Consider the following 71,567-nt stretch of genomic DNA (forward strand, 5'->3'; position numbering starts at 1 on the left):
GAGTTATTTTCTTAGCTAAACGCCTTACATGTTTTTCGATTAAAGCTCCTGGCATGCTTTTTGCGCTTGTTGTGCGGCGGCATCCCGATAAATCCAAAAAGAGGCTTTACATCTTTAGATGTCAATGCAGAGCTTAGCTAATTGTGTCTAAAGCATGATAAGACGAGCTGGAGGCCCTCCTGAATCGCTACACAATTAGCGTGAATACACGGAAACGTTTCATATTGCCAGTTCCCGCATGTGCATTCTCGAGCTGGAAGATCAACAAGTCTCCAAGCGTGAATATGCCCGTGTTGATTTTGAGGATCAAGGTGCTGAACAGAGTAGACAACTTCCATGAGAGGAGTGAACCTACACATTCCGGCAGCTGTAGCTCTCAATCCATGCGTTGTCGTTTAGAACCGGAACTAAATCTGACTCCTGTTTATGGTAGCCAATTTGCCGCTATGTGACGTTTCTCGGATGTATGTTCGCTCAGCTTGTTGCAGTACATGTGAAAACCATTGAGAGGCAGATGTGCGTACTTAAACCGTGTACTGGATTTTTACGTGGCGCGAACTTACCGGGGCTGTACTGTTTTTCAAATTCAATTTCTGAATTAACTCGCCGATTTTCAGAATCCAGTACACTATTAATAGTACACTATTAATAGTACTGGATTATGGAAATTCCTCTTCGTTTTTTCGTCGCGAGTACGATTTACTAGAATTTGTACATAGTCTATCTGCCCTAATCCATTCCTCTCATGCACAATTTAGCTCGCCCACGAATAAGCATCGGTTTGGCACTTTCAAAAGTGCCATTTTCTGCTAGAGTGAAAACATGATTTCAACAACTCCGTTCAAATTATTCATGATTGGGGGACCCGGACTGGAGGTCCGGGGGTCGCAGTTGTGACGGAGTCACACAGCACCTTGCACAGAGGAAGTGCTTAAGGGTATTAGCTACCCGAGTGAGCGTTAGCCCACGTGCTCCCGGCCTCAAAGGGAACGATTTGCTACTTAGAAGAGTAGATTAAAGACTGGTGTATTTATAAGTAAAATAAGCTTGGGTCTCATAAAAACGAGAGGTTACCTTTAGTGGAGCTAAGTATTCATGCGCTGACTGGCTCCGAGAGCACCTGGTACCGTGTACCAGGTATCCACAAGGGTGACGGGTCACTCTTTATGTAACATGGGCACACTGGATTGTACCCCGTTACATCCCCCCACTTAACTGAGGACGACCTGATTCTCCAATCACAACTGATTCTCCAATCAGAAGTGAGAGAATTAAAACACCCAAAGGTGAATTCTCACACTGAGCAGCCATGATACTGGCGCGGCCCTCAGTTACACCCACAGTGACTTGTGCTTCTAAAGCCCACTGGGATTGGCATCCCTATGCTTACAGCTGTGTTGGCCGCAAAGCCTACACTCAGAGCTGCCTTAGCTTCTGCGCTAGCGCGCGTACAGTGATTTAGCACAGGGTGCAATAGCATCCGAACGTGTGGCATTCGCCCACAGTTCGCACCAGAGGACATGACAGTCCTCGCGAACGCGTCCGGAGCATGGTGTATCCCGCGAGGGACGACACCGAGAAGGTGTTCCGAGGTGAGCTGAGAGCTCCCTCTAGTGCATCCCCAGCACTAGAAGGAGCTCTCAGCTCACCTCGGGCCATGCCTTTGGCTCCAGCAAGGATTTATCCTTGCGGGCGGAGCTTCTGCCACGTTCTCCTTGCGTCTTGGTCACCGTACCAACGGCGCGTAGGTGTCCCTCATCGACACCGTGTACCGTGACGGTATACAACCGTGGTGTAGGCGTCTCCCATCGACACCATGTACCGTACGATACTAACCTTTTGGTGCGGTACGCCCACCACTAGGTTGCCATGTTTGGCGCCAACTGCTTCTGCTGTGCTGTCGCCTGAAAGGATTCATGGCCAGTGCTCACATCATGCACGACGCATGTGCAAGCACATTGTACAGGTCCATGGGCCCGTACACGAGATACGCTGTGTACGACACGTACCACAGCTACCATAAGTGCTCCGTGCACGACGAGCTCATTACGTGGAACGCCTGGCAGGCTGCTCGACAGCAGCCAGTGCCGATGCACAGTACGTGCGTTGACTCACAGCGTCCAGAGCGCATCGGGTCTTGGTATGGTGCATATCCTTTGCACCTACACCAGTGTCTATCACAGACACCATGTACCTTGATGGTACTCGACCGCGGTGGGGCATATCTTACCACCATGCCACTGCGGCGTTGGTGTCTGGCATTGACACCGAGTACTCACGGGTACCAACCCATGGTGAGGTAAGCAGCCATCACCACGGTGTCATGCTCGGCGCGGTACCAGTTACGACTGCGTGCGTTGCCTGGACCACCATCTGGTCAGTTGTGTGTAAACTCGTACATGACACTTGGGTTATGGCTCCATGGCCCATTATACCCGGCGCGTTGCGTACATCACGTACCGCAACCGCTTTGTCGGCGGGTGAGACGTTCCGTTCACCCTACTCGACAGGTCATTCATGACCAAGGGACCAGTGCGCTGATTGCACTAGGTCCGCGCTTCGCCTCGTGTGTGGTTGCTTGCAACCTCAGCACTGCTGATTCGCTCAGCGATTCTGAGGCACCTTGCGCCAGTGGCTTTCTTCGCCACTATGTCTTGTTCGGCTACAGCTACCGCAGCTCTAGCCCGGCTGTTCCCCTAAAGCATCCAGTCGATGTACATTGACGCCTGGTTCCGTAAGGAACTTGGTCTTACCTCAAGACCAGGGTGGAAAAGTATGTCCGAGCCTCTCTCCCACTTACACATGAGACCACCGAGTCTCTCGTGGCTTGTGATAGCCACTGGCAGCACGACGGCTACCTGCCTCTCGGAAAGTCAGGGAGGAAAGGTATTTCCGAGCCCCCCCCCACCCCCACTTAACCTCGAGACTACTGAGTCTCTCGTGGCTTCTGATAGTAACTGGCAGGCGCAACGGTTCTCCGCCCTTTGTACTGCGTCGGTATGGACGACCGCGTCGGCCGTGTCGGCCGAAGGCATCCAGCCTTCGCGTCAGCAGTTTGAGTCTGCGCGACTTGACGTCGGGCGAGTTGCTCACGTCAAGCGAGGCCAAGACAACCTCGCGCCTCAAGCCAATGGCTCTGTGTGCGGAACTATGTTACCCGCCTTGGGTGTGGAGCTATGTTACCCACCTTGGTTGTGTGGAGCGCTGTTACCCACGCTCGGAGCACCGAATGTCGGTCTACTCAAGCAGCCTCGCTGCTTGCGGAACTTGTTATCCGCAGTGTGGACCTATGCTACCCACCTGGTGAATGCCCTTCGGCACCACCACTGTCGAAGCGCATACGGCGCGACGACCTTCGGTGTTGGGATCAGCTGGCGTGTCAGACCCGCACACACACCGGACAGAGTTGGTGTCCACCGACCGAGTCAGAGGAGTCCGGGCTCTGAACTCCGAGTCGCTTGAAGCGACGTCGGTCTGAACAAGGTTCAGACCCGACTTGCGGCGGCTGACTTGACGTGGCACTTCGCTACCCACGTCATGATGTCGCATTGACGACATCAGAGGCACTCGAGACCTCGTGTGGCACTGTGTTACCCACACGGGAAGCATGGACAATGCCTTCCTCTTCAGTTATAGTATGGGCGACTGCGTGTGGTACTGTGTTACCCACACAAGAAGCATGTTGATGCCTTCCTCTTCAGTTATAGTCTGGGCGACTGCGTGTGGTACTGTGTTATCCACACAGGAAGCGCATTCAGCGCCTTCCTCTTCAGTTAAGGTCTGGGCGACCGTGTGGTCCTCAGTTACCCACCTGGTTAGCGCTTAAAGGCATAACCACTGTCGAATCCCGTCGGCGCGACGAACTTCGGCGTTGGACGCTGCTGGTGTAGCAGGTCCACACGCCGGGCAAAAAAAACCCAACGCCCGTGGCATTGCCGCAGCGGAGAATGATCTTGCTGTACGCTTAGTTGTCGGCGCATTGCCAGCTCAGTGACGCTTCTGCGTCCTGGTGGTCTGTATCAGACGCCTCAGTCATGACGGTGGTGGGAACATGACTCACCAATGCTCCGTCATAGACCTGGACTGGTAGGTCCTTCTCAGCCTTGCCACACCAAAGTCCGGGCTGTGCCTTATGTTCGACACAGCCATATTGTTCATGGCGAGAGCTGCGAGCGACACCGCGGTGCGCGAGTTCATCGCGCCGAAACGTTCAGGGCTGTTGAGAACCATTGATACTTCCTTCACCGTACCAAAGGCTAGTCCACCAAGGATCAGTCCACGACCGCCACTCTGACATAGAGTGCAGTCGGGGTCGCTATGCCAAGCGACGTTCCGGCGGCGTAGCAGCGCCCCAGAACTTATCAAACGTTCAAGGGATACCGTACCCCCGTACACCGAGTGTACTACCAGCAGCCCATCACTGCCCTTCACCGGTTTGAGAGAACCACGTCTCTCTGGGCTATATCCCGTGGTGCGCACAACCTGCACACCCATCACGAAGGATTAGCGCGCTTCTGTAGGGCATACCGCCCCTACTGGTGGCCGGGGAGTCTTCGTCCACCTGGCCGTGGCCTGTGCCACCGGACTTGGGGTCCACGGGCTGTCTTCTTCCCGAGGACTAGCGAGGGACACACACGCTATTAGTGTCTATGTCCGCCGCATCCATAGCAGCGGACCAAGCTCTCGGCTGAGCTTCAGTCCATGGGTTCGGGCTCGGTGTACGCACCGGTATCAACGGGCTGCGTGAGAGCAGGAGCAACAGCGTCATTGCTGCGATGCTCCGCCTACCGAGGAACTCCATTCTCATCGTGGCGATGTTCCTCTTCCCGAGGAGTACCAGCCTGCTTGTGGCTGTACTCTTCTTAAAGGACGATTCGAATCGCCTCCTCCAGAGTTGTCGCTTGCACCCAGAATAGCTGGGTGTGAGCAGGACCGACCTTCAGGCCTTCCATGAAGACTGTTGTCTTAACGTCTTCAAACAGAGGATTCCCTGCCAGAAATGCCACCAACGTGCGCATCTCTTGCGCGTACTCCTGCAGCTCACGTGTACCTTGCTTACACGCGAGAAAGCGTGAGCGCTGGCGCAACTCGCTGTTCGCCGGTAGGAACGCGGCTCGAAGCTGCTCACACAGCTGAGCCCAGGATACAAAGCATCCAGGAGATGTCGTCGCCCTGGTGTATGCCCTTGCTTGGCACGTCCACCAAGGTTGGACAAGGCAAACGCCACCCGAACTGGCTCGTCTGTGATGATTATGACGATCTCCACCTCACGGACCCAGAAGTGACGGTTCTCTCCTTCCTACCCCTCAAACACGGGGACCTTCAGCCATACCGGCTTAGGCCTGGTTGCCTGAGGAGCGGCCATCGTGGCCTCCCGCGGACGTGAGCGATGAGACCACGCTCGTAGGTCCTAGCCGCGGTCACGCGTTCTTGTTGCTCGGCAGGCGTCGCCGCCGCCAAGCTGCGAAGGACATCTTGTCCAAAGATGCGTCCCAGCTTCCGAACAGACTCGTACTGTGAGTCGCTCAAGCGAGGAAACTCGCACGGTCCATCGTGGCTCAAACGTTGAGCGCACAGAGGATTCAGGCAGCTCAATCTACCCGCGATGGTGTTGGGTTGACTACGAGTGCTACCAAGTGTGACGGGGTCACACAGCACCTTGCACAGAGGAAGTGCTTAAGAGTGTCAACTACCCAAGTGAGCGTAAGCCCACGTGTATCCGGCCTCAAATGGAACGGTTTGCTACTTAGAAGAGTCGATTTAAGACTGGTGTATATATAAGTAAGATAAGCTTGGGTCTCATACAAACTAGAGGTTACCTATAGTAGAGCTAAGTAGTCATGCACTGACTGGTTCCGAGAGCACCTGGTACCGTGTACCAGGTGTCCACAAGAGTGATGGGTCACTCTTTATGTAACATGGGGCACACTGGATTGTACCCCGTTACAGCAGTTCTCAGACGATATAATGTTCTGGGTATGGCTGGAAGATTGCTGATAAAAAAACGTATTGTGCGCTCTACTCGAAATTGGCGCGCTTGTGCATTTGAATGGGTGGGTGGGGTGGGGGGGGGTAATTACGACGTGAAGGTTTGGATGGTACTTTTTTATTAAGCTATAAATTTATTGTGTCCAAATGGATTTCGCCGTATAATTCGAGGCGACATAGTATACTACTGGTTGCGCTTGGAGATGAATGTTCAATTCGACAGAGTAATACAAATTTTGAGGGAACGTTAATCCTGTACCGGGAGTGAATTGGAAAAAATGGCGTGAATCTGTAATAAAAGGCCCCAAAAAAAATCATGTTACGCGAGCTAAGCTTCCAGCACCAACTGGGAAGTGACGATCTGTCTTTTCGAATACACAATTGATACCCATTACTATACGCTTCCATCATATCAACCACCAGTGACTGCCTGGTTATGTCTTTCAATTATGTTACCCGAGCGAAGCGTCCAGCATCAACCGGGAACTATCGATCTGTCACTTCAAATACACAAGTAATATCCGTAATTATACGCTTACATCTTATCAATCACCGGGACTGCCTGGTCTTGGCGTGCAGCTTGCAAGCCAATGTTTAGTCGTGTTACACGAGCTAGCGTCCGTCAAGCGTCCGTCTTCTTGTCCTATCTCCGAGACCGCTGAGCAAATTCATCATGAGTGAGTTTTCGGTGACTTTAAAACTAAACGCCTCCTCAAACGCTAACTCAGTCAATTTTCTTTTAAACATGTAAATCCGATCGACAATTGTACTGATTTAGCAAAAATATTCTGGACTATAATCACAAAAGGACTCAGTTGGAAACGTGGAAGTTCTGGATTTTATCGCAAGCTACAGTAATTACTAAGTAATAATTACAACCGCTCCGTTTGATTTGATGTCGCTCGAAGGTTAGCCTAACGCACTTTGCTGGATACGCTTGATCGAGCTGGCTGTCCTCAGTTCAAGCGCTCGGAGAGCTCGCCGTCAGTCTGCGCAAGCGTCGAGGCGGCGGTAGAGACAGCAGCGCCGACAAGCGCTCTGTGTTGAATTGGCTTCGCAGCTTGAGTAGCGCAGAGCTGGCGTCAAGACGCTGCTGCACATGGCTGCGTGTTTTAGAGCTTCAGTAGGAGGTAATACGTGTGTACAGGAGTTTCAGCTATTGCCACATACGCTTAGTGACACTGGTAGCGTCCAGAATTAGCGCGTAGCAGCCAAGACGCCTCCCAGATCCGCTGCAAGGTGAGGAATACGAAGGATTGGGACTGTTTGGAGCAGTTTTGCTGAAATTTGTGATGATTTGCAGGGCGTTTGTGAAGCGACCAGTGGTGCGTACGAAAGATGGAGATATAGTGGGAAGTTTCCATGCTCAGGAGTATAAGGAAGGCAGCAAGAAGGTGCTGAGAGGCATGAGAGTGCTTAATACGCTGCAGTCGTGCAAAACGGTGGCTCTATCGATGGAGTTTTTATCCAAGAAGGAAGGAGATGTTTCTGTTGAGTTTGTACAGTTGATGGAAGTGATTTCCAAGGGTGGATTTCTGATGGAATGTCCGGAGGATGTTACGTTGAAGCGTGAGACAAAGGTGCTGCTTTGAGAGTGAAATAGATGACAAGAGGGGACACTGATACTAATTCTTGACTATCTTGTGTTGGTTGTGGCAGTGGCTTAAGGAGCAAGGACATTATTCATTACAAGCTCTGTTCATGAATGAAATTGTGGGTATTTCTTGCTGCTTTGAGAATTAATAATTTGGCTGAAGTTCTGACTTTTATTCTGCTATACGTTCTTCATCTGGAGCTCAATATTTGGGCATTTTGGAAGCAGTATAAGAAAGACGTGAGCGTGAAGATTCCTATGCAGGGGATCGCGTCTAAGTTTTATTTCGTGCGCGAGTGGGAGGCGGCAAGGGTGAGACAGAAAACTGAAGCGTTGAAAGTGTAGCGTGATAAGACGTTTTCGCACAATTGCGACCTGGAGAAGTCAATGCCGAGTAATTCTTCTGCAGTAGCCAAATGTTTCGGTCTTCATTAGCACGTAAACTCCCAGTCTAAGTTGTATAACCGCATTGTTTCTGCTAGTGATTCCTTGGTGGGTTTGAAATATTGAAGAAATTCCAGTGTCAGAGGTTCCATTAGATACAGTTGCTTCATCGTTTTCACTCGAGTCACCGCGACGTAGAAAGAGGTTTTTTGTGGATTACGACGTGTCGGATGCCGTAAGGGTCCAAGAACCATTCGATCAACTGTTAATCCTTGACACTTGTCACTAGTAAGGGAAAAAGCTGGTATGAGCGGGATTTGGGTGACTGTGGCGCTGATAGAGCGTGTAGTCATGTCAATTTTGACTCCTTTTTCCGTACGTAGTACCACAGGGACGATGCCGTCAGAAATCCCGGAAATATATCCGTATCGCGGTTTAACAATTTGATGTAGATATCTTCCGGCGGTAGCGAGTGAATTCTGTACACCAGACCGTCATGTGTTTCGGTCCGGGTAGTGTCGTTCGAAGAGCAATGGAAGTCAGCAACAAATCCAATTGAGCCGTTCGAGAGTTTCATGAATTGGAAAACGTTTTTAGTGCACTGTACGGGCATTCCTTTTGCTACAGAAAGTAATAGCGGCATATTTCCGGTTTTGGCGTCGCGAATCATTCGTAAACTCCGTTGTCGCTCTAGAGATAATTCAACTTTTCCTCGAGAAATGATTGCAGGGAATTGATGAATAATCTGGTTATTGGCTCGGCAGAATTGGACAACAGAGTCGGCGTTATACTCAGCTCGTATATAACAATTATGGGAGAAAAAGACGTGTGGCTCGGATCATTGTTCTTCCAGTTTTCAGTAAAACAAACATCATTGACATAATTGATGTCTTCTTCGCGATAATCCCCATATCTCCAGCGGTCGAGAATAGTGCTCCATTGGGGATGTGTACGATGCCGCATATTTTCTTCCAACATTACAACAGTTGTCACACTTTGATAGATAGTAATCCCACGAGTCCGTGCTAGGTATTCTTCAGTATCATTCCGGCAAGGTGGTGTTGCTATAAAAGCAGGATATCCTGCTATCGGAAGTTGTTGAAGCCAGTCGCCAACTAGTATGAAATCAATACCGCCAAACGTTTATCAGGCTGATTCAGAAGAAGTCGGAGCTCGGTGTCAATCATTCCTAGGAACTTCACATCTGTAGTTGAAATTTCGTCCACTATCAGTAGTCGTAATTGAGCAAAACGCTCACGTTGCTCCAGACTCGGCTGCGTACGCTTTTGTTTTGGCTTCAATCCCCATCCAAACATCTTATGAATAGTTTGTTCTCCAGCGGCTTCGGCTGCGACACCTTGATAAGCAACAGTAGCAACTGCATAAGGATATCCCCAACTCTTGGCAAGTGCTTGCAATGCATGAATAACAGCACTCTTTCTTGATCCTGGTTTTCCACCGAGAAAAGCTCGTAGCGGTTGCTGTCCGGGCTGATTGCGAAAAGACTGAATTAATTTTTTTCCAGCAAGAACGAAAGCTTTGTGCTGCTTCCGATTCAGATTAAAATGACGAGATGTGTCCCGAAGGGAGCTATTTGGTTGAAGCTAAACTCGGTTGTTAACGTCAGCTGGGGCTTCCTACTCTGGCGAATCTTCAGCACTAGCATCATACATCACTCTTGTTGGGCACAATATGGGGTCTGGCCGTAATGCCGAGTGCGGACTTAAAGTAATTTTGCTGTATACAGTTTCCATACGACCGATTTTCTCTCGGAGCGAAGATATGGGCACATACGGCAAAATGAGTCTTCGTAGTGCAGGAGTACCAGATCGGGAAGCAAGGAATGTTGTTTGCTTGCACTTGGTTAAATCAAATATGTTAGTCGTAGTCACCAGATGTTTCGAGAAACAAACGATTTCATCTTCAGTATCATTATCAAAGTCAGGATCTGGACAAACATCCAAAGTCGAGTTTTCATCGGAAGAACATTGTTCATGTCTATGAACGTCGTGATCGCCTGCTATTTTGTGTAGCTGGCGGGCTTCATAAAGTCACTGTTGTGGTTTGAGAATGCTTTCGCCTTCACAGCTGCGTCCCAGTTCCACCAGCGCTCGAAGACTGCGTTTATTGAGGTGAAATTTGCTCCAAAGTCTGCACGATCTCGAAAGGGTCTGAATAAAATGAGCATTTTTGTTTTGAGCTGTGCTCGATCATCATCCGATAAACCAGGATCTCGGAAATCCGGCAGTCGAGGTCCGATAATTACAGGAGTTACTGAATGATCTCGACGATGCAGAGAATGTGTTTTCAATTGAGGATGTCCTTGTTTAAGCTTGAGGCCAGTCTTGTTCCGTTGTTTCTTCCAAGCTGACGTAAATTCCATAACCGAGGTCAAAGCTAGTTCTTCTAATCGATATACGTAATCAAGATATGAGCTGGAAGGTTTATACTCGATCCCATCTTCGCTTTCCGCCAGTATAATTTCTGTTCTTTAACAACCAAAAAGAGCGGTGGAGAACGAATTTAGGAAGATTTTTCCAAAGGAAGCGGAAGCGTAAAATGTCGAACCGCGTAGCAGGTATAAACTAGCCATCGGAGCAGCAATTTCATGGGCGTTGGATAATGAGCAGCACATTGACTGCATTCGACGACGACCAGCTTGAATATTATCCAAACTGGGGTCGGAGTTTGCTGTAGATCTATCGAAGGGTCCAATATGTAGCGCCAAAGGGTTTTCAACATCCTTTTGGTCCTTCGTCGAATACTTCATCATATAAAATGCGACGTGTGGGCCTATAGGTATCATTACAGATAAGCACTAGTCAAAAAGAGGAATTCTTGAGAGGGAGCGTACCTTCACAGGCATATAGAACCTTGAGGTCGTGATTCGATTTTATCACTTCGTTCACTACAGGAATGTATGGGTTCAGGTACTCGCTTCCTGTCGTTCTTCTCATCTCCAGCGATCCTACGTCGGTCCAATTTGTACTAGGACAGGTCGTTTTTGGGAAAAACATTCTACAGCTCTTTCCAGCAGGAGTTCGCTTGGACGTTTTGAAACACGACTTGCTGTGAAACCAATGATAATTTTAATATGTGAGAAGAGCTTGAGTAGAATTGACGGCCGGCAATGAATCGCGATCTACTGTGCGTGGTAACGGTTGTGGTATTGCCAGCCGGGTAAATTCAGCTGCAGAATTTTGATCGGTCTGGTTCTCGGTCAATTTCGAGATACATTTTCGTACGAGTTCGTCAGATCCATACGTAGTATTGCAAGATTGACACTTGGAAGGTGAGGGACGCGTAGACCCTTTGAAAGGCACTTTGAATGCTTGTTGGCTAACAGGCACGGGACATATAGCCTTTTCACGACAGTGAGGGCAGCAATCAGTCGAAATTGGGTAACTTGCTTGAAGAATAGAGTTCACGTAACTCAGTAACTTTAGTTGGAAGTTGTCACTGCTCCGAAGACGTTTATATTCCTCCAGCGTTTTGGGCATACCACGAATCCAAACCATGATATGCGCGTGAAGTGATCCTGTAGAACTCTGAGACTACGTGGAGGCAAAAAAAGCTTCTGTAGTACCAAAAAGCCCTCCCCGTCCTCTCGGACGTTGCAGGACTTGGTCCCAGTCAAATATAACGTCGATAATAATTTCCATAATGTGATGAAAGTATCTGTTCACAACATAATAACCATCAATGTTGTGTTGTGCATTAGTGACTGTAATGCTTACCTTGCGCAGGCAACAGGGTTTTGAGTGGCAATCATTCCTAGGCGACCTCGGGAAAATTTCATTTGACGGTTCAAAGTGCTGTGAACCGCATCCAGTAGTTCTGTCTCCATGTCTCCAGATAAATTTGCGACCCGGAACGTGAGCGAGCTATCCGGTGATACGGTAAAGAACAGCGACGGTTCTCTAAACGTCAGCTGCATTGCGAACAAATTCGTTCTTGCTTCTGCCCTTTCGTCATTAGACCCCCAGAAAGATCTCATACCCGTGGAAATGCTAGAATACAAGTCGGCAACATGTCGATTTATGTCAGACTGAGTGGGCAGTGCTCGATTTTCAGCTAATGCGTTCAGTCGTTCTGTTTGGTATTGAATGTGACTATTCAGTTCTTCGCGCGTCACAGCAGCAGCACTAATTGACACTCCTGGAGCTAGTTTAGCTTGAATCGATTTAGCTTGTATAGCTCGGTGACGTGCGATCACATCAAATCCAACTAGGGCAAATGACGGATGCTTTACGTGCTTCCTCGTAGATAAACGTAAGCAGTAGCGAATAAATTCGTGTAATCCGATCTTGATCTTCCGTGGTTCATTCAATCCCTCTCGACCATAAGGAAATAGCTCACAGAACGACAGCGACCAAAATGCTGGGTCAAAGTTAGGAAGAATGTCTGAAGAACGAAATACAACGACGTCTCGTGCGTTGATGGCCTGTCGAATTACCTTCAAGTCGTCTGGACAGGAAAAATCTCTTACCAACGCCGTGGAAGCTTGTTCGTAGTGTTCATCCTGTACTTCAACATTGCAGTGTGCTGGGACTGGGGCGTTATGACGCCAAGTGGCTTTGTCCAATCCGTCACCACTAGAATCGTGTTGACGGTCGGTTGTCCGATCCAAAATCACAGTTGTTGAATAAGAAGCCCTGCCAGCCTCAGAGCGCTGCTCGACATTATTATAAAGGCGGTTATTCGCGAGATACCATGCAAGTTGTCCACGCAGTCGCTCCGGCCTCGCCTCGTATTTTTTCATTGTTCGCAGCTTTTGCTCTTCCGTCAGCGCACCAGCCATTGTAACTTCTATAATTCCTTGTGATACTATTTCGTTTGGTCACAAGTGAGCAGGTGTAGATGGATCGGCGCGAAAGTAGTAAATGTGAGAGCGTAAAGTTCTGTGTTTTCCACCCCGAACCACTTCCAAAAGCCGCGTAGGCTGAGCCAAATTCGGCATCCCATTTTCTGTTGCGGTTGTGTTGTGGTATCTTGACGGTAAAGCTCCAATGAAAAGTCTATTAGCAATTGAGAACTTTGGGGGGCTTTTAAGCCTTTTCTGCGTAGGGATTGACGGCATGCCTTGCAAATCTGAAGACGAACAACTCCAGCCGTCTTTTCCATTCCACGTCGTGATAACAAGATTCCTTCGAACGGCTCATATAAGTCCTTTACATTGTAGTACGCACGAAGAGAGTCCGGAAGGTTCGCTGGGGATTGGAGTCGCTTTATCAATGCATCCACTAGTACGGGCGAACGTGCGACAGACGTAACAGTAACTTCGGCTGCAATGTGCAGACAATCACATACGCTGCAGACTTGTTCTCCCATACTCTCGTTAGAGAGCCTTAGCGCGCATTCACTATGTACACGATTGAGAACTTCATGTGATATAGGGCCCATACCATCAGTTTGCCGAGAATTCCGATGCTTTCGCTCTCGGCGAGGTTGCCTCGCATTATTCAGCTCTGCTTCCGATACAGCTCGGTACTTCTCTCTGGTCATTTTTCTGTTGCGTTCAACGGTATTCTCCTTAGGAGACATGGTGCAAATCCGATCGAAAGAAACTTTGTATATGAATCGAGCTGTTTTCATTATACCAATATTTCGAGAACTATTTTAAACCAAATGTGATGTACAAAATTGTGCACACATAAACATTTAGTTTGGCATTCAAAATTGACAGAAGTTTTACTTGCATTATCCCACCAGCTACCGTAGTCCCACTATGTACTTCTTCGCAGTTCCTAAGCTATTACGGTATGCTCCTACTAGCTTCGTTTTCAATATGTCCTACTTTGTTATCACTACTTCTGCATCACCCCAGTTTTGCTTCGGGAGCTGCGCCATCATGGATCGTTTTATGGAGCAGCACCGTTCTCCTGCACACCAAGTCCGATAAGGTGAGTATCGTCGATCACATCGATGTCTTCGCGGTGGCAGGACCCGCACAGAACCCCGTTCCAGAGATCCACATTCTCAATCGCGCGCAGTCGCAGGAGATTTCCAACCACGAAACGCGCATCGTCAAGGTTTCCGCTCCAAACCGTCACACGGAATGTAAATCGTTGCTGCGAAGCGTGTGTAAGCGTGGTTAGCGTCGACGAAGCCGTTCGAAAGTCCACGAGTGAGCAGGCATCTATCAGATTGAGATGGACGCCACGAGAGAAGGAGCATTTACCATTCTGACGGAAGACTCCACAAACAGTTCCCGCTCTCCCTACACGCTGCCGAATATCTGGAACAGAGATAATAGTTGTTTCTTTCTGCTCGCTCGCGCGAGCTTGCTGCAGCTGTTGAATAAGTGACATGGATTTCGGAACCTTTAGTGAGTGGGAGACTTTAGTGGTAAAATAAACACTAGTTGCATTTTTAAATCATTGAGCTGATTTGAACGGCATCACTGAAGCCAAGAAGGACACAGCATCGACCGGCTGACACAAGACAAAAACTAGAGCGACCGCACGACAGGGAAAGTATCAGGCATGCACTCGCAGGCGGACATGATCAATGTGCCCTTGGATCGTAAATCCACAGTGAAAGTTACGACGAGTGACCACAACGAATACCTGCGACGTTGTGTTTGAGCATGTCACAATTGGGACGGTAACGTAAGACTTAACTGTGGAAAGTATGTTGGTTAACTAAATGAAAAAAATTAAAAGCAATAGGTGTAGGCAATATCTAAGGGGGTTGGATCTATAACAAAAGGAAGACAGCTTGAAGGGCGTTCGAGTGGGAAAGGTTGTGGCTGCGACGGTGGTGATTCTGGTCGTAATGACCACAAAAGGAAGAAAGTTTGTAGGGCGTTCGAGTGGGAAAGGTTGTGGCTGCGACGGTGGTGCTTTTGCCCTTGTGGTATGTGGCAGTTGGAAAGTATTGAGGCTGGTCGTAATGACCACAAAAGGAAGAAAGTTTGTAGGGCGTTCGAGTGGGAAAGGTTGTGGCTGCGACGGTGGTGCTTTTGCCCTTGTGGGATGTGGCTGTTGGAAAGTATTGAAGCTGGTCGTAATGACCACAAAAGGAAGAAAGCTTGTAGGGCGTTCGAGTGGGAAAGGTTGTGGCTGCGACGGTGGTGCTTTTGCCCTTGTGGTATGAGGCAGTTGGAAAGTATTGAGGCTGGTCGTAATGACCACAAAAGGAAGAAAGCTTGTAGGGCGTTCGAGTGGGAAAGGTTGTGGCTGCGACGGTGGTGCTTTTGCCCTTGTGGGATGTGGCTGTTGGAAAGTATTGAAGCTGGTCGTAATGACCACAAAAGGAAGAAAGCTTGTAGGACGTTCGAGTGGGAAAGGTTGTGGCTGCGACGGTGGTGCTTTTGCCCTTGTGGTATGAGGCTGGTCGTCATGTCGCCCGTAGGTAGTAATTCGTTCCTGTATGATTATATCATTGTCAGAGTGCTGGTCGTCATGTCGCCCGTAAATGACTCAAGCAACATGCATTGGATATTAATAACATATGCACGGTGATTAATATTGACAAGTGATTTAAACCTTTCTATAAATTATTTCATATTAAATAATACAGTTTATATGTTCTCGTAGTGATTTGTACCTCCGGTTGTATCGCCCCAACTACCCTGGATAAAATCCAGAGAACTCGAAACACCAGTAATGTATATTAAGATACTATTTTGAGAAGTGTACTGTGTTAATAAAATGTGATTTCAACAAACACAGTGTCAAAGCGACAGAGCAACATCACTTCCTCTCCCTGCTACTATTTTAAAAACGAATCACAGCTCATTAAATTAGAGTTTGCCAAGGCCAGACAAGTCAGTCCAAATAATATTATCGCTCCTGAGCTTTATACAACCATGCAGAACGACCAGATCAACGAATTCAAGAGTGCTGTCGAATATATCGATGCAAATGGTGCTTCGTATTCACGTGCTTCCACTTCATATAAGGTGTCAAGAAGCTGTCTTTATTGAAGAGCTTCGGGCGAGGTCGCACTAGACGCCAAACCGGGTCGCTCAACAACACTCTCTCAGGACATGGAGGAAGGCATCGTAAAAGTTGTCCTGTTTTGATCACGTGGTAAGATTTGCATGACGGACAACGAGATCCGTATCATGGCTTGTGAAGCTGCAAAAAGTAGCGGTATTATGGTGAGTGATACATTCCCAAATTCGAGGAGGCCACTTAAATTGGATCGGCAGCATGGCGATAAGCTAACTCGCAAACGGCCCAGATATTAGATATCAAGCGCTGCAATTTGTTTACTGAAGAGCGAATTAGGTCGTTTTACGAGGAGCTATGGAGATCAATGCAGGAACTGGGTTGCCCTGCCAGGAAACGGCGACGAAACAGGGTACTGTTCTCAAGGACGCAACGCGCCTCGGGTTATTTGTGCGAATGAAAGAGGAGGAACATTATGCGATCACAAAAATATGTCTGTGATGGCGTGTGTTAGCGCATCAGGTAGTCAGGTCCCACCAGTGCTTAATTTTGCAGAGAAACGTCGCCAGCCAGACTGGATGATAGGAGCTCTGGACGGCTCGGTGTGGGTCATGTTTACGTGTGTCAAAGAAGCCACCAGTAATGAGAATTGACACGACATAGATACCTACGCTGTAGAGAACAGCGGCCCTGAGCCGACGAGCAAGGCAGATGAATTTTAGAAATCTAAATGGGCTATAAGCAAAATTGCAGAAGTCGAGTGTGAGTACAGAGCATGAGGACTCGTCGAGTGTTGAACAGCAGGACGTGGAGAAGTCCGGTGACTCTCATGTTGCACACGAGAAAGGGCCGGAGCCGGTGAAGGCGACAAAGGGATGTAAGTGCAAGGTGTAAAAGAAAAGCGTGGAGGAAGACACTGAAATCGCAATCCAGAAGCCTCCAATCGAGCCATTTCTAAAGCGACTGAGAAGGCAAACGTGCAACTAAGCGATTACGTGGTGGGCCAAATCATGACGCACGGCTTGGGGTGTGAACATTCCTACAGCCTACAAGCTGGCACGGAAAAGTAAGTTTGGTCCCCAGTGGCAGGTGCTGATGCTGGTGGAAGAAGCGTCGTTGAAGAAGCACAAGATCTGGCGACTTTACCCGCAGCGAAAGGCGAAAGGTGTCAAGGCGATTACATTTTGATGGGTTTTGGCGGTGAAACGAGGTTAGTGTGGCCGCGTCAAGCGGGTCCAAGCCCGCCTTGTCATCCACGGAATCAAGCAGCAATTCGACATAAACTACAGCGAAACATATGGACCTGTGATTCGCTATGAGACTATTCGTGCCGCCATATACTTTGTTGTGCAGCGAGGATGGGAGATCCTCCAGTACGATGTGAAGACGGCGTTTCTGTACGGAGATCTCGACGAGATGATATACATGGGTTTCCAAGTGGATAGACCGAGTACTGTATGCGAGCTTTGAAGAGACGCCTCCAAATATTATAACTTCGCCCCCGGTGTGGTCTATTGAGTACTAGTACTGAACAAATCTCACGAGAGCGAAAAAATGCACAATGAAGGCGAGTCTTCGTGAATGATGGAGATGATTCTTGGAATTTTTTTAAGAAGCTACTTGTTCATAAAATGTTGCTACTGGATAAAGGCAAGCGCTTATATTTTAAACACTAGCACGGATTCATTAAACTCCGTTTTAGGTGAGCTGAGAGAGGCTACATCACCCCTCCTTTTACAACCTAATCCTGCCTGGTGGTTTGGGCATGTCTTAACTAGCTAAGCCCAGAACTGTGTTGGTGCTCTCTAGATCATGCATGGCGCCACTTTGATAAGGTTGTCACCAGTGCTGGTGGATTTCAAGATTTGCGCGACGTGACATCCCATCCCCTTCTAAATTTATGCTGCGCGTAGTGGTAATAAAAGGTTCCTGGTTTCGTGCCTTTGAGTTGATTGGTGCCCCAGCATATAACATTCTACAAGTTGTCGTTTCGTGCCTCTTTTCTTGGCCATATTGTTTTTTAAGATTCTCCTATCTTTTCTAGGCTTTAGAGTAGCTAATAATAGTAATCACGGTAAGAAAGTAAGTAAGTAGCATTATCCAATAAAATTAAACTTTCTTGCTTGATCCGTGAGGACCCCATTTTGTGTGGCGCGGCAGGCGTCTTCGTCTCAGACAAACTGTCTACCAGTGAGCCACACACTTATAGCGTGCTACATCATTGGAGTGGTTGGAGGATGTTATGATAGCCAACGAGCTAAAGAGCGACACTGACGGCTGCGACGAGGAAGCCATGGAAGCAAAAGCAAGCCCCTGCTCATCTCCAGCTGGAGTTGTTCCTGTATTCACGAGCGTAGAACTTGGACTTCACACTCGTCGTGTAGTCCTTGAAGTTTGTGCCAAGGAAACTTATAAGAGCATATTCCTCCGACTCAGACCAGTGTTTGTTTCCCATGTTGACAAAGGAGCTGTGCTTGTTGCTGTGTTGGTCAACGCCATTCAATGCACCATTGATTTTCTGCCAATAGAGCCATACCTATTACTTCTCGAAATAACCAATAAAGCGCTGCACTGGTCTTCCTTTCAAACTTTCCTCTTTTTAAAGGAAAGTTTTAGCAGGTTTGAAGGTTTGCTTTGATTGAGTGACAATTCTTTTATATTACTTACTTTCCAACCGTGATAACCACTAATGTATGACATTCGCTTCCTATCCTTCCAGGTATCTCACATGTCAGTACAACATTTACATTAATTTTATATTAATACTGTACTCTAAAAACAATTACCTTAAAATAGGGAGGATTACAAAAATAACACCTGGGAACCTGTCATTCCGAGGGTGGAATTAATATGAATTCGCTGCTGCAGGGTCTAAAGTTTGTGAAGCGTTCAGAGGGCGATGAGAAGACGCCGAAGCGCGAGAAGAAGGATAAAAGCAAGAAGAAAAAGAAAGAGAGCAAATATAGCAAGAAGAAGCACAAGAGCAAACACAGAGACGCGAGCAGTAGCGAAAAAGACGACGACGAAGAGCGAAAGCAGACTACTGCAGTATTGCGGGACGAATGGATGTCCATGTCCTTCATGAGGACCGAAGCCGACCCAGTCGAGCCAATTAAAACAACCAACGAGCTTCAGGCTGAAGCCAAGCAGAAAAAGATCCAGGAGGAGATCGACGCCGGCATGAGGGAGCCGGTAACAGGAATGGTCTATGGTCTGTATGACCCCAAGAATCCTGACGCTGCGCCTACCGTATCTAGTAAACTAGTCCAAGGAGAAGAAGAGAAAGATACAGAGATGAAGACAGAAAAAGACGAAGAGATGCCGATGTTTGGAGACGGAGGGGCGAGCTGGCGAGCCAAGATGTTGAAACGAGCGGAGGATAAGGCACGAGCCTCTGGCGTCGCATTGGAGGAGGTTGTAGGCGAGAGATTTGGGTCAGTTAATGCACTGAAGGAGCGTGCGAGAGGCTCAGCTAGAGAGAATGCCCATTTACAGTACAGAAGACATGGGATTGACGACGAGGAGAGGGAGACTGGGCGGAAGCGACGGACGTTGGAGATCGGACGTGATGCCAAGGATAAAACGTTGCTGTCGAAGTATTCGAAGAGAGTGCAGCGGTCGGTGACGCAACATGTGGAGGCAGACAGCAGACGAGAAGGAGACCGAGGGCATCCGCACCGTCGAGACAACCAAGAGGAGGACGAAGAACCGATCGACTACGACAAATTACCTGATTTTGAAGAACGTGGCTCTAGATTGAATCGTGAAGATAGATGCCGTGGTAGTCGAACGCGCAGTTACGACGACAGAAGCTCTAGAAGACAGAAGCATGGGCGCAGTCGTAGTCGCAGCAGAGAGCGATCAGACCGCTCGAAACGCTCGCGAAGATCAGATCGACAGTCTCGCTCTCGATCCCGACACCGTTCTCGCTCGCCAACGGGTCGCGATAAGCCTCGCCGTGATCAGCAGGACAGCAGCAACTCATCGAAGCCCGAAAAACGCTCGCCACCTGCTGCAACCACGCACACGGCTCCACCTCCTCGTGTAGTCGATGAAGCTAAAGTCGCGGCGGACAAGCTTGAAGCGGAGAAACGCAATGCATTCCTCTACGGCAGCCAGAAGCCTACCGCTCCCATGGTAGCAGATACGATGCCTTTGAATGGTCCAGAACAGACTACGTCGCCTGTCACGACAGCGATGATCTCGCCTACAGAGTCTTCTCTGTTGGTACAAAGCGGGGCTGGTAAATTGGATGATAAAGCCGAGCTCAACAAGCTGGCAGCTAAGGCCTTGCGGGCTCAGATGATGGGCAAGACGACGCTATTCCGCAAGTTGACGGAGCAGCTCAACGAGTTGGAAGCCAAACTGGAGCGTGAGAAGACTGCTGCTGCCGTGCCACACTACGACGCGATCACTGGTGCCTTGCCACCATTAGAGCAAGAAGACATGCGCTACGGGTCCCGGAAGGGCAAAAAGAAAAATGCAGACCTTACGGATATCAGTGGCCCAGAACTGGCAGCGTCACTAGAAGAACTTGTGCGTGAAGAACGGATGACAAGTACAAAGATTGGCCAAGGTAATATGGACTCTATCCACGCACGGAATATACTTCGACTGGGGTCGCGCTACAAGGGGACAGAAGTGAACGCCCAGAACCTCTCGAGCGGCTTTGACGAAGAAGATCAAGTGGACACGAAGATGCTGCAAGAGCCTGGTTCGAACCTCACACGAAGGGCTCAATCCCAGCGCGGACACGCCATCGCCATCAATGACAGTAAGCGATGGGATGAGCGAACGCAGAAGTGTCAGTTGTGTATGAAGAGCGCCGCCTTCAAGAAGCACTTGATGCTGTCTCTAGGCGAATTTACCTATCTAGCCATGCCCAACCGCCCTCGCTTGCATCCTGGACACTGCGTGATTGTTCCAATCGAACATTCGTGCTCTGCTGTTCAAGCGGATGAACAAGTAGGCGAAGAGATCTCACGTTTCCAGAGTGCACTTACGGCTATGTGCGACAAGCAGTACGGTATGAGTATGGTCTTTATTGAGCAGACGAGTGCTCCTCATCGCAAGCGACATACTTTGATCGAGTGTATCCCTGTGGACTCCGAGTTGGCGCTGGACACGCCGTTGTACTTTAAACAAGAGCTGATGCAGGCAGATGGGGAGTGGAGCACACACAAGCCGATTATTGACACTAGCAGAGCGGGGATTAAGAGTCACATTCCACCCACGTTCCCGTACTTTCACATCCAGTGGCGTACGCCAGAAGGACGAGGAGGATATGCCCATGTGATCGAGGATGAAGGCACATTCCCGCGTGATTTCGGCGTGAATGTTGTGGCTGGCATGCTTGACGTGACGCCTCCCAAGTATGGACGACGTGAAGGTAATCGTCGCTCGGTTGAGGATGAAAAGCGCGATGTGCTGGCGTTTCTGGAGAACTGGGAGGCGTTCGACTGGACCCAAGCGCTTGATGGCGGAGAAATCACACCGCAGACCTGAGAACAGGACGAGACAAATCCTCTTTATTGTGGTCGGACATGCAATATGCCGGGCCATTCTGTGACTAGCACATTTTACTCAGAATTTACAATGACAGGCCAAGTCTGGGTTCAAATGTCGGCTGTGGGGATGGTCGCTTGGTAATTGATAGGCGACGCTGTGTGCGAGATATTTGTCATGACTGTGTGGTCGGGGTAGTTGGTGTCAGGAATGTACTCGTACGCTGCCCACAAAGATCAGGAAAAGGCAACATCAGCAGCTAAATGCAGCAATAGAAAAAAGAAAGACAAGTACCTGCGTAAGTGTCGATGACGTCTTCCTTGGACTTCACTACTACGGTGGTAACGACACACTGCACTGTGAATATCACGGCGTGAAGTCCAGACGCCATAAATGCTGCGGTCCTCCGTCGTGGATTGTTGTGTGCCTCGAGTCCCTACCAGCAGCACTTCCATGTCAGAATGCAGTGTGCTTTTACTTAACTTCAAAAGAACGCTCAGGTACCCAATAGAGAGACCCCTGGAACGATAGCACTAGCACGAGCGACGATGCTCCAACTAGAAATCCAATCTACACAGCAACAATTAATGGTCATCAGCCAACGTACTCTATCTTTTTCAATACAAAATAGCAGCTTTGTGTTCCAAAAACTCACAGAAAACGCTGAAGGCGTCTTGCTCAGGATGACGATGGCCACGAACGTGAAGACCACATAGACACCAGCAGTGACTGCAGCATCGAATCCTACATACGGAGTCTCCATCAGGAACATGGTGGCCAGTAACAGTGCGCAGGACAGGATCTACCGCAATTAGGGACGTCAGTGTGGTCTCTCCCGCCTAGACTTTGAAGCATTCCCAGCAAAGCACCGGTGCCACCGGCGGTGGGGGTGCAAACTCGTGCAATAGAAAGTCACGTGTTTGTACGTGCCGATTAGAAAGGGTGGAAACGCACCATATTGCCAGAAAGCGCCGCATTAAGCAGCTTGCGGCGAGTCTCGAGCATCGCTGTGCTGAAAATGTAATGTTGGGTTTGCGATAATATAGTAGTACTATGTAGTATTTATGAGAATCAGAAACGCACTATACTACTTTCGACAACGAACCAGAATGAAAGGGGTTGCTGCAAACTTTATAATACTCAAGGCAAGGACCAGCCAGTGAGATGGTTTTCTCGTTTTGCTGAGGAATACATGTGATGATCTGTAACTCAGTGTAACAGGGTACGTAACCCTAAGTGTACCCCTAGTTACATGAAGTGTGACACGTCACACCTCAGAAGTATGACACGTCATACTTCGGGATATGTGGTACAAGGTACCAAGGTCGCCCAAAGCCAGCCATTGGCTGATAACGTTGCTTTTTTATAGGTGACTTATAGTTTGTATTTAGCCCAAGCTTTATCTACCTATAATAAACTCAGCTTACATTCTACCTTAAATAGGTCACTTCGCTCCCTTTCGACAAAAGGGGACCTGTGAACTGCCGTTCACTGAGAGTGTGTATACTCTCGGAAGATAACTTCCTCTAGCGCAAGGTGCTGTGTGACCCCGTCACACTTGGTAGCACTTGTAGTCAATCCACGCCACCGCGGGTAGACTACCTGGACCTCTCCGAAGTTCGTTGCCATGGATAGGAGCGACTTCTCCCATATGAACGACTCTCAGTTCGAGTCGGTTCGGAAGATGGCAAGCATCTTCGGAATGGAGGTCCTGCAGAGCCTGGTGGTGTCAACACCGTACGAGCAGGGGCTCATCGCGCATGTGCGGGATAGCCTGCAGGCTCCGGCGGCGGAAGCCAATCCGCCTCACCCGAAGCCAATACGGCTGAAGTTTAAGCCGTATGAAGGGAAGGAAGGCGAGAACCTCACTTTTGGGTCCAAAAAGTAGAGCTCGCGATGGACGCGGCTCTGATCTCGACCGAGCAGCTTCGTGTTGCTTTTGTACTCTCCAACCTTAGCGGCCGTGCTAAGAGTTGGGTGTACACACGGGAAGCAACATCCCCTGGATGTTTCACATCCTGGGCTCAGCTGTGCGAACAGCTCCGAGCCGCGTTCCTCCCGGCGAACTACGAGTACCGCCAGCGTTCGCGCTTCCTCTCGTGCACACAAGGGAGACGTGAGCTGCACGAGTACGTGCACGCGATGCGGGAGCTTATGGCATCCCTAGTGGGAAACCCACTCAACGAACACATCAAGATGACTGTGTTCATGGACGGCCTTCGAGTGGGCCCCGCACGCACTCAGCTGTTCCGGGTGCAGTCAAGCACCTTTGAAGAGGCGATTCAAGCGGCTCTTCAGGAAGAGTACAGCCAACGTCAGGCGCGTACGCCGGTCTCAGCGTGGCCCGGGGGGTCCCTTGTCAACTCCCGGTCGAACGAGCCCCAACGGACCAGTTCCCATGGAACTCGGGTCCGCCGAACTGTGTGACATCCGCTGCTTCGCCTGCGGGAAGATGGTCCCCTACAAGCGCGACTATCCCGCGGAAAGACTCCGCAGACGGTCTTTCCTCAAGCCCGTCCTCAAGGGTCACTGGCAGAAGCCAGGATCCCGAGGACAGGGGAACGCTGGGAACCAGTAGGGGTGGGGCGCCCTACTGGGGAAGAGCTAGGTCTTCGTGATGGGTGCGCGGGTGGTGCGTACCACGGGGACTTAGCCCCTGAGAGTCTTCGCACTCTCGCGTCGGCGAAGAGCAGCGGCGGGCTGCTCGTAGTACACAAATTTGTACGGGGATACGATCACCCCTTTAGAATCTTGATCGATTCTGGGGCGTCGAAGAATTTCGCACGCCTCCAGACGGTTGCTCGTAATAGCAACAAGTTGTTCGATGCTTTGAGAGAAAGCAAGGGCAACGGGACGATGTCAGTGCGACTGGCCGACGGGAAGGTCGTCACTGTCCCCAACGTCTAAGTGGATCTGGCTGTCAAGTTTGAAGACTTTGACAGCCTCGAACAGTTCGCTGTTCTCGATATGGATCCCTATGATATGATCCTGGGCATGCCCTGGCTTGAGAAGCACGAGCCCTGGGTCGACTGGCGAGGCAAGACAATCGGTGCCAGCTGCCCTGCGCAGTCCGACAGAGCATTGGTGAGTCATGTTACCACCTCTGTCAGGACCCAGGGCTCCCGCAAGGGCTGCCAGGGTACCAAAGCACCCGGCAGATGCTTGGGAGTCGTCGACGTATATGACGACTCCAAGGATGTTTTGATGGTGGCAGCGCCCAGAAGAGGCGCTGGCCAAGTAGGTAACTTAGGTCCACAGGCGGAGTGTCACACTACTCGAGGTACGCTGCGTGTATTGTGCCTACTTAAAACCCACTACTTCGGCTTACACGTTAGCGCACGTGTATGAAGAAGCGTAACTTGCGTTTCACTTAGATGAGCTATACTTTCGTCCGAAAGTATATATTTACTTCAATAGGAAAGCAAAGCCGATTTCTGATAAAATGAGAACTGTTTATGTGTTTGTTTGGCTTTTCCTTCTAATCTAATATAGTGGTTAAATGCTTTCTCAGAAATAAGCGACTGTATCTGACAAGGAGTCACTATCCCAGATTAGTGACAACACCCGGTGGTTAGGGAGGATCTGGATTGCCCGGCATAGATCCACGCTGCTCGAAGTGAATTGGGCCAAGGTAAAGCGGCATCCTATATGGATCGACGATGGATCTGGTATGGATAACATACGGGGAGGCAGGATCCACCCTCGCCCAATTACACCTAGGGGATATCGGATATACCATGCGGGTGGATCGAGATGGGATCCTATCGAGGGAAGACGGTAGATGTCATTTGAAGGTGGATCTGATATCAGCTACAAACGAGAAGGCAAAATCCATCGCTATATATATCAGATCCTACTCTTCCAAGTCCAGATCCAAGGGGTTGATGATCCCACATCGAGTGACCCGGATCCAGTATATGGAGATGGTGGATGCAACGGATCTCGAGTTTTCGTAGAGCCATGGAAATCACAAACAGTCGTAAGACAATGTTGGAAGATTGGAGCGCTCAGATCCATGATGAGCGTACACTTGCATTGAGGCGGATCAAGGTGACCTGGATCCAGAATAGTGTACCCATAAAATTGCGACCACAATGATTACGCCATGGATCTGGTGGATCTGATGCTAATACAGGTGGGATGATGGACCAAGGAGAAAAAATGGACATGCAGCTGAGCCCGGTAGGGGATTTAGCAGGTAAAAAACAGGAATCCAGGCAGGTATAGGCTTAACTATGAATCAGACTTCAATTTGCACAGTATCACGCAAGTGCCCTCATAAATCGGAACTACATTGGCCGTACAAGCTCGGTGAAGGTTGAGAATTGCGAATCTAGTGTTGGTAGTGATAGCTGGATAGTACATTGGCCAGATCCTACAACCTAGTGAGCTTTCCTTTACACGTGCAGATCTAACCGAACTTACTACTTGGCTCTCAACTCTCCAGATCCCGTCACAGGAGGCGGCAAGTACGACGCAAAGGAAAACAAAGGCAAAGGAACACACCCGCAAGGCAGCCCTACGGCAAGATCCCATATCTAGGACCTGGATCCACCAAGCTCGAATATTCGCTTGGGATCCAGAAACAACTACGAACGCAGAGTGGAGATCTTACCACTACTGCTCCACCCCATCCCCACGTCTCGCCAAGTTACTCAAGCTTCACCACTTGAACGCTTCGGAAGTTACCGAGAGAGCAAGATCCCGCCCTACCGACGGGTACACAAGGTGAGTCAAACGTTCAACAGATCACGGATCATCGGGCGACCCCCTCCGTTAGTCGGTGTCTGGGCGCATTTGGTAAGTTGGATCCGGCAATCTCGCAGATTTTGCTCATCCTGCTACACCACAAGATTCTAAATGAAAGGTATTATTAATAAATGGCTGACAGAATTCCTATTATTCTAACTGGTTAGCGATATTGACTTTCAACCAATGAATGACACTCCGTCGCCGCGAAGAAAGTATCGCCTTCCTTTGTATTTTTGTGCGCGAAGGGTACGACCCTTTGAGAATGCTGCGCACTTTACAAACACGATACGTAGTGTACATCCAGCGAACTGGGACCCTAATTTGTGATCGTTTTAGCGCGGGGCGGTGGGGGGGGGATAAGAGCACCGAAGCACGGTAGAGCACTGAGCTAGACTGTGTACACGATAGAATGGATGCTAAAGCACGGATGTACACGAAATCACGGAAGGTCACGGTCCGCGAAAGAGAAGATGGAGAAATACAGGCCATGAGATATTCTACTAACACAAACCACGGATCAGCATGCAGCCGTGAAAACACGGAACAACACGAAATGACGGAAGCGGATGAAAGCTAAAATAGTGACACCTCAACATGCTGAAACGCATATGCCACAGAAGAGCAGGCACGCTCGAAGCCACGGTATCACACGTAAATGTGAGCGTGCACGGAAAGGAATTCTCCCATAACACCTCGGTAGAGCACGGAGCACAGTGGGCGGACCAAACACGAGGCCACGAGGGACCATAAACGGGAAATCACCGATCATTGGAACAACGATACTAAGGTCGATCCAGAGCTCGCCAGGCCACGGAGCACGACACTACGGTAGAAAACGATGTCACATATGACAAACTAGCCACTAGACGACGGAGATCTCCTGCGGAAAGCATTAGGCTACACCGCCGAACAAGATACCACGCTAGAACATGATATCACAGGCGGCAGATATAAGCTGTGAGACCACGATAGCACAGACTACAGAACCGCACCACCACATCCCGATAGCACGGTACACGGAGCCACGCCATGAGAACACGATACATGGGCGACAAACCGACACAGCTGCGTGGGGGCACCAAAACCACGGAGGAGAACATATCGGCGGGGGCTCCGGCGCTAGGACGCCATGGGTCACATGGACCACAAAACATGCGGAACCCGTGTAAACTTGTGGCAAGACGCATCTAGCTCGAAGCTACAAAGGAGAGCGTTACGAAGTAAGAGCAGGAAACTAAAATATAGAATACATATCCACTAAGCAGTGTTCCACTAATGAATGGGGAGCTGCGAAGCCAAGGTGAACACGGAAGAAGACGGGTTACAAAGAGCCCCGAACTCAACATGTCGTACGGAGCAATGGAACAGTACAAAACCACGTTATTCTACACCGCCACATGATGCTACGGAATGAGAAGTGATTCAGATACACGAAGCCGCAATGTACTTGAGTGGACGAACGCTCACGCTGCCTTGAAGTAGAAGGCTGTCACCTAAAACACGCTGCACCACGGAGTACTTACAATCGCTGCCACCGCATCTCCAATTAATCATGCCACCTCTGCCGCGTAGCGGCACCAACCGGCTAGTCCTAAACTTCAACGCCGGTACGGTGTCTGTCTGTCCGTCACATGAAACGCTCAGATTGCTTTAGCTTTATACTTGGCTGTTGAGTGGAGCGAAGGCGACTCCGGTAGGATTATATTAAACGTGCTACCGAGTGCAGCGATGCGGCCCAAGACGACATCTGGTACGACCTTGCGGGGCCCAAATACACGCCCCAGCCCCAGCTTACCAACTATTCGTGCGAAGCGGAGGCGTGACATGATTATTAACATGCATGCTCCACCGCCGCGAAGCAGCAGTGCCAGCCTAGTTTACAATTCGAAGATGGCACTTCCTGCCATTTCATTTACTTTAAACTCTAGCCCTAGCAAAAAATGCACAGTTTTTTGTGATAAGATCAAACCTTAGGATAGTGATTTGACACTGAATTTGAGGCCTTTTCAGTCACTATAAAGGCCAACCTTATTAGCCAACTGTCGTTGAAGAGGTTTCAAATGTCAAAAAGTACTTCGAAGAAGCAGAAAACTGGATATGTATGATTAAAAAGATGTGATGCACTGACCTTATATGGTGCAATAGTGTCGTATACCGGTAGTACATACGTGTAATGAAAAGTTTCAAGCCGAGCAGACAACGCTTCTGGAACAATCTACATGTATCTCTTCGTGGGATAAGGATCCCTAGTTCTGGCGCTTACAGCAACAATTCAAAGACTTCAGACTTTATTCCGGTAGTGTACTTAACTACATGTTTACATGCCTAAAGCGTGGTTTAGACTATGCATGTTACATCAGCCGTGGCCCATGGTTCCATCGATAAATCATTTCTGGAGGACTTGCTTTGCAGACAAATTTAACATAACCGAAGGCTTGGTGGTAGACGCGGCTTGAATATTCAACATGCAACGCCATTCGCACCTGTAGTGCCTTTATAGCTTACTGGCAAGGAGTGTGACAGTGTTTCAGGAGCTTTCGCTGTTGTACGTGAATTTGCTTAATGGCAACGGCTGTCGATGATGGTCCGCGCTGCCTCAGAGTTTTCAGGCTTGACCAATGTCGTACTAACAGTTCATAGCGTACATCAGCAGCCTCTCTGAGAGTCCCACCTCGCGGTTTTTTATATTCAAGCCAGCCTGTGATTCGCCAATTTTTGTGATTTGCAGTTTACGTTTTTGATTCAACACTGTTGTCCCTGATACCAAGGCGTCGCTCGAGAAAGCGTCTGCCGGGCGAGATTACGCGCTCGAAGAGTTCGTGCGTATAACTCAATTGCGCGACGAAATCCAAGCGAAGCTGGCGGACAGCGAACTCCGGCGGGACAAGGTGGCTACCGAGTGGGCGGATGCCATGCGGACGCAAACGGAACTGGAATCCAAACTTCGCCGCACGAGTACGTGGATCCTTTTTTGTCCCTTGCTAGTAACTCCATATTCACTTGTTATGTCAATCCAGGTGACAAATTGAAAGAAGCCGATGCAACCACCGCGAAACGCCAGGATCAACTCGCCGCAGCCCAAACTCAGCAGCAACAGCTGGTCCTAAAGCGCGATCGTGGCTTATCGGAGCGGGATCTGGCACGTCGACGACTGGCGCTGGTGACAGCCGCCGTTTCGGATCCCCTTCCTCCTTTGTCGGGACCCTCTCGTGCTGCCAGCGTCTCTGCTCCTCCTCCGTTTGTAAGTGGGGCGGATCCGTCGGCTGCGAAACACCCGCGTAGTGCATCTCCCGCTCCTAGCGCCGGATACCCCCGTCTTTTGACCAAAAGCAGAATCACCACGTTTTTTGTCATTTGATAGACAGTGTATCTTACCACACCCTTACACCATATTAGTGGCGATGCGTGCTCAAAAATTTAAATTACTATTAATAAGGGTTACTTTTAATAAGCTGGTTAGCGAAACTTGCAATAGTCATGATACATGTACTTCATGCGGATTCAGTGTGCAACACTACGTACCTCTATTATTAAAATACCGTAGACTCTACGACGTAGAGGTAGAGTCTACGCGACGATTCTACTGTACCAGCTGCCCACGAATTCACTTCTGACGGTCAGACTCCGAGAGCGGAAATCTCGATTGGAGCAACAGACCACGCCCAATCCCAAGTCTTATCTTGCTGTCGATCAATCGTAACACCTTCCTTATTTTTAGTTCATGTTTACTAGCTTTTAGTATTAACCCCTTGAACCCGAGAGCCTGGACCTTACAAAATAAGGCCAGTTTCTTAACGTGGACCATACAAGTTAAAAATTATTACATTTGGTTTTTGTATTGGTCGTTACAAACTCCAGCTCAAATAGGGGTAGGTGACGATTCCATGCTTTCCCGACAGATACTACACATCAACATAGAAGATACAGATAGAAAGTGCGTGCAGATCAAACCAGCAAATTACATATGATTGTTTATAGGTGGACGTCTCCCACCGCACAAATTTGCGGCTCACTTCTGGATTTCCCCTCTCGAGCGAAGAACCCCACATCCCCAAAATGGCATTCCGGGTGCGATGGCGTGAAATGGAAAAGGATGGCTGGACCTCAAAAAAACCATCAGGCCTTTCGGTCGACTTTATCTACCTAAAGCCTGGAAAGACGATCAAGGATGTCGAAGGAGAGGACGTGTTTATTGGAGAGGAGGCCCTGATGAAGTACCTGGACAAGATCGACCTAAGTTGCTCTATATATTCTGTTGGATGTCTTTGATCTGTTCTGACTGTGCTAAGTGAGCAGCGGCTCTTCGAGCAAAGAAGCAGGCAAGACGTGATGGATCTGCGAATGCTGGACGTCGAAGCGCTGCGAAAGCTGCCAAACCTTTGACAGCGAAGCGTACGTGTACTGTGAGCTGTATGATACACGTTTACGTTTTGCTAATCGTGTATGTTGAAAGTTAGATTCGAATCCTTCTCCATCCGATGGCAGTCCCCCGTTACATTCACCCGCACCCGCTCAACGGCAACTTCTCGAGACCACCCCAGCTCGTCTATGTGCCGAAAGTCCGTCACACAAGACCCCACCATCGTCTTCCGGTACACCACCGGATCTTGCTTCACGTCCACCAAAGAGCCCACTACAAGCTGATTTACCCAAGGCCACAGCTCTTTCTCCCAGCGGCAAGAGTGAACATCCCATCGAAAGCCCAGGAGGTAATATCTGGTATGATACACGTTTGGACTGAGCTAATTTTGTATGTGGCGTCTTATTGTATTGAAGACTCTCCGATTAGTCAAAGAAACTTGGATCCAGACTTTGAAGAAGCCGAACTGAGCAGCAATGCGTCGGATCATCCCGAAGCCGACAACCAACCTGGTGATCAAGTTGAGATAGACAAAGAATCTAATCAGTCTACAAGTAGTGTGGGTCAACCGGGGAAATCTGGGGTGGAAGAAGAACCGAAGGAAGACACGCGGCATAATGGTCTGTCTGGTAACTTGTATGTACATGATATACAGGAATACTAACTTGTATCGTTGCTATTTGCTGTATGTGAAGATGTGAATCAGATTGTAAACGACGATGACCCCAGCATATTTGCAACATTTGAGTCAGACGCCGAGAACGATGATGGAGACGAAGACGACCAGTTTGTCGATGCCATTGATGATGACGTGGCACAAGAACCTGCGCCCCCCGGAATGCAATTTGATGACGAATTACTCTCCGCACTCGGTGGTGTGGATGGCATTGCACCGGGAGTAGTACCAGATGCGTATTTGAAGGAGCTCGGCGTTAATGGCTGGTCGGATTTGACGACGCATACACCCTATACGTATCTACAAGAGCCGTATGAGTCGCGTTCGCCTGAAGCATTGCGGCAGGACTACCCGCAACTGTACGATGGTGCGTTCGGACCTACCCCACGGGCCTTGGCCGCAGCTGCAACCCCTTCCGGAGCTTTCTTCTATTTCCTTCAACCGCAGTTGTGGGAGGATATTGCTGCTGCATCCAACGATTACTTCGAAGCTAGTCTTGATGAACGTGTACAAGGAACACATGCGAAGCAGCTCGCTCGGGAATTGAAGCATCCACAGTTCAAAGCCAAGTCGGTAGAAGAAATCCGTGAAGAAGTCCGAAGGGTACCAATTATCGAGGCGCGAGAGCTGTGCGTTTTCATTGGTCTATTGCTGGCCCGATCCGTAGTTCCAAACAAGGAAAAGCTAGCAAGCCATTGGAAAACGAGAGAGGAAGGCGCCATTCCTCGCGGGTGCTTTGGGCGCTTTATGACGCGCGATCGATTCATGCATATATCCCGGAATCTGCATTTCAGCAGTAATAGAGACCCAAGAGCGGCGACAGATCGCGCGTGGAAGCTAAGGCCTGTCGTAGACGCACTTCAAGATCGGTTTGCTTCTGGATATACGCCGCCGGCCATCATGGCGTTTGACGAAGCGATGTTGCCGTCCCGCTCCACGTTCAATAGGATGCGCGTGTACATCAAGGACAAGCCCCACAAGTGAGGCACGAAGCTGTTCATGTTGTGCTGCTCCAATTCAGCATATTGTATACGGTGAGTAGCAGGCGTGCCTCCGGGCACGCCTGCTTTTTTTTTGGTTCCAAAGTATTGTTATCGTGTATGATACTAGCTTGTGTTCTATTATATTGTATGATACAGCTTTGAAGTGTATTGTGGAAAAAAAGAGAGATCGGGCCAGGGAAGTTCCGCTGACCAAAAGTCTGGCCCTGCTGCCGTCGTGCGCAACCTGAAGCAAGTGTTTGGGCCTACTGCACCACCCAATGGAGAAGTGCGACTCGTTGTCATGGACCGGTTTTATTCTTCTGTGCCGCTATCAATGCAGCTCCTGACCATGGGATTCTAATCTATTGGTACGGTGCGGACGGACCGCCAAGGACTGAGTACAAAGCTGATCCCAAAGAAACAGGCTGGAGACAAGAAGAAACCACCAAAGATTCCAAAGAACAGACCAGCAAACATTGAGCGGGGCACGTTCATCGTGGCTGAGCCCCTGTCGGTACCTGTGATGCGTGTGCTGCGTTGGTGGGACACACGGGCCGTTCACATGCTGAGTACGGGCGGGAGTGTGCAGCCAGATCGTATTGTACGTCGGGACAAGCTGACAGGAGAGCAGCTCGAAGTGGTCCGCCCGCGCATTGTGAAGGACTATCAGACGTACATGGGTGGCGTCGATGTCCACGACCAGCTACGTCTACAACGGTAAGTCTGTTATGTTGTATGTGCAAGTTCAGAATGCCTAATCGTGTATGGTACATGGTACAGATACTCGTTGCAGCTATGCATCAAATACAAGAAGTACTACAAGGGTCTGTTCCTAGGCCTCGTTGATTTAGCGATTATCAACTCCTACATCGTCTTCAATGCTGCTCGAGCAGCTTCCAATCTCCCCAAAACTAGCCATGTCAAGTTTTTGAAACAACTTCACCTCGAGCTTTTCCAGCTTAGAGATGAAGACTGGGAAGGACTTATTGCCGACGAGACCTTTCAAGCAACGCCTTCAAAGGATACTAATGCTGCTAGAATCCACCGTGGGAGCCACAAGCCGCTACTTAACGACGAGTGGAGGCCAGGCAACAACAATCAAGGGCGGAAGCGACGGACAAGGGCCTGCAAAGTTTGTTCATTGCTAAAAGGCACTGGGACCGGTCGTGGCGGTGATTCGTCGACTTACTGTAGCTCGTGCAGGCTACAAACGGCGTCCAAGAAAACTATGGCCTGGCAAGTCTTCTTGTGCGAGAAGAAACGCCACACCCTGAAGGGCGAGCTGCTCTCCTGCTTCGACATCTGGCACAAGTCGTGGCGCAATGGGGCCCTGGCACCTGCTCCGCAGCGCGGGGTCAAATGGACGATTCGTGCACGGGCTCCTGCGCAACATCCGGCCCTAGGCAGTGCCAGCGATGAGGATTCCAGTAACGAGTCTATTGTAAGCAACTCCTGCCAGCAGAAGCGCGCCCGTCGCTCAACCAACGCAGCGGCGACGGATTGAAAATCAATTGCGTCTGTCGTTTTCATTTGATTTTTGTATTACCAATATCACAGAATTCTGGTCCGCTGCACATGTTTTGTGATGGCGTTGTTATGCACTTTCCGGGCACGTGTCTGCTCTGCAATTGAACGACTCTGTCACAATTATGTACTCGCTTTGCTGCTCATCATATAGTTTATTAGTGCGAACATGTATACTTCAGGCGTCAGTTCGGACCATATACCATAGTGAAAGATGTCTTTCACGATGTTTAGGTTTAGCATGATTCTATCACATATACACGTTACCAAACTATATATTGTTTTGCATACTAGCCCTTACCCGCAGATACACGTTAGAGCGCCTAGGGTTTCGGCAGCAAGGGGGTACGGTACTACCTCGGAGTGTACTAGCTCAATTCCACGCTCAATTGTGCCGTAAACAACCGATTGTCCCGAATGATGGCCGATAGTCTCAATGAACGCGACTTCGTGCCATTTCAGCAAACTCAGCGTCGCGAGTATGATAACCCGCGCGTGGGTAGTTGTTTTATTTCAGACACTCGTCTGCCTTACCCTCGTGGCCCTGCCCGGGGCGTTCTCGGCCGATGAGTCGGTCCAGTTGAGCGAGGCGTTTGGCGGCCCGCATGGAAATGAATTCTCGGACCAAGCATCAGTTGCGGCAGGACAGTCAATTGGATCGATAACGATTCGCGCGGGTGAACGAGTCGACGGCATTTCGCTGGAGGTAACAGCACCAAAAGCAGCCACGTTCAGTCATGGTGGCTCTGGCGGAAAAGCAAACACTCTGACGCTCGCAAAGGAGGAGTACATCACCTCAATGGAGGCGCATTGGGGCGAGAAAAAAGGTCGAACGCGGATCTTCTACTTGAGCTTTGGGACGAGCGCAGGCAACACGGTAGCGGCAGGCTCGCAGACGGAGAGTAAGAACACAGTGACAGCACCGAAAGGTTTCCAGCTCGGAGGCTTCTTCGGACAGGACGGTAACGAGATCGACAAGTTGGGTGCGATTTGGACGCGGATATCAGCCGAAGCTCCTGCTCCAGCCCCCACTTTGGTCCCTCCTGCACCAGCACCAGCTCCAGTATCTGCAGCCGCATCCGGTAGTGGTGAACCTGTTACTCCAGCGAACTCTGCGCTAGCGTCAGCTGCTGGCTCAGGCTCTGCTGAAGCCCCCACCAAACAAGTGGCAGCAACATCAACTGAAGACTCAGCGCTTGGCTCAGACGTTGCGTCTGGCTCTGGTGGGGCTCCCATAAAGAAGAAGAAGAAGAAGGCAATTGCGATTGCATTGAGTGACGGGTCTGCGGATGCTGAACTAGCCTCAGCTGATGCTTCTGGATCTTCCGACGCCCCAATCAAGAAGAAGAAAGCTGCAGCACCTTCTGAAGACTCTGATGCTGCATCAACATTAACCGATGCGTCTGGTTCTGCTGAGCCTCCCATTAATAAGAAGAAGACAGCTGTAGCATCCGACGAAGGATCTGCACTCGAGTCCGGCGAGGACTCTACACGTGCGTCGGGCGATGCGTCTGGTTCATCTGGTACTCCCATTAAGAAGAAGAAGAAGGCAACTGCGGTTGCGTCGAGTGACGGGTCTGTGGACCCTGAACTAGCCTCAGCTGAAGCTTCCGGGTCTGCCGAAACCCCGACCAAGAAGAAGAAAGCAGCCGCGTCTTCTAAAGACTCTGGTGGCGGGTCTGCAGAAGACGCTGCATCAACTTTAACCGATACGTCTGGTTCTGCTGAGCCTCCCACTAAGAAGGAGAAGACAGCTGTAGCATCCGATGATGGCTCTGCAATCGGGTCGACCGAAGACTCCGCATTAGCTTCAGACGATGCGTCTGGCTCTGCGGAAGCCGTCACTAACAAGAAGCCGGCAGTAACGTCAAGCGACGGCTCTGTAGCAGACTCGGCAGCGACCTCACTCGAAGCCTCACTAGCAGCATCTAGCGAGGGGTCTGCGGACAAGCCGACACAAAGCTCTGCCGTTGACTCCACAGCAGGTTCTGGACCTGGATCAGATAAAGGCTCGGCGGCAGAGGCTCCAGCCGGCTCAGGAGTAGCACAAGTGGCTCCTCCTGCAGGAACGGAAGCCCCTGGGATGAGTGTCAAGGACTCCATCGTGCTGAGTGAAAGCTTCGGTGGGCCTCACGGCAGGGACTTCTCGGACAAGAACTACGTCAACTCTGGACAGACCGTCAGTCAGGTCTCTATCTATGCCGGTAAACGACTTGATGGTATCAGCTTAGACATCTCGGCTCCCAAGACGCAGACTTTCACGCACGGAGGAACTGGCGGTGACCGCAAAGTGCTCAAACTGGGCGACAAAGAGTACATCACGTCGATGGAGGTGCATTGGGGCAAGAAAGACGACCATACGCGCATTTTCTATGTGAATTTCGTCACTAGCGCGGGCAACTCGCTGTCTGGCGGGTCGATGACGGACGACAAGAGTACAGTGACTGCACCGAAAGGATTCCAACTTGCAGGCTTCTTCGTAAAGATGGAAAGGAGATCGACACACTGGGTGCCGTCTGGGCGTCCATTGATCTCGTCACGCCAGCTCCGACGCCTGCGCCAGCTCCTGTTACCATTGAGGACTCCCCGGGCACTGTGGCTCCAGAAGACATCGCTGGGAGTCTGTCGGAAGTGCACACGAAGGCGAATAAACGGCCTGTGCAGCTGAGTGACTCTTTCGGTGGACCACACGGTGAACAGTTCTCCGATCAACTGGCGTGTACCTCTGGTATGGTTATCAGCTCGGTGACTATACGAGCTGGTGAGCGTCTAGACGGCCTTACCGTGCAAGTCGCAGCGCCGAAGGAGATGACGTTTACGCACGGAGGAACTGGCGGTAAGGAAAACACGTTGACTCTTGAACGTGGCGAGTACATCACGACGATGGATGTTCATTGGGGACAAAAGAGCGGTCACACACGCATTTTTTACATGAATTTGGTAACGAACAAGGGCAATAAAGTGTCGGGTGGATCAGAGACCAAGGAGAAGGGATCGGTGACAGCGCCCAGGGGCTACCAGCTTGCCGGTTTCTTTGGGCGGTACGGTGATGAGATGGACCTTATTGGTGCAGTGTGGTCGAGCATCGCAGCGGTCAATGAAACCAGCAGCACGGTGAAGGTTTCTGCGGAAGGCGACATCGCACTGGGAGAGCTGTTTGGTGGACCACACGGCAACGCGTTCTCTCGGATATCAACGAGATCAAGTTTGGACAAACGATCAGCTCGATCACGCTCCGATCGAACAAGCGAGTGGATGCCGTGACGTTGCAAGTTGCAGCACCCATGGAGCTCACTCTGAACCATGGAGGACGTGGCGGAACCGAGAAGATCATCACGCTTGCGGCGGATGAGTTCATCACCTCCATGGAAGCTCATTGGGACAAGAAGGACAAACACACTCGTGTGTTTTACATCAGCTTCACGACGACTGCTGGTCAGACTATCGAGGGGGGAACCAAGACTGGCAACTCTGGGAATGCGACAGCTCCCGAGGGCTTCGTGCTCAGTGGATTCTACGGTCGTGCTGCAGATGAAGTGGACCAAATTGGTGCAATCTGGACGAGAAAGACGGCCAAGAATGTGCCACTTACCGACCCATCGGGCGTGGGTAATGGCACCTACGGTACGACGATTCGTAACTGGGTGGGCCCAACTATTGGCAAGTCCAGTGATACCGCCTGCTACCGGAAGTCCATGCCCTTCGACAGCAAAAACATTTGTCCATTGGGGTACAGCAAAGATGGAGACGACTGCGCGGCGCGGTGTCCGTTGTCGTACCCGATTTCGTGTGGCTTGGAGTGTATTCCTCAAAACGACGACTGCGTCCTCGCCGCTCTCGCCAAGATCGGCTCGGTCGTCGCGGTGGCTTTGAATGCTGCCACCGGCGGTGTATTTGGTCAAATTCTGGCGGCGTACAAGATCGCTAAGTGGGCAGTACTGTGCGTTCGGAATCTTGTGGAAGTGATCCGAGGGCTGGTGTATTATCTTCGCTACCGTCAAACGTCAGCTCCCGTGGGTGACACAGCCGAAATGCTTACGGCTGCCTACCAAGCTGACGTCGTTCTGTATGACCTCCCCATTGCCATTTGCACTTGTCTTGGACTCCCAGTCCCTAAGAACGCTCAGTTTGCCGATACAGTGTTGGTGATCGTGGAAGGTATCGTGAAGCAGGCTATCACCAATGGTGACGAGATCGTATCGACGGGAGCCAATGTCATGAATTTACTATCGGGCAACGGTATCGCCAACAAGTCCTCGACTACAGTGGATGAACTCGAAGATTTAGTAGCCAAGAACTCAAGTTGCGGCTGGGAGCTCAAGCGTCTCACGGATCGCGTGACTCGCGCTGTCCTCAAATATCGCAATGCAAGCAGTGAGGTCGACGACATCCGAGTGAAGGTGTACAAGTCGTCGATTGTACTGAACGATATCCCAATTGTCACGAACAACTGCATGGGTGAACTCCTGGCCTCGAAATAAAGAACAGCGGCGTATGAGACGCGTGACCTACTGCGAAAGACGTTTGGAGTGATCGTTGATCAGCTCATTGAAACTGGCAAGACAGACAAAGGCAAAGACGTGGCAGAAGACGATTCTATGCTGGAAGTGGCCAATATGGGTCTGGCTGTGCTCTCAACGATCGACCCGACAGGTATCGCGTACATGGCTTCACAATTCGTGCAGCCCATTTGCGGACCTACCGCTTATGTGGGCGAGATTGACGATGGTACATTACACGACGCTTTGGGACTTAAGACGGTGGATGAAGCATTTGTAGGTAGCTACGGCTCCTACACACACGCGGGTGATGGCGTTGTTCACCTCATTTTTGAGAGTGTTGATACCAAGGATGTGACGGTTGTAGTCCATTCGGGTGGAGATGGATATACAAAGGTCGACATTGGAGCTGGTGATGTCACGACGTGGGACGCTACATTCCCGGAGCTGGAGGACAAGACTCTGTACTTAGATCGTTGGCGTCCTGGTCTGTTTGGTTTGCCCGGTAAGGGCGGTGGCTCATTACTGATGTGGATCCCGCGATCTTCCGAAGGAGCATGCACGTGCGGATCAACCCATCTTAGTTTTAGTAAGTGTGCAATTGCGTCGAACAATACTATTAGTATACGGTGTTTTCAACAAGATCTGATTAAAAAACAAAACGGATCACGGCTAAGTCCGATTTTATTCCAAACGTACTGGTTGGAATCCCGGGGAATTTTGACGGCGTAGCAGCACAAATTTAAAACAGGCAACGATTTCCCGCCAAAGCGCTTACAACTTAAAGCTGATAGTGCCAGACCCACCTATTCTAGCATCGACAGTACTCGCTTGCTACATGGAGCTTTCGTATTTTCTACTTCAGTGTGAAAGGGATACAGATCATGAACAAGCAATGTTAAAGTCATTGACGACGTTAGTGAGAATTCAGGTCGTAAAACACAGGCGCAAACGTCACGGTTGCTTCTTTCACTAGATGTAGCCATTTTCTATAACTGGCCATTTCTTTAAATGAATACAGTATTTAGAGAGGTTTGACTGTAGTATGGTAGCTTCTCGGCCTACATAGTATGTAGTACATACACCCACGAGCAGCTGGGCTACCCATGGGACATCCCGCGGGAATACTCATAATAAATCTAAATACAAAATCCCTGCATTCTCAGGCTGCACAGGCATTTTCAAAATACAATCACCACAGCGACGGCGCTTTGGATGGCGCGTAAGTCGCCTGCCCCCCCCCCCCCCCGGGACCCGAACGCCTCCGATGGACCTCTACGCGCGATATACTGTCGGTTAAGGACCACTACCTGCTGCTACTACCCTCACTGTCGTCCCGGAGCGCCCGTGTGATGTCAAACTACCCGGTAGGGCGGGCGGGATGCTGCTGCCGATAGTTTTCGCTCCTCCCCCTGGCCTAAGGATGTATTCTCCCTCCTCTGATCTCGTGGCGGTTGCTAATATGGTGCCGGCTATACGCTTGCAGGTGATGTCTTCCGGATGGAACGAACAGCACCGCTGCTCGTTGGTTCAACTCCAGCCATCGTCTTTGATTTATACTATATTATGTGTCATTATGCGACCTAATATAGGCTATTTAGACGGTCAAAGGCGGATAAAGATTGGGAGAGCGGAAGGTGGTGTGGGGTCTACGATGCTGCCGCTGTCGACAAGTTCATGAAGCTGCACGATCTGGGCATCCAACTAGCCCTGTTATGAAGCTTTCGAAACGCCTTCATTGCAGTACCTGCTGCAATCGCTGATGACCCATTCGTCTTAAGAAATTCGAGAGCGTTTGTGCGTGCTTTATCTAAATTCGTAGAGCGTTGTCTTTTTCACAGCCGAGAAGCATACACCCGAGGATCGGTTGCGAACCACTCGAACCATCTTGCGGTCAGCGATCGTGACCCTTTTTTCTTTGCCCGAGCTACTTTTGCTGCTGGCTGGCTTGTCGACTGCCAATTTGTTGTTGAAGACGACGCGCCTTCGTTTGATGGAGTGGTCCAAGGTACTTTCATGTGAAGATCTACTGGTAACAGTCGCCTCTCTAGCCGTTTGTTTTGTAGAATAAGCACTTATATCTTCTCTGTCTGCTGTTCACGTGCTGAAGTAGTGCCGCAATCTGATCCGAACTCTCTTCTGCTGGTTTCGGCGACTATGTCTTCAACTCTGGAGGCGGCATGAACGCTAGGCGGATACACGATCCAGCCAATCCCAGAGCATACCCCACGGAGTACTCACCGCTGTCAGAGGAATATCACTCGCTCTCATGAGCAATTGGTAGTAACCATCGACCAAGTCGAGTGCACTGTACAGCGTACCACTAATCATGTTGTTCTGCAGTACATCCTTGCGAGGAATCGGCATTTGCGCTGGGTTGGTGGCTGCATTTAGCTTGTTGAAAGCATGAACAATGCGCCACTTGCCGCTCGGCTTTCTGACACAGAACGTGGGTGTCGGGTGCGGAATCTTTCTCTCACGCACCATCCCTGCCTCGCGCTTCGCACGGAAGACTGCGTCAATGCCGTCACACTGCTCTGTTGGCAAAATCCATTGCCTTGTCACGCAGTATTTGGTTCCAGGAACCAGGTCAATCTCATGACACACGCCTCGATCCGGAAGCAGGCCCGTCGGTAGGTCTTTCGAGACAGCGTCTTTACACCCCTTCACCACAGCGTAGAAGGGATCCGAAGGATCGTTTAGGTTCACCGACCCACTTCTTGCGCTTAGCGCTTTCTTGGTGTCCTCTAGGACCGCGTCGTTCACGACGGATGAGGAGGTCAACACTACCTCAGGTCTCAGCTGGTCCACCTCGGCTAGCTCGTCTGTCTGCATAGCTCGCTACAGCGGGCAGAGTGTCAAGGCTGGTGTCACCTTCGACCTCCCCCGTCCATCCATTGACGAGTATGTACCGCTGCTCACAGCAATCACGTGGAGCCTCACTGCTCGTCACGTTGGACACTTCGTCCAACGTTAAAGCCTTTACAGACGCCCTGCGTCTTCTTCGCCTCTTCTTCGTCGACCGAGCCCGGTCGAATGAGGGCGGTGTGGCGACATCTCCACCACCTCCACCACCGGGTGTAGCAGTACCATCACTCCTCGAAAAGGAAACAGAGTCTCGCAAGAAACTCGGCTGAGAACCAAGACGTCCTTGACCATCAAACAGTGAACTAGTTGTCACTTCACCTGCATCTCTTGGGCCGCGGCCCTCGGGCCACGCAGCGGTAGGTCAACGACCAGATCCGTACCACTCAGTGAATACACGCCACTCCGCGTTCGATCCACCAGGACCCAGCAGCTGGTCTTTGACCTTATCTGCACCGCTCAGCGGATAACGTGTCGCACCACGTACGCCCTCTGGGCAAACATCAACCTCGTTGCTAACAATTTCTGACATACCAATGTTCAGTACTACGGCCGCTTTGACATCGTGCTCGCGCCAAAAGCGCTTCTGCTTCCTAGCAGAGGTGCGCTCATGGATCACCAAAGATCCACTAGGAGCAGGGTGCGAAGCCTTTAGTGTTTTTGTCCTCCAGTGGATCCATGGATAATGGGGTTTAAGAAAGGGAATACCAAGGATGAGAGCATACCTCGCATCCAAGTCTAAGGCTCCACGCTATTGAAGCTCTCAAACTTCACATCAAGGTCAACAAATACCTTCGACATAGTCACAAGTGTCCCCGTCGCGAGACGGACATAGATGGTATCTCTCGCTGATACTTCAAGTGCCTCAGCATACAGCTGACTCCCTACCAGGGTAGTGCAACGTGCGTAGTTGCCCGAGGCACCCGAGTCAATCAAGCATTGTCACGGTTTTGCAAAGCCCTTCGCGCTCGCTTGAGCGACCAGCAAGCTTGGCTTGCACACACTTTTCTCGTAAAAAAGCTCAGCTCTCTTCGGACCTGATCTGCGTTGCCCTCTACCTTCTCGAGGCACAGCAGAACTTAGCTCTTCCCCCCGTGCCTCCTGGGACTTGGTGTCGATGAATGGCATAAACTAATAGGTCCATATTGATCATATTGAAGATTCTGTAGCGTGTGCACCGAGTAGAAGGCCAAGATCCGGCCGGGGAGGCTGCTACCAGAGACGGCCAGCAAGGCACCTTCAAGACTGTCGGCTGGTCGAAGGATTCGTCATCCAGCAGGTCAGCCAGGATGATGTGAGCATAGCGGAGCCACCAAGCAGTCGGTTTTCGAAATCAACGCTGTCGTACGACAGTCAGGTTGGTGTGGACACGTACGGTGTAAGGGGGTTACATGGTGTACCGCACACAAGGGTACGAAGTACGAAACGCTTAGTACATAATCGGAGAGCTATCAAGGCCTCTCAGTACGCTGGCTGAAAGCCACAAGTCATGCATTTGATTAGATTTGACTTTGTTAGATAGCTAAACAGAAACATTTACACCTAGGCGGCTTGGCTGCAATAATAGTAAATGAAACACTTCTGGGCTTGAAGTACAAAGTTATGGTATTAACGTTGAGCCCTGGACGTGGGCGGTAAGTGTCCTTCGGACAAGAAGCTTAGTATTAGTGACGCTTTGAGTCGAACGTCTTCCTCTGTCGCTAAAGCTTCGGCAGCCCCGCTGCATTTAGGTAGCACTCGTAGTAAATCCCGCTCCTGGGTCGGTTGACTATATTCTCTGTGAGGATAGAACAAACCGTGTTCGCGAATTTGCCCACGGCGCAGCAGGACGCGCCTACTAAGCTTATGTCCTTGCTTGGTCCGAAGAACGTGGCTCATCTTGCGTCTCAAAGTCCAGAGGCGGTCATTGCCAGGCTGGAATCGCTATCACGCTACGAGAACGTGCTCTTGGAGCACGCCCAAGAGAAGATGGGCGCTGCAACCTGCGGCGGTGTCGATGGCACGTGAGGCGTCTATGGCACTGAAGCCGCTCATGGTGAGCGTAAAAGCCTTTGAAGGGAAGGAAGGAGAGAAATCTTCTTCTCTGGACCGGTGAGGTTGGGATGGCCATGGGAACGGCCCTGCTTCAGTCTGAGTATTAGTGCGCGGCGCTGACTATCGCCAGCCGTGGAGGCCGCGCACGCGAATGAGCACTAACGCGCGGCACGTCAGTCGACGCTACATTTCCTACTTGGGATCATCTGAAGCAACAGCTTTCGCGCGTGTTTGCGTCGTCAAATCAGGCGTATCGTATTTGGTCGAAATTACTTGCTACCCGACAGGGTATGAAGGAGTTATTGGACTATGTCCCAACGTTGCGAGCTCCTATCGCCAAAATTCGGCGGACCCTCTTCTGGAACCGGTCACCGTGACTGTGTTCATGAAGGTAGGTCGTGTAAGCGCAGCTCGAGCGGAAGTATTTCGCGTACACCCTAACGCTTGCGAAGAGGCGATGGATGGGGCACTGAATGGCGAGCACAACTTCCGGTTGGCTTGACCTCGCTGGGGAGCTGGCAGCGCGATCTCTTCGAGCGATTCAGAGCCGATGGAGCTGAGCTATGCTGAAGACGAAGAAGCGGAGCTTTTTGCTGCGGAGCAGTGCACCGGCCTCCGCCGATGCTTCGTGTGCAATAGCACTAATCACTTTAGGGCCTATTGACTTCTGCGCAAGAAGCGTAAGGCTCCGGCGAGCCAACCCTCCGGGTCATCGCCGGGAAACGGCAGGTCATGATGACCATCACAATTGAATGCGTACAAATGGGGCTGGTTGCCATGGATACCCGATTGCATGAATTTGTGATCACAGATGCTGCGGCTGCGAAGCGATGTCAAGTGGCTTTGACGGACTGAAATACGCATCCACGATATTATTAATTAACCCCTTGAGCGCGAGAGCGTGGACCATACATGATATCAGTGATTTCTTATCGTGTACGGTCCACGCTAAGGGTTTTTGACTGGGGGGTTGTATTGACCAATATATACCGTTAGGCATAGAGAATTTAACATTTTCCTCCTAACAAAATTCACAGTCGGGGATGCGTGATAAAGCCACTACACAATTATGTTATGGAGGAACTGTGATGTGCCGGCCTGTCATATATTCAGTTTTACAGCTAGACGATCGGTACACCACTCATATTATTTCCTCACATTCAGATTCGCAGGCAAGGGCGTAAATGGCTTTCCAGGCAAGATAACGAGAGCTAACAAAGCTTAGTTAGAAATCAAGCAAGCCGGCGGGGCTCCAGCGACTACGCGTACCTGATGCCCGGAAAGAAGAAGAAAGGCGGCGTTCGCGGCAAAGACTTTATCGCTCGCGAAGAAGAGCTCATGAAGCACCTCGACAGCGTCGACCTAGGAAATGCTTCATAGCTTTGTTGCCTTTGTAACATTACTTGCTAAGTTTTATTAGCTTCTCTAGCGGAGCTACGCAAAAGCGGACAAGGTGGTGCTCTGCACCAAGCTAAACATCCCATGCGCCCACGAGATCCTTCTGATGCAGCCAATAAAAAGCCGAAGGAAGGCCAAAATCCGTTAAAGACGGTTCCCAGTCACAAGTTCTCAAGCACAGATGCAGAAGAGAGCACTGAGTATTTAGGCGGAGGTATGATTTGCTTATGTTGTATGCTTCCACGTTTAAGCTAACTGTAATCGTGTATGTCGGGATAATGTGTACAGTAGGCGAATCCGATCCTATCAGACATGTTGCGAGTCCTGCTACACCTCCACATGTCGATCCTACTGCCGCTATACTTCGATCCGTTTCACCTCACGACACAACCATTGCCAATAATGAGTCTAGCGCTGATGTTGAGACTTTTCAAAGCTCAACGAAGGGTAAGAATATGTATATTCACGTTTCCAACTGTCCAGTTACTCACTATGGTGTATAGTATTGGTATCAATAAGCTCGTTCCCTTCAGACTCGACGTAATCTGAGCTACATCATAAGTGAGGCAGCTGACACGGACACGACTAGCAGCCCGTCTTATCTTAATGGACACTCGCTAATTGCAGACGAAGAAGAGAAAGTTGAAATAACCACAGCTCGAGGTGGGTTAATTCTTGTATATACATGATAAGTATTATGCCTAACGTGTATGTACGCGGTTACTTACTGAAGCAGTCGGAGAAATGGCAGTTGCTGGAGTGGAAAAGTATGCTGCGCTTGACTCCGATGGCGATTATGATGAAGGTGCTGGTTGGAACGACAGCGAGATCGCCGGAGAGGGTGAACTGTTCTTTGATATCGATGAAGATGAACCTCCCCAGCCAGATTTGATGTTTGGCGCTTACGTGACTGCAGCAGCCGGCGAGTATGCCTCTATCGCTACAGGCAATGTATCAAACGCAATGCTAAGAACGATGGCAACATCTGGATGGTCTCAATCTACGAAGCAGACGCCTTACGAATATCTAATGGATGCATACGAACCACGGCCGTCGACAGCCATGCAAGAGGATTATCTTAGGCTGTATAATGGAGAAGAAGGATCAGCTCCTGAAGCGTTGAAGGCAGCTAATACACCATCTGGGTCTTTCTTTTCTTTATGCAACCAAGTCTGTGGCATCTACTAGTAACGCTTACTTCAAAGAAGTGATGAATGAGCGGGTTGACGGTGTGTTCAAGAGGCAACTCGCTGGAGCAAAAAAAACGAACTTCAAACGCAAAAATCTGGAAGATATCAGAGATGGTCTTCTGCAAATTCCTGACATTACCGCAAGAGAGCTACTTTTTTCATTGGTCTCCTAATGGTCCGCATAATTGCGCCAAATAAAGAAAACTGAAGCAACATTGGCAAACTACTGACGAGGGCGCTATACCTCGAGGGTGCTCCGGTCAATTTATGGTGCGCGATCGATTTATGCATCTATCGCGAAACCTGCACTTCAGCAAAAATGCTGACAAGCGGGCGGCTGTCGACCGATCCTGGAAGCTCTGCCCGGTCATCGATACGTTGCAGCGGAGGCTCCAGATAGGATACACGCCTCTAGCAACGATGGCGTTCGATGAAGCCGTGTTGCCATCGCAGTCAAGCTTCAACAGGATGCGTGTCTTTATGATAGACACATCTCATCGCCGGGGCACTGAGCTTTTCATGTTTTGCTACTCTACGACTGCCTACTGTATCCGATGAGTATCAAGTGCTCCTTCGGGGGCTCTCTTTTTTTGTACCTAAGTTGGATTATCGTGAACATACATGGTAACGTTGGCTCTTATTATGTATGTGCCGTTTTTAGGTACAGTGTGGAAAACAAGAGCAGCCAAATCAAGGAGTGCTGTCGGATTACAATTCCGGCTCAGCCGCAGTGGTTAGGATTATTCGCGAGGTGTTCGGGCCTACGGGGCCAGGTGCTCAGAAGATGAGACTTGTTGTCATGGATCGCTTCTGTACGTCAGTGCGGTTGGCAATGCAGTTGCTTGCCATGAGCTTCTACTCTATCGATGCAATACAAACCGATCGACTGGGGCTGCTTGTATCAATACTATTGATACAAGCAGTCGGTTTGCCTCTTTTTTTTTCTCTCCGGTTATTGATTCAATAGCCGGAGAGAAAAAAAAGAGGGTAGAATAGGAAAGATAAAAGCTCCGAAGAACCGCCCGCGTACCATTGAGCGCGGAACGTTCGAGGTGGTCGACCATTTGCAGATTGGTGGGCTCCGTGCGCTCCGCTGGTGGGATAACAAGGTCGTTTACATGCTTGCTGCTGAAGGAAGCGTCGATCTGGATCGAGTCGTGAGGCGGAACTTCGGCCTGTTCCAGTGGACAGGCCGAAGTCGCATGCCCCAGAGTGCTGAACGACTATCAAACGCTAACGGGGGGAGTCGACTTCCACGATCAGCTGCGTCTACAAAGGTAAATATTGTTATGTTGTATATACAATTCAAGATTAATCTAATCGTGTATGTACGTGATGTAACAGGTACTCGCTCCAGTTGGCAATCAAATACAAGCAATATTACAAGTCCCTGTTCCTCGGTCTGGCGGATCTCGCTGTAATCAATGCGTACATTATCTACAACGCCAGACGTGTGACCGATGGAAAGCAAAAGATATCTCACGTCAGATTTTTGACAGAGCTACACTTGGAGCTGTGTCAACTGAACGAGGAGGACTGACATGGTATTCTCAACAACTACATCCTTGCAACGACTCCGTCGACGCCGCCACCACGATCGCAAGCCACTCACACACGCGTTCAGAACGATGAATGGCGCCCGGGTAATAACAAGGCCGGATGGAAGCGGAAAACTCGCGCTTGAAAGGTATGCTCGCTGCTAAAAGGCTCTGATGACGCGAAAGGTGGAGATTCGTCTACTTACTGCAGTGATTGTAAGCTAAAGTCGGCGAAGACCAGACCGAATTCTTGTAGGGTTTTTCTGCGTGATAAAGCTCGCCGTATGCACAACGGCGCTCCCATGACTTGCTTCGACTTGTGGCACAAAGTGTGACAAAACGGGACCCAGCTTCCACACTCGGCTCGTAAGCGAATGATTCGAGCCCGCAAGCCAGCGCGAATGTCCTCAAGTAGGGATGGTGTTGAGGAGAATGACGGGGGATCAAGCGAGGTCGAGTGATCAACTGAGGAAGTGACAGAGGGTCAGGATCACCAGCCAAAGTGAACGCGCGTCGCAGAGCCAATGGACGAATCAGTAGCTTGCATCACAGCGTCATCCTTTCGGATAGCATATGCTTCTATCACAACGTCTTTGTGCACGGATGGCAAGCCTTTATCTCACACCCCGGCTGTTTTTGGCCTTCAATACATGTATACATGTTTGAAGCTAGCACTGTATGTTTCGCTTCGATTTGCAATCATTATCAGGGAGTTACATGCTAACAATAGGCAGGGGTGGGTTTAGCGTGCGCCTATCCGGGATGCATGATACTAAAACATACCAAGTTTATTTGTCTGGTGAGGGGGCAGAGAGAGTCTCGCACTCAAGAGGTTAAAGGTAATTGTGTGCAGAATCCTACTTTCTTACATGCTTAAACCCTTCCTACGAAGCTCCAACACTCGCGAAAAATTAAATACTGTAGTACGAGGATCATGACGCTGGGCTTTGCTCGAGGTATAAATATAGCATGTACAGGTGATTAAAATCCTCGGCTAGCTGCAGGGCTCTGCTCTGGGTTCTTTTCCACAAATACCGCTGAGCGTAGACGTCGACCGCGCTATAACATTCCTAGTGTATTAATCGAAGATTTTGCAATGGATATCACCAAAATTCCAAGCAGCTTTTCTCTTTACACGTTAATAAAAGCCAAGTGTAGACACTGCCTTCCAAGTGCAGATATTTGCAGGGCGCAGCACTACTTTAAGTACTTTGTGGCGGCCTAACTAACGCCCGTGTGAAGTAGAGGATATATACGGACTCTGAAGCGTCAATAATAGTACCATGTACTATGGCGAAGTTGTTAAAGCAACTCCTAGATAATGCTAACTTACATAAGTTTAGCAGATAGAGAGGAGTCATTTCTACTTAGCCAAAAGCAGTTAGAAATCTACGAACGGATTCGGTGAGCTTGCACCCAGCTCACCAGGGCTCTCTATTAGTGCATTAGTACATTAATTCATGCACATTAGTAAATAATGGAAACCACATCTCTTCCCATACATCGACGATATATGGGAAGATATGTCCATACATCGACGATATATGGGAAGATATGTGGTTTCCATTACATGTAATGATCATTATGAATGGACGGGTCTTCTCAGATTTTAATGTATAATTAATCTGCCGCCGGCGGATATGATGCCCCAGATGATGAGCATCAGGTGGCGAACAGGCGTGATCATCACCGATCACCAAGTTTGCGTGTATGCAGTGCTTTGTGGCTCCCCAGTGGCGATGGACCAGCGGGTGAGATACTAAGCCTGAGATCCTAGGCTGAAAGCGGAGAACGAAGCTAAAGCCCAAGGGATTCCGTGTGGCTTGATGATCCCCCAGTGAAGATGGACCAGCTGGTGAGATATCAAGTCTGGGATCATATATTTGGACGCACGAGATGTAGCCGAAGTCCATGGTGCTCCAAGGAGAGGCTGTATAAGCCCTCACCAAGGAGCAAACAGACAAGGTCACAGCAGGATTAGTGCCAGGTATCAATCTATTTATATTTAATCACTTTGCAATTTACTTTGTCCCTCATACTTGCTCGTGAACACCGAGAACACTGATCAAAGCTACCTTTAGTATTGTGTACTAAGTGACAAGAGACTCCGCTGTGCAAGCGACTCGCTGAGCAAGCTACGCGCCGACCGTGCACGTCGACCCTTCGTGACTGGGCAAGGCATCTGGTGCCTGAGCCGCAATGGCTGGGCTCACCCTTCCTGATCAAGACGCCCCGCCACCTGGGCCTGCTGAGCAAGCGGCTGTGGAGACTACTGTGGCGGTACCCGGTACCGTAGAAACCGGAACTCCAACTCCAGCAACCGCTGAGCAAGCTGCAGCTGGAGGAGGACCTATGCGTCGCCCTAGCACTCATGTTGTGAGCAATGCCGGAGGCCCCTTTGCGCTGCCTCGTCGAGAATATGGCGATGACGAAGATGTTGACATGGAGGACGTAAGCGGCTGCGTGGACGGTGCAGAACATGAGGCTCAACTGAGACTACCGCTGAGCAAGTGCGTCCAGACAATGCCCACGCTTTCAGCCCCTCCGAATTTCGTGGCTCGACGACTTAAGAGAAACAAGGCTTCATGGAGAAGTACGAAGCCTATTGCCGGCAGCTGTCTGCCCTCGAAACGGCGTTCTTTTGTCCATTCCGAATGCCCGTTGGTGCGTGTGTCGAGGACGAGCGCCGTCGTCAGATCGCTTTGCTCGACATCTGTAAACCAACCGATGCGATAACAGAAGCCGATTGAATCGACTACTTCTGGGAAGGAAAGATCACGGGCGAACTGGACTTCGACAAGGTCAAGGCGCTCATGAGCCGCAAGCTGGTGATGGATGTAAGTCTTACCGATGCCGACTCACGTGTCTCGAAGCTCGAACACGCAATGTACCAAGTGCTCGAGACCGAGAACATGGAGTGGATGGTCGATAGCGAGCCGAAGAAGTTCGTCCATTATCTGATGGATGCCCTGGCCCCAGAGCAGATCAAGAAGACCGTGAAGAACGAGCTGGCGCGCGAGTCGAACGAGCTGGCGCGCGAGTCGAACGAGCACCTGCTGAAGAATGTCGTCACCTTTATCAAGTGGCTTCGTGCCAGTTGTAAGAAATCGCTACGGTGGGAACCCGCTAGCCAGTCCGCCGTCTCGGTGGCGAAGTCGAGCAGGAGGAAGCCGGAAAAGTCCTCTGAAAAGTCTTCACGCACCGAAGAGAACAAGCCGCCTCCTCACAAGCGGACCTGCTTGAAGTGTGGCAGCGAGGCTCATCGCGGTAAGGACTGTCCCCATGCAGCAGCCGGCGAGGCAGAAGACCTTCTACGTAAATAGAGGGAGACGAGGCCAGGAAAACCCATGGCGCAGGCGAAGGGATGGGCCCCTGTACACGCTGTCAAAGCGCTTCGCCGCGACGAAACTCCGATCGAGCCGAGCAGCGCATGCATGACTAGGGTATAGAATGTTCTCGACATTCATGATGCCCTGCTGGATTCCGGGGCGGGCGTGAATGTGGCGAGCCGCGGTTTGGTTGAACAATTGCTGCGGAGTGGGGCTGCAGTGCGAGAGGCGCAGTGTCCGTCTCGGCAGTTGGCTTCGTATGATGGCAGCTGCTTCGACGTGACGCAGCTTGTTATCTTCAATGTGATTCAGCTTCGCACGAGGGCAGGCCCCTTGCTTCGTCGCAATACGCGGGCATGGGTGTTTGAAGAAGAAACGAGCAAGCCCGTGCTGGTCCTGTCGAGACCCGTAATATAGCACCTCGGGTATCCGGCTGATGCTATTCTGGCCCGAGCGTGTGACACATAGCAGGAGTGGGATTTGCAGGAGCTAGGTGGCGGAGAAGGGAGCGCGTCAATCTGCCTCATTCGTGATAATTCTCTCTCGGACCCAGCCCGTCTCGACGCAACGGACTTGAGAGCTGCTATGCCGGAGCTGGATGGAAAACAAGGTGACCAGGTCGCTGCGATCTTACAGGAGCGCGTGGAAGAAGCTGCCCTCGCCGGTCTGGGGGAAGCTGAGGTCGAACAACTGAGGCTGCTATTACTGGAGTATCAAGATGTCTTCCGGACTTCCTTCGGTCATGATCCCCCAGTGCGGGTAGAACCGCTGCGCGTGTGCCTCCGTTAAGAAGCTACTCCTGTGCGTACCAATGCACGCCGGTATCCGCCGGCTCACATGGAGTATTTATAGCAGCACGTCGATGAACTACTCGATGCGGGACTGGTGTATGTAAACTCGCGTAGCCGTTGGGCGTCACCACCTCGGATTGTATCGAAGAGCACGCCGGGAACCTATCGGATGACGGTGGACACAAGGCGAGTGAATGAGCGAACGGGTCCCATCCAGTGGCCGATGCCCATACTCGATGCGGCCCTGGGACGGCTGGAAGGCACGACGTGCTGCTTTACGCTCGACTGGTTTCGGGGTTACTGGCAGCTTCCGCTGCATCCCGACTCGCAGGAGATGCTCTCTATTGTGACGCACCGTGGGATAATCACGCCCACGCGCGTTCTCATGGGAGGCACGGACTCGGTGGCGTATTGTCAGCATGTGGTGGAGGAGGTATTCTAACCACTCCTCTATCATGGTATCCTGGCGGGGCTGGATGTCATTTTGGGGGCACGCAGAGGACCACGTGACGTGTTGGAACGCGTGTTGGCGGCCTGTAAGCCTTTCGGACTCAAGCTACACCGAGGCAAGTGTCATTTCTTCCTTCTTGAGGCACGTTTGTGCGGAAAGCTCATGAGCGCTGAAGGTGTGAAGCACCGCCCGTCTCGAGTGCAAGGACTGGTCTCCTTCCCGATCCGGTAAATGCTGGGCAGCTCCAGCAATTCCTTTGTGCCACAAACTGGATGCAGCAGAACATCGCCGGCTACAGTGAGTTAGTGGACCCGTTGCTGCGTGTGATGGACGACGCGGCCAAGCGTACAGGTAAGCGGAGGTCAAAGCAGCTGGGCCGCATTTCTCTCGTGGAGCTAGGGTGGAGACTTCAACATACAGAGGCTCTTCAGCAGCTCCGCAACGCACTACTTGCCATGGTTCCGCTTGCACATCCCGACCTGAACACCGCCGTCGCCTTGTACATCGATGCGTCGCAAGACTTCTGGGCGGCCGTCTGTACTGCAGTGGATGAAGGAGACTTGGCGAAACCGCCCGACCAACAAAATCACAAGCCCCTAGCATTTCTCAGTGGCAAATTTACGGGTGCTCAATTATGCTGGCCGACAATTGAGAAGGAGGCCTTCGCGATTGTTAAGGCGGCGAAGCGCTTGAAGTACCTGCTTTTGCGACTTGGTGGCTTCCACTCGTTTACGGACCATCGTAACCTCGTGTACATGCTCAACTTGTCCGCAACTGACGGTCCGATGCAGCGCTACCAGGCTGACAAGCTTCAGCGATGGTCCATGGACATGACTTCGTACAAATCCGTGATCAAGCATGTCAAGGGAGCCGATAATGTATGGGCTGATATGCTGAGTCGTTGGGGCTGTGGTGTCACCAACGTGAAGGCATCGCTGCTAATGTCAACCAAGTTGTTGTTGTCCCGCCTATCTCGCCGCTGGCTTCGTCCGAGTTCAACAGGCCGACCATGGACTAGATCCGCACGATTCAGCATGAGCAAGATGGCCATCCTGCCCAGGTGCAGTGGGGCGACGAACAAGAGTGCTTTGTGCTGAGTGGAAACCTGCTGTGGATACCGGAGGTGTCAACGGACCTCATCCATCGCATTTGTCAAGCTGGTGGTAGCGGCCACCGTGGCGCTAAAACCACTATGGAAGCGATCGCAAACTAGTGCTGGTGGCGCACACTGAGCGCCGATGTCACTCGCTTCGTACAAGACTGTTTACATTGTGTAGCCACCCGGAACTGACTAGAACCTCGACCGTTTGGACCAGCGATCCATGCAACAAAGCCTAACGAGGTCCTACACTTTGATTTTATCTCGCTGCTGGTGGACGAAGACACTGGCTTCAAATACGTGTTGGCGATGAAAGACGACTTCAGCGGCTTTGTGGAGCTGTATTCGAGTGAAGCAGCGGACGCTAGCGCGTGTGCTGTGGTTCTACTTGCGTGGTTCAACCGCCATGGTGTGGTGCCGCAGTGGGTTTCGGATCAAGGTACTCATTTCCTGAACCAGGTGATCGAGCAGATCGCAGCTGCGGTGGGAGCTAATCATCTCTTCACAACAGCATATTGCCCCTGGGCGAACGGGACAATCGAAGACGTGAACCGACTTCTCCTGAAGTGCATGCGTGCAATTCTTGGCGAGCGCAGGATGGCACCGTCCAAGTGGTCAGGCGTGCTCGGGCTAGCTCAAGGCGCCCTGAACCAGCAAGCTTCCGATCGACTCGGTGGTATCGCCCCGCTCACTGCGCTCACAGGTCTGCCTGTGGTGACCCCGCTCGCGACAATGTTTACTGATAAAACAAGGTCGTTTCGATGGACGCTGAGATTCTTTGCAGCCACACCTGACCGAAATGGCACGTGCTCTGGAAGAAATGCATCATGAGGTGGCGAACACCAGTGACCAACGGCGTATTCAGGCGCGAACACGCCGAGCTGCCCGGTCCAAGCCGCCCAATTTCGCTGTTGACGACTTTATTTTGGTGGCAGGGAATGCTTCCTTTGGCCAACAAGCTGGCGATCAAGGGGCAAGGACCTAAGCGGATTGTTCGAGCAGTCACCGCGTGGATCTTCGAGGTCGAGGACCTTTATCCACCCCAACGCATCACAACACACCATGTCTCCCAAATTCGGCTCTACGCGGAGGCGGACCAATAGGTCACGGAAGATCTGTTGCAGTACGCGCTGCATTCGCAGGGAGGGCACTGTGTCGAAGCGTTCCGAGGTGTACGACTCAATTCCAGTGCTCGGCAATGGAAGGTCGAGGTCAAATGGCTCGGTCCCGAAGAGCTCGAAAATACGTGGGAGAGCTACTCGTCACTTTCTTCAGACGTTCCAGTCCTACTCGAGCGCTACTGTGAGGCGTACCACAATAAACTCGATGTCGTGGCGATGCTGGAGGCGCAAGCACGCCCAAGCCAGCCGCAACGCCGCCGCCGACGCTCTCGTGGGGGGAGAGGGGGGGGAGAATCAGCCGCCAGCTGATATGATGCCCCCCATCAGGTGGCGAACAGGCGTGATCATTACTAATCACCAAGTTTGCGTGTATGCAGTGCTTGGTGGCTCCCCAGTGGCGATGGACCAGCGGGTGAGATACAAAGCCTGAGATCCTAGGCTGAAAGCGGAGAACGAAGCTAAAGCCCAAGGGTTTCCGTGTGGCTTGATGATCCCCCAGTGAAGATGGACCAGCTGGTGAGATATCAAGTCTGGGATCATATATTTGGACGCACGAGATGTAGCCGAAGTCCATGGTGCTCCAAGGAGAGGCTGTGCAAGCCCTCACCAAGGAGCAAACAGACAAGGACACAGCAGGATTAGTGCCAGGTATCAATCTCTTTATATTTAATCACTTTGCAATTTACTTTGTCCCTCATACTTGCTCGTGAACGCCGAGAACACTGATCAATAATGCAAAAAAGCCTCGAAATTTGAAATACGATCAATGCCATTATCGGGAGTCCTGGAGCTCACCGTTTAGGTTGCTCTAGGTCAGCTCATAGCTCCGGAGCTTTTAAGGGTGTTTTGCTGCGAGACAAGTGACAGGAAGGCTCATAATGTAGTGTTTCTTTTTCCTTATAACTAGACATCACATCCATCCCCGAATGACATCGCCAAATTATTTCAGACTGAAATGATTAGCTAGAACAAATTGGTCGTTTCCTTGGTTGCTAAAAGCTACTTGATGTCGTTTAACATGGTGGCGACAGCTAGAGAAACAGGCGGCTCAAAGCTCGTACGGGTGGTCCAGTTTTGAGCATTACTAACGCCTCAATACCCGTTTTGATGTGGCTCGTAGTGGACCCCGAGGCCCTGTAGAAAACAAATACTTCCTTTAGCATCCTTTCTGTCCAATTGTATATTAACAAGTGAATATTACACGCTTTCTACTCAGTTCTTCGATCCGAAGACTTTCCTCAGCAATACTAAGTATGAATAAACGTCGTACTTAAGTGCTACTAATATCTACTTCAGAAGTATCAGTTTGAATCGGTATCTGATTTAGCAATAATACTTTTTTGTCAACGCTCGTTTATTTACTTAGTGCTAGTACTTTGCATTCCAACAATTTAAAAATGAGCTCATTTCTTTAGTCCTTAGTATTGCATAAAAAAGGGAGCAGTACATGTAACGCATGACAACATAATCTGGTGTATTCGTTTAAACAAGTGGACAAACTTTCTCCTATCTTCCGAGAAGTACCACTACGCTAAATGACTTGATGGATCCGCTTAGCTAACATTCAAGCGAGCATGAAGAACAAGCTGGCCACCCTCAGACGATCGCGGGATCCACATCAGTAGCGAACCACCGCCCGTACCAGGCAGGCCAAAGAGACCAGGACGCCAGCGGTCAAGGTAAAGAGTCTTGTCACCAAGCTCCTCCACCGTAGATGTCCACGTGACGTTGCCGTTAGCAGGCACCTTGACCTCCTTGAGCTTGTCACCACCGGACGTGATCACCACAGACACAGGGAACTTGTCAACACTCTCGAAGTAAACCGTGACGGAGCCATCACCCTTCTTCTTCCACACACCGTAGCTTCCCAGGAACGCCTGGTCGACCGTGTTTAGACCCAGAGCGTCGTACAGCGTACCATCATCGATCTCACCCAGGTACTCAGTGGGTCCACAAATGGGCTGCACGAACTCGGAAGCCATCCAGGCAATACCCGTCGGATCGAACATGGACAGCACGAAAAGACCCATATTCGAGTATTCGAGAGCCTTCTCCTTCTTGGTCACATGCTTACCCATATCGGTCGTACCGTCCTCAACGAGCTGGTCAACAATTACACTGAGGGTCTTACGCAGCAGGTTGCGCGTCTTGTACGACGACGCGCCCGTCTTGTTGGTCCAGATATCACCCATGCAGTGGTTGGTCACAATGGGGATGTCATCCGTAATGATGGACGACTTGCTCACCTCAACACGTACATCATCGGCATCAGCATTCGGCGTGTTGTTACGGATTTCGTAGACCTTGCCCATGACGCGGTTAGTGAGAGTTCTCATCTCGTAACCACACGTGCCGTTCTTGGTGTTGAGGAACGTATCAAGCTCAATGGTGTCTCCGTTCAGAGCAGAAGTGTTAAAAGCGCCCGACTCACGAAGCATGAGCATGACGTTGTTCGACGACGCGAAGAGGGCCTCACCGACCATGACAGCCATCATGACAATGGCCGACACGACAGCCAGAATGGTAGCCGAGAACTGGAGCTTAGGAGGAATCTTGATGCCCAGGCAAGAACAGATAGCCAGAGGCAAGTCAAGAATGACAATCTGCAGCTGGAACGCCTTGTCCATCAACTTCTCCGTGTCCGTAGTCGGGATCAAGGTCTGCTTGTAACGCAGGTAGTAAATCAGCGACTTGACAGCGTTCACAACGTTGATGGCGCAGGTGAGAGCAAAGTTAGCGGTTCTGTAGGCAGCCACCAGCGTACCGAAGATACCCATCGTAGCGGCATTTAAAGCGACAGCAACGACGGCGGAAACCTTAGCGACAATCAACTGGGTGCAGTCACTGTTTTGAGGCATGCACTCCATCAAGCAGTCAATGGGGTAGTTGAGAGGACATTGGGTGATGCACCTGTCGTCGTCCTTGTTGAAACCCGACGGACACATTCCCTTGCTGCTGACGTCGACTCTCTTCTGGTAACAGGCGTTGTCACTCGCTGTCTCTAGAGGTCCCACCCAGTTACGAATGGTGGTGTCGTAGTTGTAGATATCAGGAGAGCCCTTACTGGAGATGGCCATCACGTCCGTGACTGCGAGATCCGTCGCGTCTTGCTTGGTGAAGATTCCACCAATACAAAAGATACCAGAACTACTGGCACGACCATGGAATCCAGCAAGCTGGTAGCCCTTGGGCGGCTTGATGACGGCGCTGTTGGCCGTCTTCGTTCCCGTCGCAATCGTCTTACCGCCAGAAGTCGCCATCTTGAGGTAGAAGATGCACGTCTTGCCCTTGTTCTTGTCCCAGTGTACTTCGACGGTATCAATAGTGTCACCCATCTCCGGTTCAATGAATCCTTCGGTACCACCTTCACCACCGTGCACAAGGTTACCAACAGCTTCTTGAGTCATCACTGTAATACCAATGGAATCCACGCGCTCTTGACCGCGAACTGTAATGTTCAGGATCATCTGACCAAACTTGATGTTCCTGATGTCCGAGAAGGCGTCGCCGTGCTCCTTGCCACCGTACAGTTCGCCGAGGATGATATCTTCGTCGTCAATCGTGTTGTTCTGGGGCGTGCTCGGGTCTCCGAACAGGTCGACAGCACTACTTCCCGAACCGAACATGCTACCGTAATTCTTCATAAAGTCTTCGAAACTAAGCATACTACCCGAGCCACCGACTCCCGACCCCAGCAGAGCTGATAAGGCGTCGTCAGTCCCGGAACCTCCCGCGCTACCGAGAAGGGCCGACATGTCATCTTCGCTTCCGGAACCCGCCGAGCTGCCGAGCAGATCCGACAGATCGTCGCTTCCCGACTCGTCCGAGCTGCCCGAAGCATCCTCCGATTCAGACGTCGATGCAGCAGCTGCTACCGGCCTTCTAGTCTTCTTGGTTGTCTTCTTCTTAGGCTTTGCCTCACTGCCCGAAGCATCCTCGGATTCAGACGTCGAGGCATCCTCGGATTCAGACGTCGACGCAGCAGCTACGACCGGCTTCCTCGTCTTCTTGGTTGTCCTCTTCTTGGGCTTTGCCTCACTGCCCGAAGCGCTCGCCTCGCTGGCATCGTCGTCACTTGCACTCTCTCCGCTTTCAGACGCGGCGGCAACCACAGGCTTCTTGGTCTTCTTTCTCTTCGGCTTGACTTCTGCTGCCGCGCTGCCAGAGGTACTACCTGAAGAGGAGTCCGAGGTGGCACGGGTGGCAGCGCTACGTGCGCTCGTTGTGCGCTCATCGGCTTCCGAGGCCGGCGTCGTGTCTTTAGTAAAGTCACCGAGCATACTACCATACTTTGACATCAGACTACTCGTAGACGGCCGCGCAGCCGTGCCAGGGATCGGTGTCGTAGTCGCATATTTACCGGAGTTGTCGTCAGCAGCCGGGGCAGGCGTGTCGTCGCCATTGCCAAACCAGTCAAAGAAGCCACGCTCTTCCTGTTTCTTGAGATTCTCGTCTTGTGAAGACGGGATGTCGGCCGGAGCCACTGTTCCCAGTTTATCGTTCGAGGTAAGCTCAGTGTTCTCAAAGTTTTCATTTACTTGAGCACCAGTTACGGAGGCGCCACACTGGAGCACTTGCAGGAGCAGAGATGCCTGGACGATCAGCCGAACCGCTCGGAGCACCATGTCTGCACTTCTTGGTCTCAGGATCAGTCGCAAGACACAGAGAAAATAGCAAACTGGCTTGCGTCCAAGACGGAAAAATGCAGAATATGGCGGCAAATCTCGTGCTGCTGGGTGTCCAGAATTCCCTTGATAATGGTCCGGATTCTCACCCATACTTAAACCAAGCCTTGGGCCAAGGCGCCAACCGCACAACATACGAACCGCAAAGAGCCTGCGACGTTATGATAGGAAAGCAGGCGAGGCTTTGGCAGGATCAAATCCGGGATGGGGTGCTGGACCAGCACTTTGGCGAACATGTATTACGCTTGGTTTTGATACCGGTACCGGTAGCCTACCGCCGGTATCGGCGGTCGCTTTCTTGCAGTTCATTGCTTATGCTCCAGACTCTGGTGATCGTCAAATGTTCTGAGCCAACAGCTGGAATGATGGCACACAAAAGTTTTAAGCCCGACAACTCGACAGTCAAGTCACGAAAATGTTTTATACTGTAGGTAAAATGGAGATGCTGGTATATTTCAGTAACCTAAGCGGGTCATTCCAATTGTAGGGTTAATGACTTCTCACGTGATACACGCGTTCTACACGTAGTAATTTATTGTTTGACAAAAAATGCTATGTACTTGTAGCCTAGTTCTCTCTTCAGTATCTCCAAGGAGCCGGTGTTTTTGTGCCGGAGAGGGCAAGTTACGACCAGGACCCAACGATGGCCCACGTAAAGTTGGATATATTTCCGGACGGCTGCCATGAACATTTTATGTTTAGCAAAATCATTTTATGTTTAGCAAAATCGTAGATTTGTGACCACCCTAGCCGTTTCACTTGGGAGAGGATAAGATATGACTGACGTAGTTTACCAATTCATGGACCTGACCAGTTCATGAACCAGGGCGATTTTTTTGCCTTATCCAATCATCCAATTTTTGCTTAGTGATTGGCTCTCAAGAACGAATGAGCCATACATTGTAACAGGCCCTAAAACAAAAATACGATCGTTGGGTGTTAATTTCGCGTGTACTATTTAAAAAATAAATGAATGTATTTTGTATTTTCCTTCTGCTAATGAAATTGCTCCGTACAATTTGGATTATTCAAAATCCGCTGTGTGGAAGACCTCCATTCTAAACATAGGCGGTAGGAATGCGGCGGTGGCTTCCTCACTGGTTGAGTCTCCTTTACTGAACATTTTCGTTTCTGCAAAACGACCCTGTTTAAAGTGGCATGTTTATTTATTGAGAGGTCAGTGAGGTACTGAAGGATATAAAGTGATTTTTTGTCCAATTTAAGGAATGTCTCGTGAAATAGGTCCAAAATGAAGCATGTAATCATTCATACCTTGTTTAACGCTTATTTTGAAGATTGTCGATCTCAATTGTGGGTCTCACCTTCGCACCCCTCCCCCTTGCCGTTTGAAGGCGAGACAGGGGCGGTTGGCGTGCGTACAGTATACCATCCGACAAAACCTCCAAATACTGTCATTTTTAGGTCCAAATGTGTATCAATTAGCAGCTCCAATGTCGATGTTTTAAAATCACTCTGTTTTAGATACAAGTCCCTCTCAGATGAGTCCCGACCAGGATTATTCAATAAAACAAATGTGCCTGTATTAGGGGTTATTACGGTTGGAAAATATGTTTGACCGGCCAATCAAATCAAATCTTCGCGTCCCGTTTTTTTTTTCATTTCTTGAAAAAGAAGAAGGTTGCAAACCTCCAGTGAAGGATAATTATGATTGGTAGAAAACCGTGTCAGAAGGTTTGATTTGGTTGGTTTTAAATACGCGGTAGTTCCAGCTTCACCTGCACGATTTTGGCCCTCGCAGTTGACGGATGAAGGATTGACTCAATTAGCTGTCCAAACATACTTTCTTTCCAACCGTGATAACCCCTATTGCAGAATGAGAAAGAAGGTCGAGGTTAGAGGCCGCCACCACCTTCAGATTGGAGTGGTCACTTCGAACCGATATTGCTGAACCACGATTAACATTATATCAGACTACTAATAAGTAAGTGTTTAAGTCAAAGACATCAGGATTACTTAAGTTTTCAATAATGGTAGCGAACATACAATGACTTAAACAACTCGAGATAAAAAAAAAGTTTGCGATAACACGGGTGAGTTCGTGGTAAACACGATACAAAGGGGGTAGTCAAAGGCATTATAGTTTTTTGCTAAAAATGGCGATCTAAAACGAGGAAGCGAAACTTAAAATCAAAGAAAGTGGAAATTCTGACTTCATTGTGGGAGTTGTGTTGTGAGGGGTATATAATTTGGAGGGACAGTTTAATGTACACTACATGATTCCGTACACTGTCCAAAGTCGTCACCTCGAAGCAGATAAACAATGCACGCGATCAAGTTTTGGAAGGACTGTGCTGAACTGCATGTACGTGTACTGTACCCGTGTACAGGTTGAATTACACGTACAAGTTGTACATGTACTATTGTCATCGCAAGATGTCAACCTTCTCTATCGCATAGATAAGCTAAGGTTCGTAAAAGCCATATCGACAGTTGGATATAAGAGGTAAATCGTGTGCTGATTCCGAAAAATTAGTCCTTTTCTCCTAATTCGCAATGGTTTTAGAGCTATCAGCGCTGAGAAACGGCCAAGTCAAAGGCCCGAATTCCTCGTCAAATAACTAATTTATATGCTAGAAAAAGGTCTTTAAAGCAATTATAAGATACAAGATGCCTTTTTAAAGCTATAACAAATCATGTCAGAAAGAATATGTCCAAGCTCACGCAGAGCAAATCGGATGAAAAGGCAGTCTAGACCAACAATCGCACGATACCCTACTCGCCAGAGTTTTCGACCTTATGAATTAGCTCTATTTAAGCGCGAATAGCTCTAAAACCATTGCTAATTAGGAAAAACTGACTGGATTTCCGTAATCTCTAGAATTAGGAAAAACTGACTGGATTTCCGTAATCTCTAGAAAACGTGGGTGTATAACTTCTTGCGATGACACTACAAACAGAAATTTCTCTCAGTTTTAGCGTAATAAAGCACATATGCACTGCTTTTTAAAGTTGAGAGTGTCATACTTGTCTAATTACCGGTATTAGTTTCGAAAAGCCGGTGTCCTGGTGGCTGCACTCGACCCACCTCCTGGTGAACTGGCCTCGAATCTTAAACATCTACTGCAGCAACCTGTCTGTCCGTCACACTAAATTGTCGTGCCTGTCACGCTTTTCCGGACAAATCATTGGATAAAATAATTTAAATATTCCTACTGGCTGCCGAGCGCAGCGAAGGTGGCTTCAATTGGTTAAAACTAGAATGTGTAGTTGACATCAATAAATGCATGTGTTTCCCAGTTTACATGTGGGGATTTGCACAAAGTCCGAAGGCGGCATCGTTTAAATATTAAATACTTTTTCATAATGCATGTTGTTATTGATATTTGAATACTACAGTAAACGGAGGGTAGGGTGCTTAGCGTACACGTAAGCATGCGTGTTTCCGAGGACATGGTTTAAGTATACTAAATACTCTGTACTCAGTAGGATCTGTGTGTTACACTGACTAAAATGAAATTTCATTTTTCTTACTGCAAAAATATTAGCATTAATAAGTTATCTGAGTGGGTTTCTGGTATTGCTAAATCGTACACGTTACATGTACAGCAGTAGCCGGTCGTGTAGACTGGCCGTAAGAACAAAACTGTGCTTATAAACGTTGTCACTTGATCCACAAAGATATATAGTGTTAGATTGACGTGTGAACAAAAAGAAGTTATATGTGCTGATGACAATTACTACTGTAAGCGAATTGAACTTGACCATTGTTTCCTTAGCGTTTTTTTAGACAACAAAATTCTGATACTTCTTAATAGGTAGACGCGTTGCCGACAAGGGCGTAAAATAAGGTTTTATATGCAGTGGTAAGATAACAGCACAACATGAGAGGTGTCAATTTTGGTTATTATAAGAAGGCCCGTAAAGAAACGTTAATCAACTTAGAGCCTAATATTTTGGAATCATCAATTAAGTATCAAATAAAAATACCGCCGTCAACAACAACAACAGCAAGGCGTCTTGCGACGCATGGTTATATTCAAAGGCTATAAGCATAACAGGCACAGATTGAGTGTCTAATGACTAATTCTGAATCAGCACAAAATGAACACACTTCAAGGCATAAAAAAATGCTACAGCTTGAATATTTTTATTAAATATTCAAACTGTAACACTTTAATTTTCTTTCAAAGTAGCGAGTTTGGTTTGCGAAGTGGTTAATAGGCAGTTTATTACAAGCTTAACCAGGCAGTACAAGCGGGTATGTGATGCAAGCTGGACAGATATTCTTTGCATTGATGCAATCTAGGTTTCAGAAACGGCCCGTGAAATCGAGCACGACGCTAAACTAAATATTTTATTTAGCGGTTTTAGACTGAAGTGCAGGTGCTTCTGGGTGGAAGATGAAGGTACAGTGATAGCCAACAACAATAAAGAGACTTTGCCAAAATCACTAGCGTAATCGTTTATGAGCATGGTAAGTATGATGCTAGGGGCTCACTCTTTTGTACCGGTAGAAATATTTACACGGCTTACTGGGAACTCAGCATTTTGTAGCAAATGAAACGCAGATTTATGAAACTAAAGAAGTCGATTTACGTACATATGGCAAAAATCTGGAGTAAAACCGAAATTACCGCCGCGTAGCGGCGGCGCTCGGCTAGTTCGGGTATGCAAGTACATGTGTGTAGATTCGCAGAGCGCGAAGTTGCCGGAAAACCGCGTGCTTCAGTTCCTGTTGTTAGGTAGGTCTTGAGAGCTCTACACCTCGTGAGCAGCTCGATTACGTTAAATCTACAAAACTGACAGACAGATAGAGCTCATAACCCAGTTCCAGTCCGTTTCAAACATCGGCAAACCATTCTTGTAGCCGCAGCCTTATCTGGTCTGCCATTGGTGGTGCTCGCCTCGTGGCACAGTAGTGCTGAAACTCATCAATCCTGTCCTCCGGTAGAGCCCCGCCCCTGTCAGCTATCACTGGTGCTATTGATTCTGTATTATACATATAGTAATAGCTCTTGCACATAATTAGGTATATTTCCTTCTGGTACCGGTATTTGAGAATGATAAACTCTGTTAATACCGGTACCAAAAAAAGAAGTAATCCGCCAGTGAGCTGGAATCGTACAATCGCACTGATACTACATGTAGTACATTTTTGGGATGCAGTATCCATAATTGATTGCGAAGTGCTTGTACATTATTGAAGACACCTCAACTTGAGGTCCTCAAGTGCTGATCTTTCCTGGTATGATCCTTCAAAAAGATGGATTTCTGTACTTTTATTAATGAAGAGCTGGATCATTATGTTTAATATTATAATAGAGAAGTACAGACTGTACAGTACTTGTTGCAGGAATCATGTCCCACGCAATTTAAGAGTGCTGTGAACAAGGGTGGTACTAAATTTAAAATTACCTTGTTTGGTTGTTTTGGCTGTGCCAGATACAGAGAGCTGAAAATACTACTGTACGATACTACAGTACAGTAGTAGTCGCGAATAAGAAGACCTGGCCTCTCGTCTTGCCGATCTTCTTTTTCGCTCCTCCATACGCTTCTTAGGTTTTTTCCCAGACCCTTAGACACTGACATTGTTTTAATTTCAGTTCCGCTATAAAATTCAAGATTTTGATTTAAAATTGTTTTTGCTATTACTGTGTGATAAAAGTGGAGGCTACATCCAGAACAGTGATAACAAAAATGTAAAGCATTCTTACTCGGCAGAATAGTACCATCATGACCATCAGATACAGTAATACAGTAAATAAAAGTGCTGTATGTTTCCAAGTGAGGTGTCTTTATTTTCAAAAGTCGATAGTTTTCAAACAACGCGCGAAGTACAATACTGGAAGGTACCGGTATTATCGGGCATGCAGTCCCTGTCACGCAAAACGAAAACACCGTAATCATCTGTACACTGTACTTTTGGGCACGCGTTTTTAAAAGCACAGTACAGTACTGCACCCCGTTTTCGTAGACCATATAGGATTTGCAAATAAATCAGACTTTAGCTTACAAACTCTAGTTCTTTTACTGTAGATTCAGGACAATCGCATCCGGAAGTTTATCAAAGGTGTAAGGGCTCGAAAACGGGGTGCAGTACTGTATGTACTGCACAGCCAAAGAAACGACCCTCTACAGTAGATAACAGTCTCAAAAAGTGTGTCTTAGCGTATGGTGCTTAATTTCGCATAAAATCTAATTTTATGCGAATTCCATGCCTTATTCCGGAAAACATGATTCTTGGAAAAGCACATGCTTTTTTTTCGCATGTACCCTGCTGTTTTTTATATTTTTGCATCTCATGGCTCAGGCCGTTACTTCTGGGATAAGTACGATCCTATGAAAAACAGTTGGCTACATTTGTGGCCCAAAAATTTAATTATGGAGGCTTCTACCCAAGAGTCGGTCTATTTCAACGACACCTGGGTTCTGCCTATACACTATCAGGTACTCTACAAGTGCGAATAAAGCAGCTAGACACTTCATCTTCCTCACTTTCCAACTTGCCATCAATCGGCCAAGGGGGTGACGGGCCGAAGTACTGTGAACGTCACACGCATACCCCTGTAGTGCATTGTGGAGTTTAAGACGGCGCGTGGTGTGGTATTAGTGGGCAACTGGCATTAAGCGACTTCCGTGGTTTTTACCGCTTTGAAGTTGCTGCCTAATCCTTTCTAGCTGCACGGAGCCTGATTACATCCATTTTGACGACAAGTTGGAAAGTCAAACGTAGAGGTATAGCAAACAGTAATCTATTTAATGTCTTTAGTCTTAGGAAGCTAGGAGCAAGCAGAATAAGACCGGGAAAAGGTGCCTTACAAAGCATGATTTAGGGAGTCGTCCGATTCGTATTGGGTCTCGCGCTGAGATGTGGATAGGCGAGAGCGAACGCTATATGGTCCAGGGCGCGAGCGCTGCTGTTGCCGAGCCCGATATAGACGCTGGGCTCTAGCACGCTGGGTGCGAACACGCTCGCCCATTGACTGATACTTGGACAACACCATATCGTAGTGCTCGCTGTCGTGAGCTCGTAGAGGCATCAAACCTACATGGAAGTTGGTCAACGCCACACATAGCCGAGCAACACCATCAAAACGGTTCTCGTTCCACTTAAAGGTCGCATAGGTAGCTTTCCACAGCATACACATCCGGCCAAAATAATTCTCAACCAGGACGCGATCTGAAGAAATTGCACGGTTGCGGGAAATATCGTCGCGGTCAAGAGTGCCTCCACGCGGTTGTTTCTTTGGCTGGATCGTTCGAAGCACCCGCCCTGCACCCTGGTAACCCTTGTCTACTAGCACGGCCCACATATGTGGAAACTGCGTTGGGTCAGCTCCCATTTCAGCAGTTGTCCCGTCCTCCTTGCGCAGCATCTGACGATGAATCGTGAGCCTGTCGAGCATCATCGTCAGATCCGACGTTGATCCAGGAGAATGATCTGAAACATCAACAGCGACACCTGGTGGTGTCACAGAGCACTCAATCTTGAACCCATAGAGCTTGTGCTTACCGAAGAAGTAAACCTTCTGTTCTGCAAAGCGACCGCTAGGCCGATATGCTGGCTGGAACTTGACGTCAGTAGCGTAGAGAGCATGTGGATAGTTTGTAAAGGTGTTTCCAGCTTCCATCTGCTCGGACATCCTTACGCGCTTGACCATCTGGGAGTACAGCACGGGCTCAATTGTCTGAATGACACGGTGAACCATTTTCTCCAGCGTAGAAATCCCGATGTTGAAATCGATCGCGTGCTTCTGCCATGTGTCAAAATGCTTCAACACGGTCAGGGTAATGAACATTGCGTCTTTCCCCGACACAGACGGTTTACGCCCACGACCTTGCGTCCATGTAATCGTCACCGCAGATTCCACAAGAGCCCAAAGCGCATCCAGCTCGGGCGCAGAGAAGTTGGTCATGCCCTTTAGCGCACTATCACCACCTGCCGCAATATACTCAGACAGAATAGGTGAGCCAGAATCGGAGGCTTCTTCCTCTATATGGCGAGCGACATCGCCATAGTTCTCGTGGCTAACAACGAGGTTGGAGGTCTCGTCCTCCCACTGTCGGTTGAGGCGGTCGAACACTTGGCTGGCTGTACTGGGCATCTTGGTAATTGACAAGTGAATCTGAACTTCCTCTCTGTGCTTTGATTTTTTTCCAAATTAAATGGCCAGGATTTCGCGAAAACCAGATATATTATAGATAATACGATGTCGCACTAGCTTCAGATACATATTTTTGAAAATGATACCACGCTGTTATGTATACTTGAATATTACAGCTGCAGCCTAGTTATATTAAAAGTGATAGAGCTATATGCGAAAATATCGCAGCTTAGAATTATTATGGCGTTTTAAATTTGAAACTGTATTGTTTGCGCCAGATAGCGTTGTATCGTGAACAAATACTGCTATATAAGGTACATGCACATAACTGACGAAAAATTCACTTTTTTAGCCTGTGGCCTAGTAGGTATTAAGAATGGGAAAATGTCAACACTTGTATGGGTACACCAATGGTCTGCCAAAAGGCGAAAATATCGTCAGAAGGTGTACTTTGAAGAAATCGGTTTTGACAGTATGTGATACCGCGTAAAGGGGTGTCAGTAGGTGTATGAACAATGCCTTTTTTGTGACCTAAGAATAAGTGGTACCAAAAACCCGGTAAATAGATGTATGCTTCACAGCTGTTGAACGCCTTTGTCGGTGTACGCGCGCTCCAGCTGCTTGGCTTCTTCCTCTAGGAATGCAGTCCTAGGACTACACTATTTTCCGACTGAGGGGCACGAAATTGGCTGAGGACATTGACGACATAGGAAAAGAAGAGGGGGGGGGCTGAGCTAGACTACAATAACGAGATACGGATGGGGATGACCTTTGAGAGTGCGTCGAACGCTCTGTACGTACCTTTCGTGATACATGTGAACTCGCTAAAAGGTATTGTAGTCATTTTGGTGAGTCGGTAAGTTCTCTTGGAGTCCGAGACTGGAGCACGGCGAGCCACGTAGTGCTCGTGACCTTGGCTAGTGGTGGTCGACCCTTGTAGAGCGGCGAGCATGCAGGTGTTGGGCGTTAGAAGGGCGGCCGTCCCTCACTCGAAAAATGGTGCTTTTGAGGATCAAAATGTCACGAACAGACAATATTTGTGGCGCTGTACACTACCTAACCACGGGTTGGACAAAGGCTGCGTCAGTACGTATGAAACGTGGTTTGCCCTTGTGCAAAGTACACCTTTTGGCAGACCTTTGGTGTACTCATACACATTTTGACATTCTCTTTTTCTTTTGAGGCAAATGGGCTCCTTTTGTCTTGTTTGCAAAACCTGCTTAGAAAGTCGTTGCAAAAGGGTCCCTTTGTGCATGCTCTAACCAAATGGCTACACTTTTAGCATCGTGTTTTACATCTATTAAGCAATCGTGGGCGAACTGGGGATGGACTGTTGGGCACCGCTTCACATATATCACTATTGCCTGCATAGCCACGTAATAAAGTGATTCTTCGCATTTCAATAAGTGAAATGAAGATGAGTGTCTAGCTCTGAGCTCGACGGTAGCGACTGCGTTGAGTTGCGAAGTGGGCTTGTCTTCTTCCTCTAGGAGTGTAGTCCCAGGAGTACATTCCTAGAGGAAGAAGCCAAGCAGCTGGAGCGCGCGTACACCGACAAAGGCGTTTATGCTGCTTGGAATCAGGTGGTAAGCAAGATGCGTCGTTGGAAGCGGAAACCAAAAGAGCTGAAACAGTGTGTGAATTCTCTCAAACGAACGTTTGGCACGGATCTCGCGGCATTTCCGCCAACTTTCTTCACTACTGTTCAAGGCACACGAGGTCGACACTAGTCAAGAGGATTCGTCGCCCTGATCTCGTGTCTTGTGGAGAGCGAAAGCGATCGTTTCTGGAAGAAATCAATTCTACGGTGTGGCATTTGACCTCAGCGGCGGTTTGCCAGCCGCATGATGCACGACGAATATCGAAGAATCTACCACAACCGGATTGCTCTGGGGAGACGGAGCTACTGGAGCCAATAAATACGCTGATGACTGGAGAGAACGGCTCAAACTTGCTCGTCGATGGTAGTGTGTGTTCGAGAGCTGAAAGTGTGCCGGGCCAGCGATCGTGTAGCCATGTCAAGAATCAAGAATACAGCCAAGTATTATCGCCTTGCAGTGCGGCCCGGGTGGTCTGGACAGCATTTGAGGGAATGTATCGGAGCATTGTGGCTTATCCTTCGTCAGCACCACATTTGGATCTCTGCAATTTCGAGAATCGATCCAATCACTGAAGATGATACATTTCTTGACATTGGATGTGGCGTTGAAAAGGTGTTAGCGCAGATTGCGCTTGACACTGAACTCGGGGCTAGTATTGGGATTATAATTCGCCCCGAACTTGTCAATCAGGTCCAAAAGTCAATCGCTAGCCAAGTCTTGCGATGGGGATTACTCGCCAGGCTCCGGTTGCTTGCAACTGATGCTGCCAGCTTGAAGTATCCTTGATAACACCATTTGCATCGGCGACGATTGTCTTTGCCAATAACACCCGCTTTGAGCCTACGGTGAACAACCACATCTATTGTCCTGGCCATTGAAGAAGATACAACTCTATCAGGAGCGCTACACCAATCCCTACTAGCTTTTCAAGCTCACCAAGTCACTATAGGGTGTGATTTTCGGTTTTACATCTGCTTTTGGGTTTATATTTACTCAATTCGAAGTTGTTTATGCGTTATTAAGACTTTTCGTAGGGGCTGAAAACGCGCGAGTGTTCAATGTGGATAGTCCACGAAATAGTCAACAGCCATTGGCTGAATTAAAAAACATATGCCTTTTTATCGAGCGGCCACTGAAGAAGATACAAGTCATTATAACCACAATCAGTATGAGACGGGGCGTATATTAAGTTATAGAAATATCTAAAACTGTAAATCACGACGTTGTCATCTTGAACTGCGACAGTTTGTTCAACGACACCACCTTCGATCTCGTCACTACTGGACTCCATGTTGTCCACTTCACTTCCTCCGTCATTCTCATCGTCATCTGTCACCATGGGACAGGAGTCAAGTGCTTTGAAGTAGTGATCTTCAAATTTCTGGACATGTCGGTAGATATTTTGCAACGTGGTTGACATTGACGTAAGACTCGTCCAGAAACACCTCCGGTCGTACTGGATTCTTGTTTAAGTCTCGGTTTGAAAGTTTTTTTTGTAAATAGGTAGCGCGAAAAGCTACATTATTCTCCTTCTCTGCTAAAAAATTGCGATTTTTGCCCCGGACATGAAAAAAAAAACATTCGATTGAGCAATCGGCGCATACTGTGAGCTGGAATCTTATTTTTTCTGCCCATGACTTTTGCCACGTGATTTGAAATCAGTTGAGCTGTAATTGGGCGAGTCGCTTCGTTTTCGGCTATCACAAATTCCCGGATTATCCCCTTCAACTCTGGTGATGAGTACTTGTTGACGGCCCCTCGCTTAGTATTTTGCGGCTTTAACAAAATATAAAATTATATTGGTAAGTGTTATTTAACCGGTAATAATCACAATAATATCAAAGCACGAAAATTCAACAAACATCGTCGAACTTGGTGCCGGTATTCTTGTTCCAGCAGGCCATGACGCGTGCAACAGTGGTGGTTGAGATGCCAAGACACACGGCTACACGATCCCGGGTCTCCACGCCCCCAGAACGTCCTGCTTTTTCCTCAGCGATGAAATATGCATGAGCCCGCACAATCATGCACTTTTCTTGAGGGGTCAGCGGCTTGCCTCAACCCACTCTTTCTCGTAATGACACTCCGTTAGCCGCCCTGAACGTTCTTTAAATAAACATGTACTCCTTCAAATAGAATCTGGAGGACTCCAGGTTCTCCAAGGTCAAAACTGACGAAAATATTAGCAGTTTTGATGCCATGTTAAAAAAACATTTCTGAGCTGTATCTTCTTTAATGACCAGGACAATACGATGAGTTGTTTTTTATGGTGAAAGCGTGAACTGTCGTTTTTACTAGCGAGGTGTCTGCCTTAAGGATTTTTGTTGCCGGTGGGAGCTGAAACAAGTTCTACCGGTTTTCGTAAGCTGGACAAAGCAAGCTAATTTGTACATTTATACAGAACGATCCTAATGTAAGAGACGGTATTGTGTTCTACGCAAGTTCTAGCTGTCTACACGCCGCTGGGTGATTGTCTTTCTTGGCACGCTGAGGTGGTGGGCTCCTTAGCCTCATTTTGAATAACTCCGACGCCTTCATCAAGTTTCCTTTTGCCGAGAAAAGCTGATGAGGCAGATAAAATTTGTGGAATTTCTCCCAGCACGTCCAACCTGGTGCTTGACAATAGTAAGGTTTGTCGGGGACATTGGGAGCTACCTGACACAGCCACACGTTGTGCAACGTGCCTTGATCAGTCACAAGAGTAGGAGACCGATTCTTCCATCTGCAAACAGCGCATTGACGGCTCAAAGCAACTATTTGCTCAACGCAAATAGTTGCTTTGAGGATTATGCCACGCACACCTTTTGAAGACTCGCAGCTGTGTCTTGGGGTCCCGACCCACAGGTCCACGCAGCTCCAGAGTCACAAACACGATCTTCAATTGAGCAATCTGAGCTGGTATACAGCATTCGTCGATCGCTAGGAGCATCCATCCACTTTACCGTCAGCAATTCATACGATAGTTATGACACGAACATCCGATTGGGGTCTCTTTCCTTGGTCGTATCTATCACCATTTTTTTAAACATATAAGCGGTCACTCGCGCGACGTCAATCAGAGACATTGCAATTGATGTGTACCATTTCTTGAAGCTCTGACCATCCGCTAGCGAAAAGCGACCTCGCACTTGGTCGAGGCGATCTACCCCCTGCCTGCTCTTGTTATATTGTGCAGCACATGCGGGGGTGAGATATGACTGCATTGTGCTGCCAACAAGGCGGGTTAACGATTTTGA

At 49.4% G+C, this 71,567-nt stretch overlaps 7 protein-coding genes across 7 annotated transcripts; 5 read left to right on the plus strand and 2 right to left on the minus strand.

Moving 5' to 3' along the window:
• Positions 1-6,661: 6,661 nt before the first annotated feature.
• Positions 6,662-8,442, plus strand: PITG_00368 (uncharacterized protein; the record flags this gene model as incomplete). The annotated part of the gene is made up of 6 exons (XM_002908928.1): positions 6,662-6,665; positions 7,200-7,227; positions 7,292-7,568; positions 7,648-7,701; positions 7,784-7,894; positions 8,419-8,442. 6 exons carry the CDS (start codon positions 6,662-6,664, stop codon positions 8,440-8,442), a joined length of 498 nt encoding a protein of 165 aa, XP_002908974.1.
• Positions 8,443-18,930: 10,488 nt separating this feature from the next.
• On the plus strand, positions 18,931-21,369 carry PITG_00369 (uncharacterized protein; the record flags this gene model as incomplete). The annotated part of the gene is made up of 4 exons (XM_002908929.1): positions 18,931-19,128; positions 19,183-19,609; positions 19,913-20,042; positions 20,100-21,369. 4 exons carry the CDS (start codon positions 18,931-18,933, stop codon positions 21,367-21,369), a joined length of 2,025 nt encoding a protein of 674 aa, XP_002908975.1.
• Positions 21,370-21,415: 46 nt separating this feature from the next.
• On the minus strand, positions 21,416-22,379 carry PITG_00370 (uncharacterized protein; the record flags this gene model as incomplete). Its single annotated transcript, XM_002908930.1, has 5 exons — positions 21,416-21,592; positions 21,664-21,805; positions 21,874-21,939; positions 22,025-22,171; positions 22,324-22,379. 5 exons carry the CDS (start codon positions 22,372-22,374, stop codon positions 21,480-21,482), a joined length of 519 nt encoding a protein of 172 aa, XP_002908976.1.
• An 11,766-nt stretch (positions 22,380-34,145) lies between these two features.
• On the plus strand, positions 34,146-36,332 carry PITG_22660 (uncharacterized protein; the record flags this gene model as incomplete). The annotated part of the gene is made up of 1 exon (XM_002908931.1): positions 34,146-36,332. One exon carries the CDS (start codon positions 34,146-34,148, stop codon positions 36,330-36,332), a length of 2,187 nt encoding a protein of 728 aa, XP_002908977.1.
• A 62-nt stretch (positions 36,333-36,394) lies between these two features.
• Positions 36,395-36,928, plus strand: PITG_00372 (uncharacterized protein; the record flags this gene model as incomplete). Its single annotated transcript, XM_002908932.1, has 2 exons — positions 36,395-36,736; positions 36,818-36,928. 2 exons carry the CDS (start codon positions 36,395-36,397, stop codon positions 36,926-36,928), a joined length of 453 nt encoding a protein of 150 aa, XP_002908978.1.
• A 101-nt stretch (positions 36,929-37,029) lies between these two features.
• On the plus strand, positions 37,030-38,162 carry PITG_00373 (uncharacterized protein; the record flags this gene model as incomplete). The annotated part of the gene is made up of 2 exons (XM_002908933.1): positions 37,030-38,082; positions 38,148-38,162. 2 exons carry the CDS (start codon positions 37,030-37,032, stop codon positions 38,160-38,162), a joined length of 1,068 nt encoding a protein of 355 aa, XP_002908979.1.
• A 17,370-nt stretch (positions 38,163-55,532) lies between these two features.
• Positions 55,533-58,604, minus strand: PITG_00375 (haustorium-specific membrane protein, putative; the record flags this gene model as incomplete). Its single annotated transcript, XM_002908934.1, has 1 exon — positions 55,533-58,604. The coding sequence occupies one exon, from the start codon at positions 58,602-58,604 to the stop codon at positions 55,533-55,535; it is 3,072 nt and encodes a 1,023-aa protein (XP_002908980.1).
• Between the last annotated feature and the right edge of the window lie 12,963 nt (positions 58,605-71,567).

This window comes from Phytophthora infestans, genomic scaffold (genome assembly GCF_000142945.1).
Source record: "Phytophthora infestans T30-4 supercont1.1 genomic scaffold, whole genome shotgun sequence".
Classification (NCBI taxonomy): Eukaryota; Oomycota; class Peronosporomycetes; order Peronosporales; family Peronosporaceae; genus Phytophthora; species Phytophthora infestans.